Raw genomic sequence first — 71371 nt, 5'->3', positions numbered from 1 at the left:
GAAAGTGGAAGAAATTCTGAATTCAGAGCTGCAAAACCTGAGTTCAAGTTTGGCTCTGCTGCCTACTGCCTTTGTGTGATAGGATAAATCACTTAACCCTTCTGAAGCTCAGTTTCCTCAAATATAAAATGAACAAGTTGAACTGTCTACTAAGGTCCTACAGGAGCAAACTGAGCCCTTCTTGTTCAGGGACTAGCATCTCTGGCATGAGGGCTTGCCAAGTCCTTTTCAGGGCTGCTCATCCACTTTTGGTGTTCTTCTGGATCTCAACTCACACAGGTGGTTTTAAGAAGTTGTAGCATGCCCAGAGGCTACACCCTGATAAAAACCATCTTGATAAATGGCTAAACCAGGCTGAAGGTAACTGATGGACCACAAACTCATTTGTGAGTTAGGGGGTATCTATTCCAAGCATTCGAAGACTTTGCCAGATGGAATGGGCAGAGAATAATTTGTTCCAATGGCGGCTGAAGCAGGTGCTATGGAATGCTGAGTCTGGTCAGCTATGCTGAATTAGAGCATTTTTTCATATGATTATAGCTCTGATTTCCTCTTCTAAAAACTGCTTGCTATCTCCTCTGACCATTTATCAGTTGGGGAATGGCTTTTATTTTTCTAAATTTGACTCAGTTCTTTATGTTTGGGAAATGCTGCCTTTATCAGGGAAATATCTGCTTGGACAGACTCTGAAGATGCCAAGGCATCCATTGCATCCTGGACTACTGCTAGTCATCCTGACTTTTGGTTTGCTCCTGGACTTGATTACTCTGCAAGAGAGTGAGGCTGATGACTTTCTCACATAAATCCAATTCATTCACAAGTTAAGACATCACCCCATAAATAACCTCAGCAAGACAGTTTATGATAAACCCCAAAATCCCAGCTTTGGGGACAAAAATCCATTATTTGACAAAAACTGCTGGGAAAATTGGAAGACAGTATGGGAGAGATAAGGTTTAGATCAACATCTCACATCCTATACCAAGATAAACTCAGAATGGGTGAATGACTTGAATATAAAGAAGGAAAAGTAAATTAGGTGTACTTAGAATAGTTTACCTGTCAGATCTTCAGGGAAGGAAAGATTTTAAGACCAAGCAAGAGTTAGAAAATATTACAAAATGTAAAATAAATAATATTGATTACATTAAAAAGTTTTCATACAAACAAAACCAATGCAATCAAAATTAGACGGGAAGTAATAAATCAGGAAAAAATCTTTATAATAAGACATCACCCCATGATGTCATTGGCTTTCTTCAAAAATGATGGACAAACAACATATCCCACACAAAAAATTGGGATTATACTTCAGGATAAAGTCCCTAATCAATCTGAGTGGAAAATCCAGCTTGGTTTTGGTCTTTTTTTTTTTATGTGCATATATTTTGTTGATGCTTTTTGTTTTTACAACAATTATTTCTTAATATTGACTACTGTACTCTTAGCACTGAGTCCTCTATTGTGACAAATTGAGAAAAATCCATTTTAATGCTGTATTATTCAATTATTAATATTAATTTGTTACATTCCCTTCTCTGTCAAAGGTCATCTCTTATCACAACTTCAATAGAAGCCCTTTCCTGGACCAATTGAGGAATGTCATTGAATTCCTTCTCTTCAGATATCTGCTCTTAGTAGACTAGATTGGGCCCCTCCACAACTGGAAAGCTGAGTTCTGTTTACTCTATAAACAGAGCCCAGATTGAGTTACATCCTTATCCAGAGGGCATGAACTTGTGTCCTTTCTCCTCTCATTGAGGTTTGAAATGACTTGGATCATGAAGGAAAAACCTAAGCAAATTGAAGTGGTTTACCTTGCCCAGATTGCTCAGACCTGTTGAAATCTCATGACCAGGCCACATTCTTAGCTGACCACCCCCCAATTGATGGTTGTAGTAGTTGGGAAGGCCTGAGAGCTCCTAGCCCACCTCCTTATTATGTGTCCACCAGCTAGAGTAGCCTTTTTCTGGTCAGAGGAGGGCCCAATAATGTGCTGTCAGGAAGGCAGTGGGGTATTTAAGATCATCCAAGATGCTAGGTCTTGGTCTTTGGTCACCAAGAAAGATGACTGCCCATCAATTTATTGATTATTGCTAGTCTAATTAATAAATTGATTTTTCAGATTCAGAATTTTGTTCCTTGGAATTTTATTTACTACAAAACAGTTAAGTAAAGGCAACGTATACAATGTCAGTTTTCTTTTAACTATCGGTTTCCAAATAATGTCTTGCACTAAATTCTAACATCATTTTTATCCAAGATCTAACAAGTTACTAAGAGAAAGTCCTACTCATCCCGGAAATGACTCTTCCCCCAAATGATTGGGAGTAATGACCAGAATAAAAGAAAAAAAGAAAGTATTTAAATCAGGTAATAGAAAAATTTCTCGAGTTCACTGTTGACTTGGCTGAAAGATCCTTAAATGTAGCAATCAAAGAGGATTCTAATATTTTTAGGAAAATGATTTTTCAGGGTATGCCAAAATGTATGTTCTATTTGTGGAATTAAAATTGTTAACTGAGCTTTGACCTGGGTTCTATACATTTGTTGTATCTTATTGTGGAATTTTGTCTTGGAGAATATTATAATTTGTGAGCAAAAATAGCTTGTGTGAGAGAAAGCAATTTTTAAAGGCAGGATGGATTTCTTTCCCTTTTTGGATTTCGCTAAGCAGAGATACTTGTAATTAGAATGAATGAATTCACAAATTGTCTTTGGCAGCCTTTCACCCAAAACAGAGTATACAATTTTTCTTCTACAGTCCTTCCAGTTTCAATTCTGTGACTTTAAGATTCAGTCCTACAGATGGAAAATTGCTGGGTTCGTATGTTGCTATGTTTATTTCTAAGGCTACCTCATTTGGCTTATAATGGTATTTATTATGGTAGCCTTTTTTTTTTTATAGATAAAGAAACTAAGGCAAGATGATATTAAGGGATTTGTTCAGAACCACATAGCTGGAAAGGATCTGAGGCCAAATTTAAACTCAGGTCTTTCTAAAGTCAAGACCAACATTCTCTGTGCTGCCACAGATTACGTTTCATCACCAAATGTAATGTCATTTGGAACAAACCTTTATCTACAAAGGAATAATTCTATTCAAATTCCAGTTCATCATTGACTTCTTAAATTTTTACTGGCTGTTTCTGGGGAATCACAATCTTCAACTGAGTAAGACTAGTTTATGACCTTGAGTTGAGAATTCCTTAACTTTTCTCTAGAGGTCCAGGCTTTGTCGGCTGTATTTTCAGGAATACCTCAAAATGTTACAGGCCTCTGAACATATTTTTCTTTCATTCTCTCATTCCAAACTATGAACGATTTATTGCTATAACAGGACCTTCAAATTTAAATCATTGAATAGAACTAGCAAGTCTTTTGTCTTTAATCTATTCCGTTTCTTGTTGCAAACTACTTGCAGAGGGATAATTCCATCTGCCTGAGGAGCATTTTTATTGACTTCTCTGGATACATGCTTACAACCAGGATGCTTTGGGAACTGCTCAGTCCATATCAACTTCAAGTCATCAAACATTTATAAGTACTTACTGTGTTCAAGTAGGGAAGCTTTGCGGCACAGTTGATAGAGCACTGGGCTTGGAATCAAGAAGACTCATCTTCATGAGTTCAAATCCAGCAGCCTGTATGGCTCTGGGCAAGTCACTCTTTGCCTCAGTTTCTTCATCTGTAAAATGAGCTGGGAAAGAAAACAGTAAACCACTCCAGCATCTTCATCAAGAAAACCCCAATGAGGTCATGAAGAGTTGGACATGACAGAAATGATCAAACAAGAAAACTATTTTAAATACTACTGTGTGTGCCGAGTGCTATGAATGCAAAAGATGGAAACAAAAATGTTCCTCTCTCCAAGAGCTTACATTTCCCTGAGGGGTTGGGGTGAGGGATATATGTACATATATTTTTTTAAATGACAAGGTAGGAGCAAAGGAAAGATTCAGACAAAGTACAAAAAGAATATTTGCAAAGGAAGAAAATATTTTCATCTGAGAAAATCAGTAATGGCTTATGAGAGGAGGTGGCAACCTGGCTGAGCTTTGAAGAAAGAAAAGATTCAGATTTTTGTTTCCTTTGATGCTGGTTTCCCCATCTTGCCCAGGCTTCTCAATGCTGGATCCCATTACTGATTCAGAAAGGGCGATTTGGCTGCTCCCTTTCCCATCTGGGCTACTTTGTTCCTCCTTGACCAGACTAATGGCTCCCTATTTCCAAGGGCTCACCATCTTGATGCCAGACAGTAATAGACCCCAATCAGACTGGCTTTACAGTGACTCAGATTAACCAAGTTCAAATGTCCCACCAGCCTCAGCCTGCTCAGGAGCAGGGATTATAGGAATGAGCCACTACTATGTGCAAAAAAAAAGGCACAGAAGAGGAGGAAGTGAATTTTAGGCATGGGGAACAGCCATTGTGAATGCTGGAATATAAACCATATGAAGCATATACACCACATGAATAAGGGTAGAAAAACAAATTCTAACTAGATTGTGAAAGACTTTATTATTTTTTTTTAACCATTACCTTTTAGTTTAGATTCAATATTGTGTATTGGTTCCAAGGCAAAAGAGCAGTAAGGGCTAGGCAATGGGGAGTTAAGTACTAGGGTCACACAGTATCTTCTGTCAAATTTGAACCCAGGACCTCCTATCTCTTGGGATGGCTCTCAATTCATTGAGCCACGTATCTTACCCCCAAGTTATTTTATTTTATTTTTTGGTAGGCAAACAGGGTTAAGTGACTTGTCCAGGGTCACACAGTATCTGAGGCTGAAAATGAATCTTCCTGATTCTAAGACCAGTACCCTATCCACTATGCCCCCAGAAGAGTTTTGAATATATGAGGAGCAGAAAGATTACTATGTCAGCAATGTGGATGATGGATGAGAAAAGACTCAGACTAGAAACTGGAAGGCTATTACAATAGTAAAGGCACAAAGATCTGAATTAAAGTAGGGTCCCAATAAGGGGAAAGGAGATGGTTGAAGATGGTATGGAGGGAGAACCAAACTGATCTTGCTGAGTTCAAATCTGGCCTCAGACACTTACTAGCTGTATGACCCTAGGCAAGTCAGTTAACCCTGTTTGCTTCAGTTTCCCTATCTGTAAAATGAGCTGCAGAAGGAAATGGCAAAATCACTCTAATATCTTTGCCAAAAAATCCTTGAATGGGATTGGAAAGGAGTCAAACACATAACTGAACAACTACAAATTAGAAGGTGTTGCTATAAATTCAAATAGGGAATTTTGGAGAAGAGGTAGGTTTAGGGAAGATGATGGATTTCAGTTTTAGATATGTTAAGTCTGAGATGCTGATGGATAGGACATTCAGGTGGGGATGTCTGAGAGGCAGGTGGAATCTAACTACTGGGTTTCAAAGGGAAGATTAGAGCTAAAAGTACACACTTGCCAATCATTTCCTAAGAGATCACACCAATGAATAAAACAATAATAGTGACTCATAATGAAAAGTGCCATCCACAACCAAAGAAGGAACTGTTGGAGTCAGATTGCAGATCAAAGCATGTCATCTTCCATTTTATTTCCTCTTTCTTTATTTCCTATTTCTTTATTTCCTGACTTTTTTATTGCATGTGTAATATGTCTCTTCTGTCACACAGCATGAGCAATATGGAGATATGTATAGCATGAAAGCACCGGTATGATCTATATCAGACTATTTTCTTCTTCAAGGAGGGAGGGAGGAAGGGAGAAAATCTGAATCCTAAAATGTCAGAAGACAGCTGTCAAAAATTGTTTCTATTAATTAAAAGACAGTGATAGCAACAACAATAAGATAAGACTTCCTGCTAGCCCCAGGGCTCTAGCCACTTGGACACCTAGTTTCCCACCTCTAAGGAACTAGCATGTTTGAGCCAACTGATGGACCTGATCCTTTAATCTTCATTCATCCACCTTAGCCCAACCCTTCCCAAATCCCAGTCTATTTTGGGACAACTCTTCCATCATACCCTGGAGTTTCTGTTTTATCATTGATAGATTGTCCTGTGTCTTGGACCTTTTCCTCTCATACACTTTTTGGCACTCATGGAGACCTGACTCTCCCTAGAGAATACCCTACATCTCTAGCCAACCTTTTTAGTACTGGTTAAACTTTCTCATGATCCTATTGACACATTGGTCATGGAAGGGGAGTTGGAATACTTAAAAAACAACAACAACAACAACTCTTACTGTGTATTGGTTCCAAGGCAGGAGAGCAGTCAGCGATGGGCAATGGGAGTTAAGTGACTTCTCCAGGATTACACTAGCTAGGAAGTATCTGAGGTCACATTTGAACCCAGGATCTTTTATCTCCAAGTCTGCCTCTTAGTCCACTGAGTCACCTTGCTGCCCCCTGCCTTCCCCTGAGTCAAAATATTTCTTGTTCCCCATTGCTACTTTCAGATCATCTCTCTGTTGCCATCATATAGCAATTTCTTCTCCTCCAAGATTCATTTATTCATATACATCACCTAGTACAGGTACTCATTGCAGTTATTTACTAGCCCACAGGAAGGAGTCCAGTACCTCCTTCTCAGTCATCTTCTCCACCTCAACTCCCGACCTCTGACTAGGAGATTTCCACATGCATATTGATGTTCCTTCAAATCTCCTGACTATCCTGTCTGCACTAAGATTCCATCAGTTTTTTTCTCTGGATGAAGATGACATTTTTCCTCATGAGTCCTAGAGGATTTTCTTGGATCACTGTATTGCTAGGAATAGCAAAGTCATTCATAAATGCTCATCACATAATATTACGAGTGTACCGGTACGAGTGTACCGTTACTATGTACACTCCTCTAGTTCTGCTCACCTCACTTTGCATCAATTCTATCCAAGGTCTTTCTTAAATCATTCTTCACATTATTTCTTATAGCACAATAGTATTCCATTACAAACATATTGTAGCAGTCCACCCCTAACTATGGGCAAGGGAAACAGTTAGTATGTACAGAGGGGCTTAGAAGAGAGCATGTTCAGTCTTGCACATGGCTGGGAAAGCCTCTGACCCTTGACCCCAGCTTCCCCCAGGTTAGGCGGGAAAACAGGTTTCTTTGTGTTCACCTGGCTAAGAGAAACCACACCTATACCTTGTCATTAACCAATGATAATCATCCCTATGTATTGTGCATATTTGCATATCAAAGAGATTAAATACAGGGCCGCAGCAAGCTCCGCCTTCTCTTTCTCTTGGATCTCAGCTCTCACTGATGCCTGTCTCTTTGATTCCTTTCCTTATCTACCTCTCCCACCTGGGACCTGGCCTTCTGCCAGGCACTTTCTTCTCTCTATCATGTCTCTGACCTGTGTGGTATTAAATTTGGATCTTTGGACGGGTATAAGCTTTCTGAGTAGTCCACTGATCTGAGTCTTTGCTGTGGCTCCTTGATAATTAATAAGGCCTGGATTTCTGACTCATTCCTGCCACCTCATATCTCTAACTTGGCTCCGCCATCCCATTCGTGGCATCCAGAACTTCTATCCTTCCTCTATCTTCCTACCTTGAGGCTTCTCACTGGATCGGGAAGCTTCACATATACCACAACTTGTTCAACCATTTCCCAATTGATGGAAATTCTCTGTTTCCAATTCTTTGCCCCTACAAAAAGAGTTGCTATAAATATTTTTTGTACAAACTAGTCTTTCCCTCTTTTTAACAATCTCTTTGGGATACAGACCTTGTAGTGGTATTGCTAGATTATAGGGTATGTACAGTTTTAAAGCCCTTTGGGCATAGTTCCAAATCACTCTCCAGAATGGTTGAATTAATTCACAACTCCACCATCAGTGCATTAGTGTCCTAATTTTGCAATCCCCTCCAGCATTTATTATTTTCCTTTTCCATCACATTAACCAACCTGAGAGGGATGAGGTTTTTAATTTGTTAAATTAAGTTGTTTAATGTACATTTCTCTAATCAAGAGCAATTTAGAGCATTTTTCCATTTGATTATATGTAGCCTCGGTTTCTTTATCTAAAAACTGCCTACCCATATCTTTTGACTATTTATCAATTGGGGAATGATTTGTATTTGTATAAATTTGTCCCAGTTTCCTCTTTTCTTTTAAAAATTTTTTATTTATCTTTTTTCTTTATAACTTTATATTTCTCAATTCCTTCTAGATTGAATCCTCTCTTTGAAAAATAAAAACAATTAAGTAAAAACACCTAATACATGCTTGTCTGACAATATATATGTAGCAGCAGCAGTAATTATATGCTGATTTTGTGAGTAGGTTGACAGATGTCTTTCACTCTTACATCTTCCTTCACCACCATTTTCTGAGGGCTAGGCTACTCCTTCTCTTGAAGGCATGTCTTTGTCCCTAGTTACTCTTTTGGCACTGCTCCTCTGGGCAAAAGGTTTTCCTTTCAAATTAGACTGCAGGAATGGTAGATCTTTGACCTCATTTCCAGTCTAGCCAGTCAACTGCCTAGGCAATGCTTTTTCTCATTTGCTTAGAGAAACCCCAATAAATGTACTCTATTTGTCCTGGTGTAAATGCCAAAACTGTAAGGATAATTTTTAGTGTTTTGACTTAAAATTTCAGTAAGTGGTTGCCATGGGAAATTCCCAAATATGAAAATATCCAAGTCAGCTGGGATTTATGGAGATTTTAATTAATAAAGAGAGAAGGAATTAAGGGAAGGGGAGAGAGAGAGAGAGAGAGAGAGAGAGAGAGAGAGAGAGAGAGAGAGAGAGAGAGAGAAAGAATTAATTTAAACTGCTCTGGCTCAGGCTGAATTTAATGAATTCTGTCTTAGATGACTAAGGAATATCCGACCTAGGCCAAAGTGGCCTCCCTGAGCCTAAGGGAGAGTGAGTCAGTCTTTATCACTCACCACAAGACTGTCTCCGAGCTGTGTTCTTCCATTCCAAACTGAAATTCCTCTCCAAACTGAATTCAATTGACCCTGAACTGTTCCTTCGACTCCTTTTAAAGAGATTTTTCTCTTATGTCACCTTCCCTAAATTTTCACATCTTCCAATCACAGTAGACACTTTTTTCTAGGACTGCTCATTCTTAGTTTTCACCTTCTTTGGTTTTCACCTTCTCTGGTTAGATGAAATCTTCTGAGTATTTCACACCTCTTTGTTAAGCTTGCCTTTTGTAAGTTACTTGACCTTTTTGTGATTAATTTAACCTTTACAGGTATTTAACACCATTTTGTATTAGATCTAAAAATAGACCTAGCTTAAGGTTCTAGCTTTACAATAAGGTGTGAGTTAGGGACTTTCATTGTTCAATCGGGAGTTTACAACTTTATCTTCCCCTAAGGCACTGTCTGAATAGGGTGGAGTAATTTCCAAGTTCACACTGGAAAGTTCATAAATAAATCACTAACTCTTCTTTTCACTCCCAAAACTAATCAGAAGTCTCAATTTGACCAAAAATATTGCCATTTTAAATATATCTCTCTCTTCATGGAGGTTTCTAATCATTATATCATAAATATAGAACTGGAAGGAACCTTAGAGGTCATCTAGTCCAACCCCATCATTTTACAAATCAGGAAACCAAAGATAGAAATGTTAAGTAACTTGCCCAGTGGCACATAGCAAATCTGATTCCAGATTTGAACTCAGGTTTGCCTAACACCAAGTTGAGATCCCTTTTCTTAACTGTTACTCCTTGATATTGACTTGAAGCAAAAGTTTAGCAATATAAGTGGTTATTGGTTTAAGATAATAAAGTAAAGTTTTAAACACAAAAAAGGTAAACTTTTAAAACATAAGGATTTATGCCTCCTACTTGTATAGTAGGATGGACAGAAATGCAACTGAAGGAAAACATGAAGTTACTGGCCTTGGTCTGCAACCTAAATGTATTTCAGCAGGTACAAGATCTACCCCTGTGTGAGTCATGCATAATTTGTCCACATTGCCTAAGCTTTGGTGCTAGCAACCTCATATATGCCCCTCCATCATGACTGCACCTCTGTGTCTTCTGCCTACCTGGCTCCTATACTTTTTCACTGATTTCCATTAAGTCCCAAGGTGGGAAGGTAGGACTTTAATTCAATATTATTCCACTCCTCCCAGCCTCATATAATTATATATTACAAATATAACATGACTAATATATTATGTGAAATAATTACAAATATAGAATAAATATAACATATATATATAATTCTTTGCCATGAGGAAAAAGGCCATGATTTTTAAAATACATACCTTCTCCAAAACCTTCATTGTTTTCTTTTTTGTTTCTCAAAATTCCATCTTCTTTTTTATGATTTTTAAAATTAATTTTAATTTAATTTAAAGTTTATAGTCATATATATTCTCTTGGTTCTGTTTATTTTGCTCTACTTTTATTTATACAGATCTCCTTACATTTCTCTAATTGACTTGTGTGCTGAATCCTCCCTTCCCATTCTTGACAAATTCAACATGATACTGTCTTTTATTCTTTAATCCCTTATTCCCTTGACCTATCATTGTCCAGGCTTTGCCAAATCCTAAGAATCCTTTTTGATCAGCCTTCCTTGTCCTCATTCTTTGATGGATTATTATTTTATCCTGATTCCTGTCTATCTCCAAGACTTTCTCCTGGAATTTCTTCTCCCTCACTCCTCCCTCTCTCCTTTCCTAGTGGCCTCACTAGCTCACACAGGCTCAGTTATCAATTCTATACACATGACTACCAGATCTATTCATTCATTAGTCTCTCTATATAAATAGACTCCTTCCTAAATTCCAATCTCAAATTACTTGCTGGGCATCTTCGCCTGGATATTCCTTAGTTATCTAAGACAGAATTCATTAAATTCTCACCAAAAACCTACTTTTTTTCTGAATTTCCCTGTTTCTATCAAGGGCACTACCAACTGCCTTGCTGCCTTCCCTCCTCACCCCCTCAAATTCTGCAGCCACGAACCACAATTGAATCAGCTATGCCATTTTTCTGGATGGAGTGAATCAGTATACTCCCTTTTGTCCCTCCTCACCATCCTAGTTAGGCAGCTGTGTCCCAAAAGTCTTAATGCAGTTTTAAGCTTTAAAGCTTTAAGTTTAGAACTTGTATTTGTATTCCCAGCACTTAGTGTAATACTTGGCACATAATAACTGCTTAATCATGTTTGTTTTTTTAATTTCTTCATCCTTCTAGTCAATCAGGTTCATATCCTGAAGTTATTCTTGACTCTTCATTCTCCTTTGCCCACATTATCCAATCAATTACCATATGTTGTCATGTCTATCCCCACCAAAATCTCTCGTCCCCTACTCTCTACTCCCAAGGCCACACTATTTCAAGACCTCTTCACCAAATACAGGATTATTTCAAGAACCTCCTAATTTATTTTCCTGATTCACATCTGTACCTTCTTTTACCCATCCTCTACCCAGCTGCTGGTTCTTTTTTTTTTTAACCCTTACCTTTTGTCTTAGAATTGATACTAAATATTGGCTGCTAGGTAGAAGAGAATTAAGGGCTAGACAAAGGGGGTTAAGTGACTTACCCAGGACCACACAGTTAGGGAGTTCTGAGGCCATATTTGAACCCAGGATCTCTCATCTCCAGGTCTCATATCCATTGACACATCTAGCTTCCCCAAAGCAATATTCTTAAAATCCAGGTCTAATCATACAATTATCAGTAAAACTCAATAAATTCTAGTTCTTCTTCTAGGATCAAATACAAACTCCTCTACTTGGTATTTAAAGTCACAACCAGGCTTCAACCTACCTTTCTGGGTTTATTATTTATTTTTATTTATTATTATTCTATGCTCTTTCATATACTCTACAAGCTAGACAAACTGGTCTTGTTACTGGTCTTCCTATATGACATATTTCTCAACTCTGTGCCTTAGTACAGGCTGATTCCCTACCTATAATGCATGTCCTCATCATCACCTTTTAGAAATATTCCTTTGAACCTCTACTCAAGTGATACTCTCTATATAAAACCTATTTTGATTCCCCCTACCCCTGAGCAGCCTTAGGCAATTTGGAAGCTGTGATTGGCCCCTGTGAAGAGGGGAAGGGACAAAAAGGACTATAAAAGCCCTGAACTTCTTTTGCTCGAGGCAGTCTTCTGGAGGTCCTCTTTGGTAGTCATCTTTGACTGGTGACCTGCCTCTTAGAGGTAACTTGGAACTTGGATTGCGTCTTGGATGAGTGAGTAGCTGGTCTTTCTTTCCTGGCTTCTGGAGAGAGATTAGTTTTGGAGAGGCCTTCCCTTCTTGAGGGAGGCTGTGTGAGTGGAACTCCAGGTCCTCCATTTGATGGTTAACTAGCCCTGTGGGGCTGAGCCAAGCAACAGAGCAATATTTAGTATGATAGGGTAGACATCTTCTCTATCCTCTTTTTGTATTTCACTACTTTCACTCTTTCCACCTCTTTGTAAATAAAACCTACTAAAACTCATTTTGACTTAGGCTATAATAGGCTATAATTGCCAATGTTTAAATCGGTAACCACCATATTATTTTAGAATCCTCACATATTTAGTCAAATCCTTAATTTAATTCCTTACAGGTGAGAGAGAGAGTGTGTAAACCCTGAACAAATTGAGGGTAAGTGCCCCAATCAACCTATGAAATTATAGGCATGAGCAATAGTTCCAGATCAAACCAGTGCCCATAGATCAAATTGATCAGACACATGAAATACCTAGTGATTATCTGACTTAAAGAATCAGCCACACTTATCTTTATCTTTTTTTTAACTTCTAAAATTTTTTGCAATTACATATAGAAAAAAAATGTTTACAATTATTTTCTGACATTTCTCTATTCAGACTCTTTCCCTCTATCCCTTCCCTCCATGCTTCCTATAGTGGTAAATAATTTAATATAGTTTATACCAGTGCTATCATGGAATACATATTTCTATACACCTCAAGCTGTGAAAGAAGACATACATCACACACAAGAAAAAACCCATGAAGGAAATAAAGTGAAAACAGAATGCTGTAATCTGCCATCAGATTCCAACAATTCCTTCTTTGGCTGTGGATAACATTTTTCATCATAAATCCCTTGGGCTTATCTTGAAATCTTGCACTGCTAATATTATAGGTTCATCCTTCACAGGTGATCATCGTCCAATGTTTCTGTTACTATATACAGTGTTCTCCTGGTTCTGCTCACTTCATTTTTCATCAGTTCATATAAATCTTTCCAGGTTTTTCTGTACTCATCCTTTTCATCATTTCTTATGGCCCAGTGGCATTCCATTACAACCATACACTATAAGGGGGAAATGGCATTTATTTTATTTTATTTTTTCTGCTTTTCCTTTTTTTTTTTAAACCCTTACCTTCTGTCTTGGAGTCAATACTGTGTATTGGCTCCAAGGCAGAAGAGTGGTAAGGGCTAGGCAATGGGGGTCAAGTGACTTGCCCAGGGTCACACAGCTGGGAAGTGTCTGAGGTCAGATTTGAACCTAGGACCTCCCATCTCTAGGACTGGCTCTCAATTCACTGAGCTACCCAGCTGCCCCCTGCTTTTCCTTTTATTTATTTATTAAGTTTTATTTAATTAATTTAGAATATTATTCCTTGGTTACAAGAATCATATTCTTTCCTTCCCCTCCCCCAACTCCTCCTGCAACAGGCATATAATTCCACTGGGTTTTACATGTGTTTTTGTCAAAAACTTTTTTCATGCTGTTGATGTTTGCACTAGGATGTTCATTTAGAGTCTACATCCCCAATTCATATCCCCCTTGATCCATGTAATCAAGCAATTGTTTTTCTTCAGTGTTTCTACTCCCACCGTGTTTCCTCTGAATGTGGATAGTGTTCTTTCTCATAGATCCCTCTGGGTTGTTCAGGATCACTGCATTGCCACTAATGGAGAAGTCCATTACATTCAATTGTACCACAGTGTATCAATCTCTGTGTACCATGTTCTCCTGGTTCTGCTCCTTTCACTCTGCATCAATTCCTAGAGGTTGTTCCAGTTCACATGGAATTCCTCCACTTTATTATTCCTTTTTGCACAATAATATTCCATCACCAACATATACCACAATTTGTTCAGCCATTTCCCAATTGAAGGGCATCTCCTTATTTTCCAAGTTTTTGCCACCACAAAGAGCGCAGCTATGAATATTTTTGTACATGTCTTTTTCCTTATTATCTCTTTGGGGTACAAACCCAGCAGTGCTATGGCTGGATCAAAGGGCAGTCTTTTAGTGCCCTTTGGGCATAGTTCCAAATTGTCTTCCAGAATGGCTGGATCAATTCACAACTCCACTAGCAGTGTCCCAACTTTGCCACATCCCCTCCAGCATTCATTACTTCCCTTTGCTGTCATGTTAGCCAATCTGCTAGGTGTGAGGTGATACCTCAGAGTTGTTTTGATTTGCATCTCTCTGATTATAAGAGATTTAGAACACTTTTTCATGTGCTTATTAATAGTTTTGATATCTTTATCTGAAAATTGACTATTCATGTCCCTTGCCCATTTATCAATTGGGGAATGGCTTCATTTTTTTGTACAATTGATTTAGCTCTTTATAAATTTGAGTAATTATACCTTTGTCAGAAGTTTTTGTTATAAAGATTTTTCCCCCAATTTGTTGCTTCCCTTCTAATTTTGGTTGCATTGGTTTTGTTTGTATGAAAACTTTTTAATTTGATGTAATCAAAATTATTGATTTTACATTTTGTGATTTTTTCTAACTCTTGCTTGGTCTTAAAATCTTTACTTTCCCAAGATCTGACATGTATACTATTCTGTGTTCACCTAATTTACTTATAGTTTCCTTCTTTATATTCAAGTCATTCACCCATTCTGAATTTATATTGGGGTAGGGTGTGAGATGTTGATCCAAATCCAATCTCTCCCATACTTCCTTCCAATTTTCATAGTAGTTTTTATCAAATAGTGGATTTTGGTCTCAAAAGCTGGGATCCTTGGGCTTATCATAGACTGTCTTTCTGAGGTCACTTACCCCAAGTCTATTCCACTGATCCTCCTTTCTGTCTCTTAGTCTGTACCATATTGTCTTGATGACCACTGCTTTATAGTACAGTTTGAGATCTGGTACTGTGAGGCCACCTTCCTTCATGTTTTTTTTCATTATTTCCCTGGGTATCCTTGATCTTTTATTCTTCCAAATGAACTTTGTTACAGTTTTTTTTCGATTTCAGTCAAAAAGTTTTTTGATAGTTCAATGGGAATGGCATATTAGTAAATTAGTAATTTAAGTAAATTAGTTTGGGTAGGATTGTCATTTTTATTATGTTATTTCGTCCTACCCATGAGCAATCAATGTTTTTCTAATTGTTTAGATCTAGTTTTAATTGTGTGAAGAGTGTTTTGTAGTTGTATTCTGCTTTTCCTTTTGAATGTATAATAAATTCATTGTGAAACTTTCTTTTTAAATTTTTTAAACCCTTGCCTTCTGCCTTAGAATATATATGAAGTATTGGTTCCAAGGCAGAAGAGTGGCAAGGACTAGGAAATTGGGGTTAAGTGACTTGCTCAGAGTCACAAAGCTAGTAGGTTATCTGAGGTGAGAATTGACCTAGGGATTTTCTATCTCCTGGCCGGGCTCTCTATCCACTGAGCAATATAGCTGCCCCAGAGTGTAACTTTATGGAGTTTATTTTTAAAAAGAGTTGGACTTGATTGTTTAAGAGTGTGGTCACCAGGAATTTAATTAATTCCAAAGAGATTTTATTTACAATTTATTTACAAAATGTAGAAAGAGTGAAGCAAGACATCAGAGAGAAGATAAGGTCAGATATCTAGCCTGAGCACTAAGTAATTTACTCCTAATCACAGTTAATACTTTGTTTTAGGACTGCCCAAAAGGTAGTCAGTCCATTCTGATTCATCATCCACTATCGCCCATGTGGGTCACAGACCTTCTACTTCATGAGTAAGTGGGATACTTGCACTTTTGGTGATCAGATCTAAATGGGCAGATCATCATACTTAACTTTTAAGTACTGTGTTTTCACTTATGGGGATTAAATCTAAAAATAGACAAGGGTTACAATGTAATATTCACAATCAGGAGAGTTAAGTATTTCCATTGTTATAATCAAGGGAGAGTTAAATTTAATCTTCACAACACCACAACTTGTTCATCATTCCCCTATAGAGAAACATCCTCCTCAATTTCCAATTCCTTGCAACTACAAAAAGAGCTGCTATAAGTATTTTTGTACAAGTACTTCCTGGCCAATTCAAAGAAACTGATTACCCTCTTGAAGATTAGCTCTTAGCTTTTTCCCTTGTACCTTCTTCCAAAGTACAGCACAGCTGTTTCCAACTGAAAAGAAGCAGAAGCCTGGGTCTTAGCTCTAGACCAAGAGTTCTTAATCATTTCTGTATCATGGATTCCTATGGTAATCTGAGGAAGTCTATGGACCCCTTTCCCATTCACCCAGGCTGGAAACCTAGGTGTCATCAACTCCTTGCTCTCTCATCTTCTATGTCCATCTCATGCCAAGTCCTAGCTATTTACCTTTGCTTTATCTTTTGAATAAACTTCCTTTTCTCTTCTGACACTGCCACCACCCTAGTGAAGGCCCTCATTATCTCACTCTTGAACTATTTTAATTGCCTACTCCAAATTAAGAAAGGGCCTGATGGCAACTAGGTGGGTCAAGGATTGAGAGCCAGGTCAAAGACAAGAGATCCTCCGTTTATATCTGACCTCTGTCATTTCTTGTGTCTTAAGTACAAGTCACTTAACCACCATTGCCTAACCTTTATGACTGTAAAGATAATTTTAGAATTTTGACTTAAATCCAAATTAATTGGTCACCAGGGGGAAAATTCCAAATAAAATACCCAAGTCAGTCTGGAAATTTATTGTAATTTTAATTAATATAAAGGGAAGGAATTTAAGGAAGAGGGAAGATGATATAGGATTTCTCCCTTCTGGCCTGTGCCAGGGGGAGTTTAAAATCTCCGCCTCTAGGTCTCTGAAGAAGATGAGAGGCTTCTAAAAGGATAAAGTTGGAAAGCAAAGGAGGGAAACTTCAGCCAGAAATTCACCACCAAACGGGAAAATAGCTGTAGCCACATCAAGATGCCAAAAGGCTCAGTATGCTGCTGTCAGCCACCTCTCCACTACCAAAGGTACAGGAGAGAGGAAGTGAGTCAAATATATAGACCTTTCACCCTTGTGTCCCCTCCTCTAAATGCCCATTCTTTAGTATCTTCTTTGATTAGATTATATCTTTAGAGTTACTTAACACTTCATTGTTAAGTTCACCTTTTGTTAATTACTTGACCTTTTTGTGATTTATTTAACCTTTATAGTTACTTAACACCTTTTTGTATTAAGATCTAAAAATAGACTTAGCTTAAAGTTCTAGCTTCACTATAAGGTAAGAACTAAGTACCTTCATGGTTCAATCAGGAGTTTACAACTTTATCTTCCCATAAAGTAAGGTCTAAGTAGGGTGGAGTAATTTAAAGTTCATACCAACTTACAGTATTGATTCCAAGAAGGAAGGTAAGAGTTAAAAGGGGGAGGGGGGGACTTCAGAGGTCATTTAAGTCCACTTGACTTAAAGAGAAACAGACTTAAAGAGGTTAAGTGACAATTTGCCTCAACCAAAATCACAGAGGTAGTAAGCCTCAGAGACTGAACCCAAGTCCTTTCATTAAGTTCATAGATTTCGAGCTGAAAGAGACCATGTAGTCCAATTACTTCATTTTACAGAAAAAGAAACTGAGGCCCAGAGACGTTAAATAATTTGCTGAGGGTCTGACAGACCTCAAAATCGAACCCGTGGAGCAAGCTGCCTCGTACCAGGTAAGCAAGGAGCTCTCCAGAGTCCTGCAGATCTAATGCTCTTATGTGTTACCGAACTCCTCCTACTCTACCATAAGGAGCTGCCCCTGCTTCCAAATCGCTGGCAGGTGCCAACCTCTGATGCCCCGCAGGAGAAACCCTCCGGGGCATCTCGAAAGAACAATCACCGAATCACCACCAAACCCCATGGCGTCCAAGCTCGTGGAGCTCTCCTCCTCTTCCCCGCGGCCATCTTCCTGTCCCCCCTCCCTCTCCAGCCCCAGGCAGGCGTTGCCAGCCTGTGCCAAAAGCTTCTCCTCCCCTTTCCTATCCCGAATGGTACAGCCCGGCCCCTGGCTCCGCTCTCCCTTTTCTAGCCTGAGTGACCAAGAATCACTAAGGGGAGGGTGGAGGGAAAGGGGGGGTGTGTGTGGAAAAGCGCCCTTCCCCCGTCACGTGACAGGGAATGACCTCGCTCCTGGACCCCATGGGGGCTTCTGACCCGGAAGTTGCGCCTTGGGCTCGCTGCGGCGCTTGGGGGATGGTGGGAGCGGGCTTAGGAGCTGCGGGAGCCGAACAGGCTGCCCCGCCAGGGGCTAGGGGCTGGGGATCACAGCCTCCACGGCCGCCCCAGCCCCCGTCCCGGGGCGTGGAGGCCGCGGCCGCTGCGGCCCTAGGAACCGGGGATAGTTCCGTGACCACCGAAGCCCTGTTTCTGGCATTGGGAGCCGGTGTGACGGCGCTGAGCCACCCGCTCTTCTACGTGAAGCTGCTCATCCAGGTGCGCCCGGGGGACTGGGGGGCAGGAATCCTTGGGGATGGGGGTGGACGAAGGAGGGGAGAGGAAAAGTGAAGGGAGTCAGGAAGAGTGGAAGCTTGAGGACAGGGGAGAGAGATGAGAGTAGAGGACTGGGGGAGTTTTAGGGGGAAGGTGAAGTTTGAGGTGAGCCCCTGTTGCAGGGAAGGTGGGGGGAGGTGAAGAAGGGGAGCAGAGGATTGAGGGATGGCTGAAAGGAGAAGGGGAGGTGCAATAGCTAAGGGGTAAAAGACTGAAGAGTGGTGGGGAGAGAGTTTAGGGGTGTGGGGAAGACCAGTGAGAAGTGAATTAGGATTAAGTAGATTAGAACCATGGGGGTTGGAGGGGAGATCCAATTGGAGGAAAGGACCCATGAGAAAAAAAAATGTGATGATGGAAGAGGTGGTTAGTGATGGATACTGGAGAGAGAAGGCTTTGGAGTGAGATGCATGTGTAAGGTTTTGGGAATAATGGAATAACACTGGAATTCTTAGGTGACAAGGTAGAAGGAGCTAGGAGCTGGAGAAATTCAGATCCGGGTCTTTAGTTTTAGAGCCTGGAGGTATCTATTCCAACCCCCTCACTTTAAGTTAATTATGTTATTTTCTCAGCAAGGATTTTGTTTTTGTTTTTCCACCTCCCTGATTTAAGAAAGACAAAACTATAACAAATAGACACAGTCATGCAAAACAGGTCCCATACTGGCCATTCCCAAAAATTTCTGTCCCATTCTACACTTTAAATCCAGTCACCTCTCTTTCTGGAGATGAGTAGCTTTATTCTTTATGAGAGCACTGAAATTATGGGCCTCCTCATTTTATAGCCTGGGAAGCCGAGACTCAGAGAAGTTAGTGGCCAGCCCAAGGTCACACAGTAGCAAATTATCTTCAACTCCTGAGTCTCTGTCACCCTATATATTCCATCAGTTGGCACATCTTGTGATTTCTACCCTCAAAATATCTCTTAATTCCTATCCTTTCTCTCCTCTCACACAGCTACCAGCTTATTTCAAGCCCTTTTTACTTCTGGCCTGGGTTGGGTTTTTTTTTTGTTGTTTGTTTGTTTTTAATCAGCCTCTTAACAAGTACTGCTTCAAGTGTCTATCCTATACCAGGTAGCAAAAATAATTTTCTTTAAATACAGATCTGACTATGTTACTCTTAATCAATTTTGACAGCTTCCTCTTGTCTTCTAGGATAAAATATGAACGCCTCAGTTTAGCTTTTAATGCCCTTCACAATCTGGCTACAACCTATCTTTCCAGCTTCGTTGAAAAATTACTCCTCCGCCTTGGACTCTGGTCTAAACAAACTGGCACTCCCTCTGTTTCTCACAAGTGGTACTGTACGCCTAAATGAATCCCTCTCTTAAAGAGGCAGCTCTTTAAGCACCATCTTTGTTAAGCCTTTTCTAATCCTTCTGCTATTGCCCTTCCTTCCAAACTAACTACTAGTTAGTACTAGTAGTATCTTAACTATTTTTATATATATTTATATTTAACTTTATACTTATGCTGTATATGCTTTTATATGGCCTTGTCATATATAATGCCATTTTTTGAATGTAGGTACTTCACAAGTAGGGTTTTTTTTTTTCATTCTTTGTGCTTATATCCCTAGTGCCTAAACCTAGTGCTTAGCACTGAGTAGGATCTTATAAAAAACTTGTTGATTGGTTAACTCCAAATCCAGAGTTCTTTGTACCTGGGAAAAGGACCAGAAACAATTAAGATTCAGGAGTGTGTGGAATGGATATGAGCAAAAAACTGAGGTGACAGTTTAGGTATATCATGGAGTGAAGTACAAAGATATGGGGAACGGGGTGAGCGATAGAGGTGATTTAGATTTTAGGATGATGTTATTTGGGGAATGGAAATCAAATTTGGGCTTGTAGTTAGGTTCGATTAATGTAGGGGGAAATTTGGGATATGCATGGAATGGAGGGGGGGGGGACAAATATTCCTGACTTACTGAGAACTGAAGAAGCTTGAATTTGAGGTCGTTGGCTAGTGCAGTAAGACATTTAGGTTTGAGATTGAAGAATTGTGAAATGAAAGTGACATCTAGGTATGAGTAAGATTCCCCCCAAACTGCGAAATGAAAGAGCTTTGTGTTTGGGTATAATGGGGTACCTCAGTTTTGAAGGTGAATAAGATTGGGGTAGACAAACAGTGCCTGAGAATGGGAGTGATTTACATTTGGGAATGGTATATGTGGGAGGGGCACAAGCAATTAACAATTTTAAAGGTAAATTTAGAATGAATATGACTTGGAAATTGGAATAACTGATATGTGGGGGTAATTAGAAATAAGTGGCAGAAATTTGGAAATGGGGGTGACAGATTTGATATGTTTCAAATATGTTATAATCAAGAATTGAGGATGAAATAGAAGTGAGATGGTAAACCATGTTAAACTGGAAAAAAACACAGAACTATTAAATAGTCAGAAAAACCACCTCTTTAATTAAGGAGAGGGGTTCGGCATAATTTCTCACAGGTCTCCACATAGGGTTGTGTACCACAAACCCATATAGAGTCCCAAGACTGGCTACCCTGGCCACCTGGGAATGCCCACTGCAGGAGACTGACAGTTCCAAAGAATAAAAGAATTTGGGAAACATACTTTTTAGAGGAACTGAGAATGGGAGAGTATAGTTGATTGGCTTTACAATTGCTACAAAGAAAATGGAGGAGTCCTTGACAGGATTATCTGGAAGAGGCTGATGCTTTATAATGGACACAAGAGGGAAAGATCCAGCCAAGGACTGGGCTACCTTGGAAAAGGACTTTGACACAAAGGGGGAAACTACTGGGACAAAAAGGGTACTTATACCTGATTGAATTAGCTAACTCCACCTAAAGTACCTTAAAGTCTTTTGTTAATCTGGGACATGTGACAAAGTCAAGTGTGAGACCTTGCTGCTACAAACTTGGGGTCCTCAAGATCGGGGTTTCTAGATTACAAGTTGACAACCAGCGTGACTCAATTAAGAAGAGGCCTTTCAAAGCTCACATTAATCTTCTTGACTGCGTTAACTAGTCATCTAGTAACCTATATTAGGAAAATGCTGTACCTGGATTTTAGCAAAACAAAGATAAAGGCTTTTATGCTATTCTTGGGGGGAAATAATGGAAGATTGTGGGCCACCAAACTTGTTGGAATGAGAACTGGCTGAATAGCTAGACACAAAAACTCATCATTAGTGGTTTTATAGTAGCTTGAAAGGAGGTTTCCAATTGGAGTACTGCAGGTATTTGTGCTTTGGTTCTGTGCTGTTTTACGTTTTAAATCAGTGACTTCAGTAAGGACATGCTTAATGAATTTTCTGATAGCACAGAAGCTAGAATTCCTAGAACATGAGATGGGAGGTCCTGGATTCAAATTTGACGTTAGGTACTTCCTAGCTCACTTTACCTAGCTCCATTACCTAGCCTTACCTTTCTATCCTAGAATTGTCACTGGAACAGAAGAAGGTAAGGGTTTTAAAAAACAAAACAAAATCCCTAGCAGCTCAGTGGCTCTGTGGATTGAGAGCCAAGCCCAGAGACAGAAGGTCATGGCTTCAGGCTTGTGACCCTGGGCAAATCTCTTAAATTCAGTTGCCTAGCCCTTGTTCTTTTGTCCTAGAGTTGTCTCTGGTACAGAAAGTAAGGTTTAAAAAAACTTTTTGGAATGGGCCATGTTGGGAGGTAACAGTATGTTCCCCTTTGTTGGAGATCAGCAAGTATAGGCTGAATATGCTGACTGTGTTAAAGAGGGAATTCTTATTGGGGTTAGACTAGATTACTTCTCAGGTGAAAGGCTATGATTTGAGAACTTGCATTTGAAGATGGCCTGGCTCATAGAGTATCAAAACTTGAAGGGATCTCCTTAGAAATCAAGTCCAACCCTTCATTTTATGTAGGAAAAAATGTTTAGAGAAGGAAGATGACTTTGTCTAAGGTCTCAGAGCTAGGATTTGAGTCATGAAGGAGAGGACATGAATAGAATTTGGTTATGGTTGATGGTAGGCATAACTGGAATTTAGGAGATGTTGGGAAGAGAAATATATTGATTGGGAATGAAGAAACTGGCATTTAGTGTATATGTCTATTTGTTTCCTAGGGCTAACTGAGACCTAAGGATGATGACTATCTTGGATCTCAGTCAGTAACTAGTGAAATTACTACATGGGGAAATTACTTTTGGGGGGACTAGGTATATGGAAGGGATGGGGGAGAAGGGTACAAGACAGAGGGACAGAGCAGAGAGATTTGTAGGGTCTTTGCCATGAGTAGAGCTTAGAAGGGGAAAGAGATACCAGGAGATAGTGACTGGGGTAAGGTGGTTGAGCATGCACAATAGTCTAAGCTTGTTTTCTTTATCTGAAGGTTGGGCATGAACCACTGCCTCCCACTATAGGGACCAATGTGCTGGGGAGGAAAGTCTTCTACTTGCCCAATTTCTTCACCTATGGTGAGTGTTCTTTACATCCATCATGGGAAAATGCTTGGGGAAAGAGGTATCAGATCTGAACTATACTCAACTGAGCTGAAAGAGGAGAAATCAAACTGCTGGCTGAATGGAGTGAGTGGGTCAGGCAAACAGTACAGTCATTTAGTTGTATGTAGGCTTGAGCCAGGGGTAGAGAAGGGAATTTGGAGAATGTTATTAAAGACCAAGAAACTGATATAGTGTTTGGTCAGCCAAAGGTAGAAAATGCAGCTTTGAATCTAGTTCCTCATAGGAAGAATTCTATTCTGTCCCTGTTCGGTTTATGAGGATCAAACAGGTACAGACAAGAAACGCCTGCAACTAGAAGCTTGAGTCCTCACTACTCTGTACAGAGTGTGAGTACTCTAATGAGCAAAAGTTGAAATGACTAAGGAAACAAAGGTTTGATCATCTGAGCATATCAATATATTAAGCAATGCATTCCAGTTTCCTAACAAATCTGGACCAAGCCTGGTCCTCAGCTTAGGGCTAGACCCCCAATACAGGGAGACAGATTTCTATCCATTTAAAAGAATCAAATAAATCCATTTAATTAAAGGGAAGCAATATAACATTAGATAATCTGGTCTCTAATTGGATAAAAGATTAGGGACTTTCCAAAGGGAGGAGAGTGAACAGGTGGAATTCCCTGAATTCAAGAAAAGAGATGTCCTATTTCTCCCCAACATCTGAAAACAATCAAAGGGATATTAAACAGTAACTGATTGATCAATAAGGGACCAGCTTTCACATCAAACATATGAGTTGCTTGAGATGAACAATTATAAGAAAACTCCTTATATCAATCTAACCAACTAACCCTATGTTTCTGGTCAGTGTAACCTAAGTCCTTGGTTGAGGATCTATAAACATCAGGTACAGATGGTCCTTTTCCCCAGCTGGGCAAAGCTAAGCAATGCAATAAAATTTTCTCCCAATACTCATAATTGAATAAAGTTTTCTCATAGGACAGAATTTGAACTAGGCCCATAATTGAATAGAAAGGGAACTGAGCCAGCTCCAGAACTGAGTCACAAGGTGGAGTCAGTGTGATTCACTCAATTCCTACAATTAACCATCTGCTGTCCTAATCCCCTCAGTTTCTCTCAATACTAACTACGCTTCAGTGGTCATGTTCAATTATCATAAAATCTTTTGAACTTCTTCATTGTATAGAAGTTGGTGCCTTTTGCCTTAGAAGCAGTTCATCCCACCCTCTCAGAGATACACTCTATTGACTTGAGTCATGAAGAGTGTGTTTTACACCCACTCAGTAGCATCTCCTTATTAGTGATTTCAGAACCTGATGGTGCAGAAAGTACACCAAACTATGGAGAACTAAATCTTAGACTAGCGCTAGGACCTCAGGCCAGTCCCTTAATATCTCTAAGCCTAGTTTCCTCATATTTAAAAGAAAAATATATTTTCCACCTCTTGGGTCATTAGGAAACTTAAATGAAATGACATATATAATGCTTTGTTACTCTAAAACACTATCTACATAGACCAATTACAGACTAGAGAGATGTTAAAGTGACTTCCTCAAGGTAACCCAAGGAGACCTTTTTGGTGGCAGCCTATTCACCTGTAGAATGGGTCTAATACCAAAAGTGATGCATGCTCTATGTCTCCTGACAGGTAATAGACTCAAAAGGTAGACTGAGACATTTTGAAGATAGCTAATTGGCAGTTGATCTCATCTGACTTGAGTTTTTGTTATGATGATTTTTCCTTCCTTCCTTCCTTCCTTCCTTCCTTCCTTCCTTCCTTCCTTCCTTCCTTCCTTCCTTCCTTCCTTCCTTCCTTCCTTCCTTCCTTCTTTCCTTCCTTCTTTCCTTCCTTCCTTCCTTCTTTCCTTCCTTCCCTCTTTATCTCTTTCTTCTTCCTTCCTTCTTACTTTTTCCATCTTTCCTTCTTTTTTTCCTTCCTTTTTCTTCCTTCTTCCTTTCTATTCATTTATCCTTCCTTGCTTCCTTGCTTCCTTCCTTCCTTGCTTCCTTCCTTCCTTCCTTCCTTTTCTACTCTGATGAAAATTCTCATTATTTTTCTCCCTCGTTCTTTCTTTCTGGTAGTCAATCATCTTTATTTCCCAACATTCAAAGAATATCAGATGTGGATGCAACTTGTCCAAAAATGGTTCCTTTTCTCTAATTTCTTAGTCAAATTTAAATCCAGCCTGCCATCATCTGTTCTTTTCAGGAAACTCTCTACCTCTCACCCTTTGGGTTAGTTTAGAATGGCTTTGGGGAAAGCTTCATTAACAACAACCAGAAAAAAAACCTTGGGCCATCTGCCTCTTCTTGCCCTAGATCTCTTGACCTCCATCTGTCACCTCTTTTCATTTCATACATTAACTGCTAGGGAAATAGAACAGATCAATTTTCTCCCTACCCTTTCTTCCCCTCACTATTGGGGGCAGAGACCAGAGCCTGGCAGAAATAGTATTCCTTTGGGGAAGTTACTTCATTGTTTTTATTTATTTAAAGGGGCCAGCCTGCTTGCCCTCAAATGAAGATTGAAAGAGCAAAAATAAGAGACCTTTTCCAGTCCAGACATTACTAGGTAAATGATAAAATGAAATCAGAGATATCAAAGAGATCATCAATAGGAGAGAAATCAACATCTTAAAACAGAAAATCTTGTATATTGATGGTTTTTCTTTATGTCTGATCACCAGAGGTCTGGGATAATTAATTTTTTTTCATATTACTATTAGCTTTTGATAACTCTGAAAAGAGACTAAGGAGTGCCCTTTAAGACACCTTTGCCCATTTCCCCTACCTCTCTTCCAGATGGAAATAGTGTCTTAAGGGGATCTATATTAGACTTGAATTTAGGTATTAGGAGTAGAGAGTTAAAATTTCTGTCATCATTGTTTTCTTTTTAATGACAATCTAGGTCCTAGAGAGTGCTTTGGATAATCTGGGGAGTTCCCAGATAATGTGATGTAAAGAATAGTAAAAATAGTTAAATCTCTTAAATTTTACAAAGCATTTTCATTGTGGTAACCTTGTGAGGTAGAGAATGAGAATGTTTTTATCTCTATTTTAAAATTGGAGAAATGAAAGCTTAGAATTAAAGCTTACCTTAAACGGGAACTAGTAAATGTCTAAACTGAGATTTAAATTCAAATTTCTAGCTCCAAGTCTAGCACTCTTTGCCTAACCTCCTATGGTTCTAAATAATGGAAAGAATGCCTTGAGAAATGTCACAAGCAGCCACATTAAATCCATTGCCAGGAAAAATTCTTAGGAAAAATCATAGAGGGTAAGCTAGGTGGAGACAGGAGGTCTGAAGTTCAAATCTGGCCTCAGATATTTCATAGCTCTGTGGCCCTGAGCAACTCAGCTAACCTCAATTGCTTAGCCCTTAATGCTCTTCTGCCTTGGAACTGATTCTTAATATTGATTCTAAGACAGAACATAAGGGTTTTAGGAGGAAAAAAATCATAATGTTAGAGATGGGAGGGATGCTCTTAAAGATCATGAATTTCATCCCCTTTGTATTAAAGAAAAAAACTGAGGCCTGGAGAAATTAAATGACTCATCTTAGGTTGTAGCAGAGCTATATTCAGTCTTTTGTATTTGTGATGTATCATAGACACTCAAGTCACTATGGAAAACCAGTACTATATGGCCTTGCATGCCCTAACTACTGCCAACTTCAGTAATAACTCTAATGCATAAACATAGCTTTGGTTTCTCTTGCATAATCCTAGTCCCAGTATATTTTGGTGCCTCCATTTCTTTACTCCACTCCCACATTTCCCTTCTAACCCTTTTCTCTCCTCCTTCCTGGACTCTTGTGTATCCAGCCTTCCCAGAATCCCCTCATTACTATCTTCTGCTCCAACCCACTTTCCCCTTTCCCACTGAAGAAACTTCTAGGGACCAGAAAGGTGCCAATAGGAGTTGGCTCCTGAGTATCCATTGGTGTTGGCTTAACCAGGGAGTGATCAGACTCCTAAACACAGCAGCTTATCAGATCAAGAAAGGCTATTACCATGCTCTGAATTGGGCAAGAACGTTGTCTCATATTTGCTTATTTGAAGAATTTGTCTTTTATGGGGTTAACTCCCTTTCTTCGGAGACCAGTCTAATAGAGAATGGGGAATTTTGGGCTTACTTGACTTGTGTCAAGTTTTGAGGTATCTTTGAGGAGCTCTAGCCATAATAGTCTAACAGATACTCCCTTGGATTTCTGCTCTTTTCCTTCAGATAAACAAGCTGTCACTGATCATATGCCCTCACCCCAGCTCTTTGAGATGAGAAGAAATATCTTATCCTTTTTTTCTTATCCCTTTTTTCATAGAGAGGGAACTTAAGGATCACAGAGAAAGATTAGGTGGTTTTCCCAGGGTTACCCAGTGAGTTTTTATGATAGCTGACTGTCTTTACTATGCCAAAATGTATATTCCTAAGGCATAGGTATCAGACTTGAAGCTTCCTGGCGCAGGGGTGCTCCTGAACCAGATTAAAATGTAATGGGATGCAGCTACATGGTTCAGCGGATTGAGAATCAGGTATAAGGGACAGGAGGTGTGGCGTTCAACTATGGCCTCAGATACTTCCTAATTATGTGACCCTGGACAAACCACTTAACCCCCATTGCCTAGCCCTTACTGCTCTTCTGCTTTGGAACCAATACACAGTATTAATTCTAAGATAGAAGGTAAAGGTTTAAAAAAAGAAATAATGGTGAAAAGCTTAACAAAAAAATGTGTTTAACAACAGAGATAATATTTGGTTTGTGGTTTTCTGAGTCAATACATGACCCAATGGAATCAGTTTTTATTTGTTTGACACCAGGTCTAAGGGACTAGCAAGCTGGTAGGACCAACATTTTTCCTCCTTATGTCAACACTTGAAGCTAGTAAAATCTACTACATTACAGGGTTTTTGTTGTGTTTTTGTTTTTTGTTGCTGTTTTTTTAGTCTCTTTGACATCTTTTGTTCTTTACACCCAGTCATTCCTGGAGAGACAACTGATTGTCTCCCCAAATACCCTTGTCCTCCTGAAATACCCTCTTGTAACAAATGAAGAAGGTTAAACTTTAATATTTAAGATTTAAATAATCTAGATCCAGATTACCTTCCTAGGTTTATGGCTAGAGATAATTAGAATATTTATTAAGCATTTACTCTGTCCAGGATCTAGCACAAGAGACACAGATAAAAGTAAGCAGATAACCCTCACCCCACATGGAAGGTTTACAAAGCACTTCTATACCACAGCCATGGGAAGTAGATAAATTGAGGACAATCCCCATTTTACAGATAAAGAATCTAAGACTCAGAGAAGCAGCATTGTTTTGAGTTAAAATTTGAACCAAGGTCTAGATTCCAAGCCCAGGGTTATAACTTCAACCATTTTCTGATGCCCCCTTTCCTCCTATCCTTACTTCTTTTCCTCCTTTGTCTTAATTTCTAAGTATCAAAAGTATCTACCTGAAACAAACATACTGGTTGTTTTTACAGAGAAAGTCCCCAGGGGCAGCTAGGTGGCTTAGTGGATAGAGCACCAGGCCTAAAATCAGGAGGATGGGGTTTCAGATATCTGGCCTCACAGGGCATGAACAGAGAGAATCCAGTGAGAAGTGAGTGGATTAGGACTGCAGTTGGGGAGAGGTCTCTGGACTCAAACTCAGAGAGGACTCTCTGAAGCTTGAGCCCATACTAGAGACGTAGGCTTCTTGTGGTCTTGGCTATTTGTGAGGTTTGTAGGCTGGACAGGTGGGTGGGGCCATGGCTTACCTTTCTGGGACAGTCCTAACCTCAGATGGTGACAGAGCTGGAGCCAACTGGGGATTTTGCAAACCATCCCAATTGCAGCAGGGTTGGATGGTGTGGTCAGGAGTGACAGGGCTAGGAGACCAGTGTAGGGGTAGAGCAATGAGTTTATAGATAATAGGGGATTTGGGGATGCAAAGCCTTCACAAGAGGGACCTCATTTGTAGGGGAAGGGTGTGGGGAAAGGGCACACATCTTTGGAAAAGAAAAGAGTTTGTATCAAATGTCAAAAAAAACTCACAACCAAATATCTGGCCTCAGACACTTCCTAGCTGTGTGACCCTGGGCAAGTCACTTAAACCTGTTTGCCTACCCCTATGCCCTTCTGTCTTAGAGTTGTTACTGGGACAGAAGGTAAAGGTTAAAAAAGAAAAAAGTATCCAGTCTTTCCGTAGGTGGGTCAAATTGGGGTGGGAAAGTTCTACATTTTCTTCCTTCATTCCTGCAATGTATGTTCACAGCCACCAGATGTCTGTAGAGAACTGAGCATCTAGACAGAGGGGAAATAGGTACTGGACTGGAAGTAAGAGGATTTTCAGATTTTCAGAAGACTTTAATGGTTTTAAAATGACAGAAGACTTGATCAAGCAAAATAGTGATGATTTAGGAAGACCCTTCCGGAGCAGCTAGACAACCAAAGAACCTACCTCTTCTATACTGATAGGTTTTATCTTCATGAATTGCTTACATGTTTTTGAAAACAGGATATTTACTAGCATTCAGAGACTGGGCCCTCTCTCCTTTAAAGCCCCGATTGTAAGCCAATGCAGGAGCCAGTTAGACATCTCCCAGGCCACTTGGCAGGCCCCAAGCACTACCCAGAATGCCTTTTGAAAAAATTTGTTTTTTTCCTCAAGGTTTTGCAGAGTAGAATAGTTTTCTTATTTACAGTTTGAATTACCTAACTAAAACACTTCAATTGAAACTTGTAGAGATTTATTTTAAAGTTGAACTTAGGAAAATGTTTAAACATTTTTTTAAAGCCCTTACCTTCTGTCTTGGAGTCAATACTGTGTATTGGTTCCAAGGCAGAAGAGTGGTAAGAGCTAGGCAATGGGGGTCAAGTGACTTGTCCAGGGTCACACAGCTGAGAAGTGGCTGAGGCCAAATTTGAACCCAGGACCTCCAATCTCTAGGCCTGGCTCAGTCCACTGAGCCACCCAGCTGCTCCTTAAACTTTTTTTTTTTTAACCCTTACCTTCTGTCTTAGAATTAATACAGTGTGTTGATTCTAAGGCAGAAGAGCAGTAAAGGCTAGGCAGTGGGGATTAAGTGACTTGCCAAGGGTCACACAGCTAGGAAGTCTGAAGCCAGATATGAACCCAGGACCTCCTGTCTCTAGGCCTGGCTCTCCATCTACTGAGCCACCTAGCTGCCCCCATGATGCCTTTTTTTTTTAAAGTAAGAAAAAAGGCCCAGAAATAATAATTCATGTGTAGTGCTTTTGTGCTTACAAATATACATTTTATTTCAACAGTCCTGTGAGGTACACAATGCAATTATTATCCTCATTTTGCAGATGAAGAAACTGAATCTCAGAGAGAGGATGTGACTTCTTAGGACCCAGGTAGCAGGTGTCAGAGCCAAAACATGGACCTCAAGTCTTTCTGACACTAGGAGCAGTGCTCTTTCTACTATACCAGAAGAAAAGATGATTAAAACAAATTGGTACCTAGTCTCTTTTAAATCATGTTTGAAATACACATTACTGTTAGACCAAGGGGATAGTGATTTGATAAAATTTAAGTTGTGGTGGCTAGAGATGGAAATTAATTGTGAAATGGGATGGGAATGAAATATGTCTTCTCTGCTTTTGTACAGCTAGGCACATTGTGCAAGTGGATGGAAAGAGGGGACTGTTCCGAGGCCTGAGTCCAAGGCTTATGTCTAGTGCTCTCTCCACTCTGTCCCGGGGCAGTGTGAAAAAGGTGAGATCATGTCTACACATCATGCCACACAGCTAATCTCTGTGGGCCTAGATTGATAACTTCACTTTAGAAACAGAATGTTCCTTGCTCTATTCTAAAGTGCTCTACTCTGTTCTGTACATTTGGTTAAAACCATTTGACCATCACTTCCTGACTTTGGAAGGCTTTGTCCTGGTACAGATTCTCTTCTCTAGCTATAGACCCTTCTGAAAAAAATCATAATTTGTTTCTTTATTTCTTTCAGCCAAGTAACTGAGACAAAGAGTGACTATTCCCTAGAATAATAGATTTAGAACTAGCAGATACCTTGGAGGCCTTCTCTCCCAACCCTCTTATTGTGTAAATGAGGAAACCAGAGCCTAAAAAGGTTCAATAACTTGCCTAAAAGATCTCTCACCTAAGGGGCAGCTGGGTGGCTCAGTGTATTAAGCACCAGGTCTAGGGATGGGAGGTCCTGGGTTCATATCTGACCTCAGACACTTCCTAGCTGTATGACCCTGGGTAAGTCACTTAACCCCCACTGTCTAGCCCTTACTGCTCTTCTGCCTTGGAACCAATATATAGTTTTGATTCTAAGATGGAAGTTAAGGGCTTAAAAAAATATAATGAAAGGTCTTGTCTATATTTAGTAAATTACAAAGCCTGAATTTGAACCTACTGATTCCAGATGCATTCATTTTTCTGTACACTGTCCTGCCTAGTTAGACCAATGTAAGACATAGTTTATAATATTTGGGTTTTTCCTAGCCCACCACAAACAATTACTATAGATCCAAGAAAGCAAAGTGAGTGCTTTGTTTGTCCAGATAACTTTAAGAGTAGACCACTTCTGAGAGAGTCACCTTAGACTCATCAGATGGGTACTTTAGAAGAAAAATTGAGCAAGGGGTAGAGTCTGCTGAAGGGCTCCCTGGGGTCTTTTTCATCTGGGCTACTTCTCTGTGACTGTCTAACAGTTACACTTAGGGGCAATGTCCACTTGCATTTAGGAGATCCTTTCCTCCCTGTTCATTCTCTACTCAGGCCTTCCCTTTGGAGGAGATAGAACATGTGTCTAACAAGGATGATGTGAAGACATCACTGAGGAAAGTAGTGAAAGAGGTGAGTATCCGTACTTAATTTGGAGAGGCAGGTGGGGCTCAGAAATAGGAGGTCCTGGGTTCAGATCTGGCCTCAGATACTTCCTAGTTGTGTGACCCTGGGCAAGTCACATAATTCTATTGTCTAACCTTTATTTCTCTTTTGCTTTTATACAGTATTGATTCTAAGACAAAAGGTGAAGTTTTTTTTTTTTTTAATTAAATTGGGCCAGGGGAGAGTTGGCACCCACAGCTTTGAGCTGGGGTTGATCATCATCTGGTGGTGGGTAGAGAAAGGAAAGAAGGGTGAGTAGTAGTGAACAGTGATCACTCCCATGTCCTGCCTGAATAAAATATTTGCTCGAGGCTGTCCAGAAGGGATGAGAAAACTTATTTGGTGGCTTTTCAACTCATCTTGGTTTATTGGGTGTTTGTCTTTTTTGTTTGTTTGTTTGTTTGTTTTTGGTAGGCAACTGGGTTTAAGTGACTTGCCCAGGGTCATACAGCTAGCAAGTTTTTGAGGCTGGATTTAAACTCATAAAGATGAAACTTCCTGAGTCTAGACCCAATGCCACTTTGTTGCTGCTCTCCCCCAGTTTTTTCTGAGAGCTGGAGATCTGTTTAACTAGCAACATTATAACATATTTATCTACACATATAATGTTCTACTTCACTGTGTGCATTGGATACATTCCCCATATGTTGGAAACTGAGGATCTAAGAATGACCATTCAGGGATGGACTTGATGAGTGAGAAACATTAGTAATGAACTAAAGAGCTGGTATATATTATGGAAAAATGAAAGAAAAGCAAACTGATGAGCTCCAAATATTGCTTGGATAAGATGAGATAGAGGAATTTAAGGTCTTGTCTTTCAGTTAGAGAAGGTTTCCTGGGGATGGTAAGATTTCATAGGAACTGCCATAGGTCATGAGTAGTATAAGCTTTCATGATTTAGGAGAGTGCTTACAGGAAGAAGTAGGCAGAATGGAACAGGAATTGAGCAGATATCTATTGGAGAAGTTGGAGGTGAAGAAGGAAATGAGGGTTGCTCAGTGGATAGAGCTAAGCCTGGAAACAGAAGGTCCTGGGTTCAAATGTGACCTCATATATTTCCTAAATGTGTGACCTAGGGCAAGTCACTTAACTCCAATTGTCTAGCCCTTATTGCTCTACTGCCTTAGAACTGATACTTAGTATTGATTCAAAGAACAGAAGGTAAAGGGGTGTGTGTGTGTGTGTGTGTGTGTGTGTGTGTGTGTGTGTGTGTGTAAGAAAAAGAAACATGTAGATGTTTCCCTCCCTTTAGAAAACGGTTCAGGACACCAAGAATGGTGAAGTTAATGAAGTTACAAGGAGAGAACAAAAGCCAATCAGGACCTAGCTCAGATCCTTCCTTTCTTTTTCCTGAGACAGAAGCCTTTCCCAGTTACTCTGGCTCAAAGTGCTATCTCCATCTTCTAAACTATAGGACTTACTGTCTCACAGACCATACTGTTCATTTCAAAATCTCCCACAATGCCTAGCACAGTTTAGATGCTGAATATTTGTTGACTTAAGTGATAAGTAAATGATTCTGAGACTCACCTCTTTTAATCTTTGAATTCTCTCAGCTGTTTAAGCCAGTGTTGCAAATCCCAGCATTCTGGATTGAAGAAATTTGATGTGGTACAGAGTAAGGGTTCTTCTTATAGGGTATCTGATCTGAACTGTCATCCTGTTTACTGCTAGATCTTGGTTATTTTCTACATAAAAGCTAAATAGAGTTCTATGGCCAAGATTGGCTCCTAACTCTACTTTTTTCCCCAGACTTCCCATGAGATGGTGATGCAGTGTGTGTCCAGGGTGCTCTCTCATCCCCTACATGGTGAGTCTGGGGGAAAGAACAGTCAAAATCAAATCTAGGGGGGCAGCTAAGTGGCTTAGTGGATTGAGAGCCAGGCTTAGAGATGGGAGGTCCTGGGTTCAAGTCTGGCCTCAGACACTTCCCAGCTGTGTGACCCTAGGCAAGTCACTTAACTTCCATTGTTAGTCCTTACCTCACTTCTGCCTTGGAAACAATATACAGTTTTGATTCTAAGATGGAAGGTAACGTCTAAAAAAGAAAAGAAAAGAAAGAAAGAAATCAAATCTAAAATTGTTCTCCTTTGGTCCAAGTCCTATAAATAAGTAGGATTCACAAGCAAGGGCTCTTCTTTGGTCTGTCAACTAGGGGTAATGGAAGGTTCAAAAACTTATGTTCCCAGGTGGTTAGTTACCTGAAACTTCCTGGTATGACTTGTAATGCCCTTGACACTGCATTTTTAGAACAAAAAGCAAAGTATTTATCATAGGGTAGTTATAATTTTTCCTGCTCAGAGAAAGTAAAGGTGTCTAGGAATCTCATCTCTGCTATTTCTGTTTTTTGGATCATGTGATTTAGAGGTGCAAAGGGACCTTAGATATCAACTAATCCAACCTCCTTTCAGAGGACAAATTTGAGTCTTAGTGAGATTAAGGAATTTACCCATCTCACACAATAATAAGTAATATGAGGGTATGAATTTGGGTCCTCTAGTCTGATTGGAATGAGCACACTGACAAAAGAATTTGGACGAGGGCGAGGAGGGGCCCACACAGCAGGTGACATGACAACAGTAACACATGGGACATTCCAGGCAAAGGAAAAGCATAAACTAAAGTACACGAATGGAAAAACTTTGGAGAATGTTCAGAACTGAAAAAAAGCCAATCTGAGCAGAGAATGGGTTATGTGTAAAGAGGTATTTTGTCACATATGTCCCTTCCCTTTCAGAAAGTATCACAGTATTATTTTTTTCTACTTGATGATAAATTCCCATCAGCATGCAATTAATAAAATACTACTGGAGAAAGAGAAATGCCAAGTAACGAAAACAAAAAAATTCCTTTAGCATTTTGACATATCTTTAACTAGTTCCTTTATCTCCTCCCTCTTGTCAACTTTTTCTGTAGTATAAGCTAAAAGAATGTTTGCCTGCTCTAGCCCTTGCTTCCTACCAGAAACTTCCCTGTGTTGTTAGGCTCTTGATTTCCAAGTCTGTCCAATATTTTCTCCAGTGGTTTGCGATAACCAGTTGGTTGTTACTTTTGGTCACCCTTTGATATTGCTTGAATTCTACTTTTAAAGCAGTTTTCAGGTTGTTCCTATGTATCTTTTCTACCCGATTCATACTAGATTGAGCTAGAAAAGCTTTCCGAGAGTCCTGGCCACCCCCTGATAGTCTATCCTAACTCACAGAGATCTTGGCCTGTGATGTAAGGAGTTTCACCTTTGTTATTACTTTTTAATATAAAATATTAATATATTATAAAAATTATTGAGTGGGTTTCACCTATGAGGTAAGGAGAGATCACTTACTCTGCTCCCAAATGAGATGCCCAGTGCTACACAGGGATAAGTAAGTAGCAAAGCTAGGATTTGAACTAGAATCCTCCGTTTATCTGATCTGACAACTAACCCACTGACTGACATCAGAGTTTGAGCCTGTAGAGCTTAAAATGGTAAAGATCAAGGATGACGTGCCTTGCAAAGGAACAGCACAAGCTGAAGTTTGCAGAGGTGGGATGTGCCATGTTCAGAAAAAGCAGTAACTACAAGTCCAGTTTGATTAGAAGATAGGGTGTGTGTTGGGAATTGGATATATTTACGCACACCCCTCTGTCCCACATAGAATTCACAGAACTGAGAGTGAGGAGTAGTCTTTGAGATTCACTAAACCTATCATATAATTTTTTAGAAAAGGAAACTAAGACCCAGAGAAGGGACTTGCCCCAAATTATCCAGCTAGCAAGTGCAGGTGCAGGCTTCAAATCCACATTGTCTGCTCCTGGTCTTGAAACTGTACCTCAGATATCTTCTCTATTCTTCCCTCTGTGTAATGCATACCAGTTTTCAAATTAGATATCCTGAGGCCAAGGACATTGGTGAGTATGGATATTGGTATACCTGACTACTTGTATTTAGTTCTGTTTTCCTCCTTTAGTCATCTCGATGCGCTGTATGGTCCAGTTCGTGGGGCGGGAGGTCAAATACAGGTGGGTGATTCTGAGTATCCTTTGATGCAAACTTCTGTTTGCTGTTTAGCTCTTCAGTGGGAATGTCGAGGTCTAGCCTCTTTACCATCTTACCTAAGGTCTCCCAAGATCTCCATCCATTGCCCAGATAAGCTAGTCTGCAAGAACTCAGCCTACTTCTTGCTTTAACCTGAAAGCCATACTGCTCTTAGAAGAGCTTAGAGCTCTTCTAGTCATATGAGAACTCAGGTGGCTCCAGGCTGCTCAGTCTCCCAGTCAGGGCTGCCTGAAGTTTAGACCTGGGGACTAGCCTTTAGTCTAACCTTAGACCAGCCTTTCCAGGACTGTTTAGGGCTAGAGAGGACAAATAGTCTTCTTATATCTTTGAATCCTAATAGTCTGTTCTAGTATGAGGTCCATTTGGTCTGTAATTCCCTGAGCTCTAGAGTGGACCCAACTCCCCAAGACAACATCAGTTCCAGTGTGACTCTATGGTCAGTCTTAACTACATCCCCTCAAGTTTACTCACACTTTTTTCCAGCTGTCTTAAAGTTTTCTGACAATACTTAGTAACTTGGCTTTCCCCATCAGCCTGTAGTATCATGATTACTAGGTGTTCTGGGTTCATTTGTTCATTCATTAGTTTATTCAGTAGACATTTACTGAATATGTACTATGGGCAAGGCACCATGCATGATATGAGTAATACAAAGACATAGTTTCTGCCCTCATGTTTAGTAGTGATTATGCATCCCCTATTCTGAAGAAACTCCTTACAGTGATGCAGAAAACTTCCCTAGTACTCTTTGTCCTCAATACTTTCCTTTTCCCCTAAATCGTATGTGCTGGACTCAGGCTGCTCTTTCAGGACAGCATGATGTTTAAGCATGCCACGACATGGTGTCTTGGGATAGCCACCAGGAACCTGGGCCTAGTGTCCTTGACCAATAAGGGGAAGTGATGGGAGAGAACAGGAGGAAAAGATCTGGCCAATATTTTCAATATGCCTTGTCAGATCCCTGTTTGGAAAGGGCAGGGAGGCCTGCTGGGTGGGAGGGTATCTTGTGGAGGAAAGAAGGGGCGGTACACCTAATGGCACAGTATTTCAAGGGATTTGACTCCCACTGTCTTTCTCTTTCCTAGGTTGCCCAGTCCCAGCTAGGCTTTGAATATGCTCCACTCAGGTCAGGACAGTTGATAGTTCATAGCTTTAGGTCTCAGAAGTTGCTGTTGTGTCTCCTTTGCCTTTATGCCTGTGATGCTGTCACAGCCACCACCCTGCTCCATGTCAGGCACAAGCCTGGTTGTGAAGGCTGAGTGTCAGAAGCCCAAGTCCTCCCTCCCTGCTGTGGCCTGCTGTTCTTCCTAGAGACCACAGCTGCTTCTCCCACTTGGAAGGACCTGCTTGTGCTTCAAGGCCTTAGAGGCAGCAGGAGGCTTAGCCAAACCTCTAGTCTCTCTCCCCAGTCTTCCAGGACCAAGATTTTGTGTATACTTTCCTGCTGTGATTGCCCAACTCTCATTATGTGGTTTCTGAGTCTCCTGGGAAGGTCCTTTCCATGCAAATAGGATCATAGGGTTTAGTAATTCCCTATATTTTAACCCCTTCATTTTACAAATAAAAAAGGTGAGGTTAAATGGCTTTCCCAAAGTCACAGAGGTATTAAATAAAACAGTTGGGATTCAAAGCCTAGGCCTCTGACTTCAGAACCAGTGTCCTTCCTACTCTATCCCCCAGTTGCTTTTGTCCCTTCCAGTGCCACTGTTTGACCTGCTGTCTCCTCCTCTGAAAGTTTGTTTAGCTATAGAAAAACATAAGATAAAGCAGAGGGGGCAGAGGCCCATTTCCTAGTGGCTGCCAGAGCTGGGAGAAAAGTCTCTGAAATTCAGGCCCCACAAACTTGTGACAATGACCTCTTTCCCATCTCCTGAGAGATTTTCACCATCCCTTACCCCCAGTTCCTGTGAACATTGAGAGTTTTCCCAAATAAAGAAGCTAAGTCTGTATTATTCTCTACTTGGAGGGCTTGCTGGTAACTGAGACTAGTCCTCTGCCCACCTCACTGACAGGTCAATGGCTGTGAGCATGCGGTGTCGCAAACAAGAGAGTACACGTCTCTCTCTTATGCATAACTTTGTCTTCTCTGCAGCGGTGTATTGAGTTCCATTGGGAAGATTTTCAAAGAAGAAGGACTGCTAGGCTTCTTTGTGTACGTGAGTTTTAATTCTTCTCATTCTCCTTCTCCCTTCTGTCTCATTGATTGACCTTTGAGGCCATGGAGGCCAGTTGTCAGAACTAGAAGTGTCCCCTTTATTTCATAGATGGGGTTCAGAGGGGGCTAAGTGATTGATCCAGGAGCACCATGATGGAGCCTGGGCTGTGTCTCAGAGCCTAGGTTCTCGGGGTTGTTTGTGATATTCTCTGTGTCCTCTGTCTCCACATCTGCACAGAGTGCTTCATTTGGTTATTTCATCTTGGAAATACCATTGTGTTATTGAATGCTTAGATGCCATAAATTCTGAATAGGGCCCCAAAGCAGGATTTGGCTTTATTGCATAACAGGCCCCAGCAGGGAGGTCAGCAGTGGGTGTGTCCAGTCTACCTGGTATCAGGGCCACCAAAAGCCCTCTGGTTTTTTCCTAGACTTGTATTTGGTATGCTGCTTATTTTGTAACACTTCATGCAAATGCCTCTCTAGTATCTGTCACTGTCACACCTTAAGAGTCCTGTGCCTGGGGGCCAGTTGCAGATAGATTTCCCACAGAGAAATTGTTTGCTCCATGAGTTCATCTTGAAGAGCATTGGTTAAAATTCAACCCTCCTGATGGGGCATTTTTGAGATTTGTACGATATGAAGGGTAGAACATCCTGGAGGAGGGGGTGGGGAGAGGTTTGTGGAACGTGTTTTATGTGATTCGAAAAAACATACATTTCACATGACAAATATTTTAGTCAAATTGCTAATAAGAGACTGTTCAGGTCAGTACAGTCTTAGGAATGTGAAAAATCTCAGTTTTGAGAAAATCACATCCTGAGTGGTTTAAAGGAAACTGATGATGTGTGCTAATTTGTAACCTCGGGACAGGAATGAGCATTCCTCTACAAATAGGAAAACAGTGGACATAGCAGATAACAGTATGTGGCCTGGCCCCTTGTTCCTGTTCCCAAGTCCTTTATGGAACAGTCTCTAGACTTGGAAGGGACCTTGGAGAAGGAAACTGAGCCAGAGAGGGTTTTCCCTCAAAAGTAACCTTTAGCTCTCACTTGCCCAAAGTCACACAGTTCATCAAAAGGACTCCAGAGGTTTTGTTCTCTTTCACTGCATCCTACTGCTGGAATCCAGACATTCTTTCACCTTCCCTGCCCTCTGGGCCTTCCTTGTCATAATTAACATGCTCCCACATTCCATGTCGGGGCTCCCAACTTGAACTGAGAATGTAACTGTTTCTGCACTTTGTTTTCAGAGGCTTGATCCCCCACCTCCTGGGAGATGTGGTCTTCTTATGGGGCTGTAACCTTCTGGCTCACTTCATTAATGTCTACCTGGTGGATGACAGTGTGAGTCACTCTGTTGGGGATTGAGGGATGGCTGGAATTCAGATTCCTAGACAAGTAGCACAAGGATTCATCTATCTTTATGTATAAAGAAAACATTTCAGAAATAGAGATCTATTTCTTAGGGATCAGAGATTCCAGACAAAGCTTCCATGAGTCTGGATTTTATAAATAAATGCAAGGCTTGGGAGAAGCTTTTTAACTTAAGCCAAGCACATACATTTTGCTTGCTTTTTCATTTAGGTTTCTCTTAACTTCTTGAAGAGAAATCCTGAAACATCTATTTTTACAGAAAGGATGAACTCTTCTGCATCTAGGCTGCCATTGGAGAGTACCTTGTCTTAAGAGAGAAGCCTGGATCAGAGGGCCTTTTAAGATAACTTACCAGCTCTGAGATTTAATGATTCTCTGATTGTTGTAGTTTTAAAAAAGTTTTCCATCATTAATTCAAAACCTGATGTTTAAAGAACATGTAGACTTCTTGTGCTCTCCTTAAACTAATGTGGTATTCTATGTCTAAATGTCTTTCAGAAAAATCTGTTTAGAACGTGGTGTGCCTAATGTTGTTTGACATATTGACACACTTATCTTGGCCGTTTATTCCTTTACTCTGCCTCCATAAGTCCTAGCAGGTTTAACCTAATATCCATTTAAGAATTTTATTATGCTAAATTCATTCAGTACTTCTCTCTTTATACCTTGCCTTGGACCTAACATAAGGTAAAGGAGGCCAATTTTTTTTTTAAACCTCTACCTTCTGTTTAAGTATCAATTCTTTTTTTTTTTAACCCTTACCTTTCATCTTAGAGTCTATACTGTGTATTGGCTCCAAGGCAGAAGAGTGGTAAGGGCTAGGCAATGGGGGTCAAGTGACTTGCCCAGGGTCACACAGTCTGGGAAGTGTCTAAGGCCAGATTTGAACCCAGGACCTCCCGTCTCTAGACATGACTCTCAATCCACTGAGCCACCCAGCTGCCCCCTGTCTCAGTATCAATTCTAAGGCAGAGGAGTGGTAAGGACTAGGCAAATGAGTTAAGTGACTTGCCCAAGGTCACACAACTAGGACGTGTTTGAGACCAGATTTGAATCTAGGACCTCTCAACTCCAGGCCTGGGTCTCTATCCACTGAGCCACCTAGCTGCCCAAAGGAAGCCAATTTTTAAGGCCCTGAGAATGAGTCTACCAAAAGAGGAAATTTGACATTTAAGGATTACTAATGAGGACTGGCTAGAACTGCTTCTGGGGAATTTCCTGAAAGGAAAGAGTGCCACAGTTTAAGCAGGACAGGGTCAGGACAGATGGACACCAAATACCGCTAGTAAATCTGACTTTCTCCTTTTTTCCTTTCCCTTCAGTTCAGCCAAGCACTTGCAGTTCGGAGTTACACCAAGTTTGTAATGGGGGTATGTATATGCAGCCAGTTCTGTTGTCCAGAATATTGTTGGCATCCCACTCTTTATGGGGATTAGGATGTGGTGGGTGGCGAGACAGAGTTGTCAGTACGGTTTATATCAGTGTCGGCTTCTCTGGGTTTCAGATTGCAGTCAGCATGCTGACCTACCCTTTCCTCTTGGTTGGTGACCTCATGGCTGTGAACAACTGTGGGTATGTGTGTGTGAAGGGTTCTGATTCACATTTCTTTGGATTTGGGTTTTGAGAGCCAACTTGGGAGGTTCTGGTAGAGAGAATTTGGGGAGTTCTCCTTCTCTGACTTTTTTTTTAAAGTTTACACCCTTACATTTCATCTTAGAATCAACACTATATACTTGCTCCAAGGCAGAAAAGCAGTAAGGGTGAGGCAATGGGGGTTAAGGGACTTGCCCAGGGTCCCCCAACCAGGAAGTGTCTGAGGCCAGATTTGAACCAGGATCTCCCATCTCTAGGATTGATTCTCAATCTACTGAGCTACCTAGCTTCCCCCTCCTTTTCTGACTTTCTATATCAAAAGGCCACTTCCATCCCTGTCACCTTGTTAAAGCCAGCTCCAGTTGGCCCCATGACTTTCCTACTTTGTCCCTTCCCACCCTCACTGTAGATAAGGATCCCCACCCGGGCCAGGAAGCTGGCAGAAATATTCTTGGATCACTGATACCCTGTTTGATTGACCTGTTTCATGACATATAGAACTCCTCTCTCAAGTTATTCTCATCAATTTATCCTTTATTCAGACCATGCCAATCCTCCTCCTTTTACCTACTGTTGGTTCTAATCTTATCGTTCTTTGGTCTTACTCCTGGGCAGGTTGCTGGCAGGCCTCCCTCCCTATTCCCCTGTGTTCAAGTCCTGGATTCACTGTTGGAGATATCTGAGCATGCAGGTAAATGGAGATGGTTGGAGAGAATGACCTCCCTGGTTCTGTCTTATTATTTTTATTTGTTTATTTTTTAGCCCTTACCTTTCATCTTAGAATCAATACTGTGTATTGATTGGTTCCAAGGTAGAAGAGTGGGAAGGACTAGGCAATGGAGGTTAAATGATTTGCCCAGGGTCATATAGCTAGGAAGTATCTGAGACCACATTTGAACCCAAGACCACACACACACACACACACACACACACACACACACACACACACACACACACACACACACACACACTTTTTGTCTTCCTAATAGATCTAAAAGAGCAAAAGTAGGTTAAACCAGGTTAAGTGACTTTCCAAGGGATTCACAGTTAAGAGGCATCTGAGGCCAAATTTGAACCAGGTCCTCTCAACTCTGGGCCCGGTGCTCTATCTGCTGTGCTACCTAGCTGTACTAGTTCTCTTTTTAAATGTTTTATTGATATATTTTGTTATTATCAAGTTCTTTTCCTGCAAGAATAGACTTAAGTTAGAGGCTTCAATATAGAAAAACTAACTTGTTTGTGAAATGAGTTTAATTCAGTGTTTTAGAAATGGATACCCAAAGAAAATGTTTAAAATAATAATAATAATAATAAAGGGCAATTTAAAAAGTCAAGGCCTATATAAGTTTGTGAATGATAGAAATAAGGTGAATGGTAGATAATAAAATAACCTGATGGGTTATTGAGGAAAATGACAGATAACAACTTGGGAGGATGTATTTTGTTGTTGTTATTTAAAAAAAATAAGATTTTATTGATAACTAAGTTTTATAGTGTTCCACACTTAGGAATCCCTATGTTCACAAAGGAATTATGTGAAAAAGATACCTATTCCCCCTCCCCACCTCCTCTTTTGTTGGGAATCTCTTCCTTCCCTAGGCCTCTAGGTCCTAGATGAATTATTTCATTAGGGGCTGTGTTGTAGTTCTGAGGCTTGTCTGATGCCATTATTTGTGTTAAGGAAAGAAATATCTTCCAGGTCCCTTTTCTGTAATAAGAGCTCATTCTTATTTCATGGTGATCTCAAGTTGTCCATCCATGTTGTCCTTCAGTCATCCTCTAGTGCCTGTCTCACCGTATCTATTGATCTGGATTAAGCCTTCATCTAATTCATTTGGGCATTCTTGTGTTTTTATGTTCTCTGCCTCATCTACCTACTTAGAGTGGCCTAATACATTGCTGAGCCTACAAGACTAGGGTCTGTTCTTGGATCTGTTCTGTGCCTTACTATAAAAGAGGAGCAGTGCTAATAACTTGGGGATCAGTCAGTAAGTCTATCCTAAGGGTAGGTTATTTCAGGAAAAGACTCCAATGGCAGTTCTACTACAGGTGAATCAGGAGAATATGAATTTTCTCTGGTGATACTGGTCACTTCTGAAACAAACTCCTTTGGAACATGGTTCCAAATCACTGGACTATTAGGACTAAAAAGGATTCTTTTCCTTTTGGGATCTTGGTTCTCAGTAGCCTGTTACAAAGTCTTGTGGCCCTATGTTGGCACCATCAAATAGGATTTAAAAAAAAAAAATTTTTTTTTTAAACCCTTACCTTCCATCTTAGAGTCAATACTGTGTATTGGCTCCAAGGCAGAAGAGTGGTAAGGGCTAGGCAATGGGGGTCAAGTGACTTGCCCAGGGTCACACAGCTGGGAAGTGGCTGAAGTCAGATTTGAACCTAGGACCTCCCATCTCTAGGCCTGGCTCTCAATCCACTGAGCTACCCAGCTGCCCCCAGGATTTAAAATTTTTTGAAGATGAACAGGGCTAAGTGACTTGTCTAGTTACACAATTGGTACATGTCTGAGGCCAGATTTGAACTCAACTCTTCCTGATTCCGGGCCTAGTCCTCTACTGTGCCATCTAGCTGCTTCGACATAAAATTCTTTAAAAATACATAAGTTGATAACTGCATAAACTAGACCTTGATAAACCCTCCTTTCTTGGCATTTATGGTCTGACTCCCTGGTTTCTAAATGTCTTTGTCCTTTACCAGATCTGTATGGGATTTGGCTGAGGAAATAGTGCTATATGGTGGAAAAAACCCTGGACCTGGGCTCAGGACCTTGCTTAGGTTTTCTCATCTCATGACAAGAGTGGACTGGATGGTGTTGGAGGTTCTTTCTAACATTAAAACTTTGGTCTTTGATAGGTTGTGTCTGTTCTGTTTTTTAAATACTGGACCCAAAGCTAAAGCTGGGATTCACTTGAGAGAGGAAGGAAGGCTTCATCCCACTATTCTTTTTTTGCAGGGTCAGCTTTTCCGAGGATCCAGTCTGCTTTTCCGACGAATCTCAACAGCATCAAGCTTCTCCGTTGATTAAATCAGAATAATTTGACTACAATAATAAGCACGTCATCTCCGCCCAGCCCTAAGTAAGGGCCTAATCATTGGTTTACCTTGTAAGATAATTGACTGTATAACCCAGGGGGGTTGGGATGTTTGCCATTCTGATGGTTATTAGTTGTGCAGACAGAGGGGGTGTCAGGGAAGGGAGAATGGGCTTTTGGTCCAGACTGAAAAAGGCCTTACTTCTGTCCTGCTTCTGAATTAAGAAGAGCTAAGACTGCTTGGCAGAGTGGGACAAGAGCTATTGGGAGCAGTTTCCGGGAAACATCCCAGAGGCATTGCAAAAGAAGTGAAAAGTATTATTAGGAAGGGCACAGAGGCTTACTCCATCACACCAAAGCCACAGTGGCAGCTGAGTCCCCCTGTTGGCCAAAATTCAGGCAGAGAATAGATGAGCAAAACTCTACTCTGCTTGGTTTTGCAAATGGCATAAATAATAATAATAATAAAAGCAATAGCTTGCATTTATATAGCCTTTAAAAATTAAAGGGACATTTTCCCATTTTAAAAGTATTCTTCTATAACTTAGCTCTGTTGATTAATAAAGCTTGTGTCATGGGTTCTAGTTACCAAAACACTTTACATATATTATTTTGTTTGACTCTCAGTAGCCCTAAGGTGGGCGTTTTTTTATTCTGATTTTCAAAGACAAGAAACTGAGGCTCAGCAAAGTTGTCTTGTCTAAGATCACATGTTAGAAAGTGACAGATGTGAGACTTGAACCCAAAAGTTCTCTTGGGTGAGGGCTCTTTCCATTCTATGTCCAGGCTTTCTTAATGTGGACACAGTAAATGTTTTTGAAAAAGAAATGTATTTAATGTGATGATTTTGTCTTGTCCATTTCATGCTCAGTCTGCTTAACAAATGATGTCCATTAGGGTAAGAAATGTATTACAGGGGCAGCTTAGTGGCTGGAGAGCCAGGCCAGGAGGAGGAAGGTCCTGGGGTTAAATGTGACTTCAGACACTCCCTCCACTGTGTGACCCTGGGCACGTAAGTCACTTAACCCCCATTGCCTAGCCCTTACCACTCTTCTACCTTGGAACCAAAACTTAGTATCTGTTCTAGGCCAGAAGGTAAGAAGGTAAGAGTCAGAGAAAAAAGGAATGTATTATATAGGATTGATATTTGATACTCCCAATTAAATGTATTCTTTTTAAAATCTACTAGAATATCAAAGAAGGAGTCTAGACATCTTTGTGAGAGTTTTTTTCTAATAATGGGTTTTCTGGTCAGTAGCATCAGAGTTTGTTGTTCAATTTAGTCATGTCTGATTATATAACGCTGCAGACTTTATGCGTAGGGGTTCCTTTCTCTTTAAAAAATCCTTTACCTTCTATCTTAGAATCAATACTAAGTATTGATTCCAAGGCAGAAGAGAAGTAAGGGCTAGACAGTGGGGGGTTTAAATGACTTGCCCAGGGTCACACAGCAAGATAGGAAGTGTCTGAGTTCAGATTTGAACCCAGGACTTTCCATCTCTAGTCCTGGATCTCTATCCACTGAGCCACCTAGCTATCCCAGCACTTTTTTTGGAGTGGTTTGCCATTTCCTTCTCCAGGATGTCCCCCTTTTATAGATGAGAAATTGAGACAAGTAGGGGTTAAGTGACTTGTCTAGGGTCACACAAGCTAATAAGTGTCTGAAATTGGATTCATACTTAGATCTTCCTGACTCCAGGCTGGGCATTTCCATCTACTATGCCACTCATTTACCCCAACCAGAGTTGGTAGGGGACTGCAAAATGAAAGAGGCCAGACCATGTGAGCATGGAGGCAAATAGGATTGTTTAGGATAAATTTTACAAGAAAGCATGGAGAAATTAACTTTCTGAAGTAGCTTTGAGTTGTCCACTAGGCTGGCACACGAAGCAGTACTCCACGTCACTTTTGGGGTGTGAGGGGCAGCTGATGTTGCCATCCAACCTGGACAGATGTCATGTTTGGGTACACTCGAAAGAGTAAGGAGATACACAGGCATGTGTTGCCTGTGGCAAGCAGCGCCTCTGCAGGCCCCTCACCCCTAGGGCACCTGCCAGGGCACAGTCCTGTGCGAACACAGAACAAGCCAACAAGCAGTGCCATTTGCCTCGTCTCTGTCTTTAGGGGCTTCCTTACTCCAGCATCCAGGATCCTTGTTAATCGCCAGAGGAGCTTCTGGGTAATTGGGCTTGACAATTCAAGGTGGAGGTGGAGAATTGGCAGGACAGGACGGCGGGGGCTGCAGTACTCCCTCTGCCTGACACTGTTGTTCTTACTCGTAAGGAGACTTCCCTAGCAGGAACCTGGGGGCTAACTAACTGGGCCCTGTATAGGGACGCCTGCTCAACAGGACCTTCCAGGGCTCTGATAACGGCAGCTGTAATGGGGATCTCAGGGTCCCTGAGCGCAGCACAACCACTAACTCCTGTCTCAAAGAGCACGGCTAAAACTCTTTTTAAGCCTTTACCCTCTTAGAATCAATACAGTGCATTGGTTCCAAAGCAATCAAAAGGTCCCAAGGTAAGGGCTAAGCAATGGGGGTTAAATGACTATTCCAGGGACACACAGCAGGAAGTATCTGAGGCCATATTTGAACCCCAAACTCCCCATCTCCAGAGCTGGCTCTCTGTCCACTAAGTCACCCAGCTGCCCCCACAGCTAAACCTTCTAACTTGCTAGAGAACTATTGAGGAATAAGAATAGTGAGGTAATGGAAGAAGAAGGGAAATTGCCCTTGTCAACTGCCTGGTTGTAAATCCTGCCTCTGCCACCTTGATTCCTTGGGTGATGTTGGGCAAATCACTTCACTGGCCTCAGTTTCTATATCTGGAAAATAAGGAGGATTCTTGGTGTAGCCTTCTAGGGTCCTCCTTGGTTCTAACTGCAGTTCTGGGTCAGAAGAGCTACCCTGATGAAGCCCCAGGGCAATAAATAGGACACCCTAGTTCTTCTTTGGATGCCACTGCCCTACACCCTCCATCAGGATGGCCAGAGAAATACTCCCTCGAAGGCCTTCTCAGCACTGTACCTATAAATAACAGGCCCCAGGAACCGTCCTGGAGTCAGCATTCCTCTGCTTGAACTGGACTGCGCCAGAGTCGGTGGCTGTGTGGTCCATCTCTGGAGTGGGGCGCTGCGCCTTCTCATCTTAGAACGCATACTTAATGTGTCTGCTACAAGGTAGAGGAGTGGTCAGGGCTATGTAGCGGGGGTTAAGTGGCTTGCCCAGGGTCACATAACTAGGAAATACCGTGAGGCCAAATTTGAACCCAGGACCTTCCCACTCCAGGCCTGGCTCTATCCATTGAGCCACCTAGTGGCCCTGTGTGGCAGTCTTCTAACGGGCAGGATGTCTGAGCTAAGTAGAACAGGGATGCCCAGCTGTCTTGTGGAACTGGGTGTTCATTTTAGGCCAGTTGTCTGCAGGCCTGAACCTTTGCCAGGTGCTGATGTCCCCTTAGGAAGGAGCACATCTGGCAGATAACTCTCACTCTTCCTTCCTGGGCCAAATCTTCCCCTTCCTTCCCCATGCTCAGGCCCTTTAGTGCATTGCCCTTTTAAAAATTATTTTTTAAATTAAAAATTCTTTACCTCCCATCTTAGAATCTACATTGTGTATTGATTCCAAGGCAGAGAGAAGCTAGGGCTAGGCAGTGGAGGTGCCCAGAGTCCCACAGGCAAGCAGTATCTGAATACAGATTTGAACCCAAGACCTCTGGTCTCCAGGCTTGGCTCTCCATCCACTGAGCTTCGCAGCCACGTCCCAGCATCGGCTTTTAGTACAATCTTTTAGCAAGCTCAACAGGGTATTGGAGTCTTTGGCAGTGCTAGGGACATATTAGGCACTGGCTGTTTGTTGAGTGGAGTCCCTCAAAGGGTGCGTGAGAATTATGCCTCATTTCTCCACTCATATGTACCCTATGGGAGCCTTTGTCCCAGGAAAACAAGATCTTTTCAGGGCCCGGCCGCCCTGGGAGTAGAATATGCTGGGAAGGCATCAGCACCAAGGGTAGAGAGTGAATTGGACTTCTGGGCAGGGCTTGTGGAGGCCTGGGGGGGAGATCCCACTTAATGGAAGGAAAGCGTGCTACCTAACTGTCCCTCCAGCTGCCTAGGATTATGTCTTAGGAGGTGGCTGTGAAAGGAGACTGCCAGGCAGGGGTCTCAGTAGTCAAGAAGTCTCACTATGGCTCTAAAACATCAGCTAAGCATCCAAACCATCTAAAGCAACTAAAACATGGCATCATCTGCTGTCCGAGGCAGGGAAGAGGGCAGGCCCAGCATCCTTCCGTGTTCCTGGATTCTCTGTCACTGGCCGACGGAGCTTGTCGGCACCGGTCATGGGCCCAGGCGGCCGGGCCTCCCTCATACTAGGTTCCTGAATGTAGTCTTACTGCTGGCTGAGGAGCGCGAGGCAGAAATGAGACAGGCCCTGGCGTTAGGGTGGAGATGCGAAGGGCTGTGTGGCCAGTCGTCTCATTTGGCCCTCCCAACAGCCCCACAAGAGAGGCGCTTTATCCCCATTTTTACAGTCGGAAGAAGCTGAGTTTAAGTGACTTGCCCAGTAGGGGTCTGAGGCCCAGCTCTCTGGTCGGCCCCGGGGGAAGCTGTCCCTGGCGGGATGAATGAATCCTCTGGAGAGGAAGGCTCACGCTGGGCAGATACCCATAAAAAGTGTTTCAGGGCAAGTCTGAAGGCCCACGGAGTCATCAGCAGGGAAGCGTGGGAGGGTCTGGTGGCACGGCCCACCCTCGAATACGAAGGGGACCCGAGCCCTGTTCTGAAGGTCTGCTCCCTGGCAGGGCAGGGGATGTCAAGGGGCCCACACTCCTGCCCTGCTGATTGCCCGGCATGGGCCTGCCTGCTTCCAGGGCCTTGGGACACTCGGCGAGGGAATGAGCTGGCTTTCGGCCCGTTTGGGCCGCTCCCTCCAATTTGTGCCAGGAGTTTCTGTTTGAAACGAAGGGGCCAGGCTCGTGTGGTCTTGATTCCACATCTTCCTTCCCACGGAAATAAGCTTTTAAACCTGCACTGTTACTTCAGTTCTCTAACATGAAAGGTTTCTCCAGAGTCGTGCTCCTCGGATGCTCCACACACCTTTGCTACAAGGCCACCAGGGGATGGGAAGAAGACCCGAGCTCTAATCCTACCTCGGACACTAGCTGTGGGACCCCAGGCAAGGCACAACCTCTTTGAGCCTCAGCTGTACAAGGGCCCGTGAGGTCCCCAATACCAAACTCTTGTAAGTTTATGTTGTCGGTAAATTGGCCAAATTTTGGTAGGTTATTGTTTTTATTGATTGAGGAAAGAGTTGATCTGAATATGCAGAAAGTTAATACATGTAGAGGAGGTAGCGGACTGAGAGCCAGGCCTAGAGATGGGAGGTCCTGGGTTCAAATATGGCCTCAGACACTTCCCAGACTGTGTGACCCTGGGCAAGTCATTTAACCCCCATTGCCTAAAAATACATGTAGAGAGTATATCTTTCTGCCTTTTTTTTCCCCTAAAACTTGATTTTGAAATGCTGCTTCTTTTTTTTTTTAAACCCTTATTTGAACCTCGTAGAAACTCTGGGAGGTGCTATTATTGTCCTCATTTTACAGTTGAGGAAATGAAAGCAAAAAAAGTTAAGTGACTTGCCCAGGGTCACACAGCTTGAGGGCATTTTTAAATTTAGGTCTTGCTGATTCCAGTTACAGAGTTCTATCTACAGTGCCACCTAGCTGCAGAAAAGAATTTGTAGGGAGGCTTCAAGGGAAATAAAAGTCAATAGGGAGGGAATAGAGGGGGATATCTGAAGAAAGAGGCCCGGTGAGATATCCACATGGGCAACATAGCCTAAGATGAGTGTAGGGAAGGAATGGGTATGTGTATGGAAGGGGAAGGGGAAGATGCTGTTTTTTGTTTAGGACTAGACAGATGGAAGCATTGTGACTTTAATGCCCTAATCCTCTATTTCATTCCAAGAAAGGCATGGCTCCCCATCCCTCCCTTCTCAGCCTCTACCATTCAGTCAGGAGAAAATTAGTTCAGGGCCCAAGGCCAGATGGATTCACAAGTAAATTCTACCAGCCATTCAAAGAACAGTTAATTCCAACACTACATAAACTATTTGGAAAAATTGGGGAGAAAGAAGTCCTTCCAAATTCCTTTTATGAAACAAAAATGGTACTGACCCCTAAACCAGGAAGAGCTAAAACAAAGAAAATTATAAAGCAATTTCCCTAATGAACATTGGTGCAAAAATGTTAAATAAAACACAAGCAAGGAGATGACAGCATTGTACCACAAGGATCATATACCATGATCTGGTGGGCTTTATACCAGGTATGCAGGGATGGATGGCTCAATATTGGGAAACCTATCAGCATAATTGACTATATCAGTAACAAAATCAACAGAAACCATATCTGAAACTGAGATACTCAGTTTCAGAAAAGTCTGACAAAATGCAGCACCCAATTCTTATAAAAACATTAGAAAATATTGAAATTAAAGGAGCTTTCCTTAAAGTGACAAATGACAACTATCTAAAACCATCGGCAAACATTTTCTGTAATGGAGCCAAACGAGAACCCTTCTCATTAAGATTAGGGATGAAACAAGGATGCCCATTATCACCAGTGTTATTTAATATTGTAGAAATGCTAGCACTAAGAGCAGAAAAAGAAATTAAAGGAATTAGAATAGGCAAGAAGGAAACAAAACTATTACTCTTTGCAAATGATATACATAGAGAACCCCAGAGAATCAATTAGAAAACTAATAGAAATAATTAACTTTAGCAAAGTTACAGGATGTAAAATAAAAATATAAACATTAGCATTTCTGTTTACCACCAACAAAGTTCAATGGCAAGGGATTGAAAAGGAATTCCACTAAAGATAACTGTAAACAATATAAGTACCTATGAGTATAGTTACCAAAACATCCAGCAACTATATGAACACAATTATAAAACACTCTTCACACAAATAGTTAGACTTAAACAGTTAGAAAAATGTTAATTGCTCATGTTTAGGTTGAGCCAATGCAAACAAAGTGACAATCCTACCAAATTAATTTACTTTTATCAGTGTCATACTAAACTACTCAAAAATTATTTCCAGAACTAAAAAAAAAAAAACAAAAACAAAATTCACATGGAAGAACAAAAGGTCAAGAATATCAAGGGAATTAATGAAAAAAAATGTGAAGGTGGTCTAGCCATATCCAATTTCAAACTGTACTCTAAAGTGGTAATCATAAAAAGAATATGGTACTGGCTAAGAAACAGAGTAATTGATTTGATTACTCTGTTTCTTAGCCATTTAGGAAATCAAATAGTAGTTAACAGCTATAATAACCTAATATTTAATAAACCCAAAGATCCAAGATACTGGGGAAAGAACTCACTGGCAAAAACTGCTGGGAAAATTGGAAAACAATTTGGCAGAAACTAGGCACAGACCAACATTTCACACCATACACCAAGATAAAAATCAAAAGGAATCTAGAAATAAAGAGTGATGACATAAACAAATTAGGGGAACATGGAAAAGTTTACCAACAGACTTATGGGTAAGGGAAGAATTTATGACTAAAGACAGTGAACATGATAAAAAATTACATCAAATTTAAAAGATTTTTTGTACAAACAAAACCGATGCCACCAAGATAGAATTGAAACAGCAAACTGAAAAAGAATTTTTATAGCAAGTGTCTCTGACTTATTTCTCAAATATATAGAGAACTGAGTCAAAGTTGTAAGAATACAATACAGTCTCTAACTGATAAATGGTCCAAGGACATGAACTAGCAGTTCTCAGATAAAGAAATTAAAACTATATAGTCATATGAAAAAATGCTCCAAATCACTATTAGAGAAATATAAATTAAAACAACTCTGAGATACCACTTCACACCCCCAAATCACTATTGATTAGAGAAATGTAGATTAAAATAACTCTGAGATATCACCTCACACCTATCAGATTGGCTAACCTGACTTAAAAGGAAAATGATAAATATTAGAGGGGATGTGGGAAAATTGGGACACTAGAACACTGTTGGAAGAACTGAACTGAAAATTATTCTGGAGAGCAATTCGGAACCATGTCCAAAGGGTCATCAAACTCTGCACACCTTTTAACAGCAATACCACTAGAGGGTCTGTATCCCAAAGAGATCAAAGATAAGGGAAAAGGAACTACTTGTACAAAAACATTTTTAGCAGCCCTCTTTGTAGTGGCAAGGAACTGGAAACTGAAGAGCTATCCATCAACTGAAGAAGGGCTACACGGTTACATGAGAACTGACAAATAGAGTTCAGAAAAACCTGGAAAGACATATGAACTGATGCAAAGTGAAATGAGCAGAACCAGAAGAATGCTTTATACAAAACAGATATTATATGATGATCAGCTATGAAACAAGTTCCCAATATGATTCCCAGGGACTTATGATTAAAAAAGCAACAACAAAAAACACTATTCAAAGCCAAAGAAAGAACTGTTGGAATCTGATTGCAGAACAAACTGTACCATATTTCACTTTATTTCCTTCATGATTTTTTTATTGTACATGTGACATATGTCTTTTGCCACAGGATAGGGAAGATGGAAATATGTATTGCATGAAAGAACTGGTATAACCCATAATAAACCATCTACTGAGGGAGAGGTGGGAAGGGAGAGAATCTGAATCTCAAAAGGTCAGAAAACAAATGTCCAAAATTGTTTCTAAATGTAATTGAGGAAAAATAATTAAAAAATAAAGTTAAAAAAAAGAAAAGAAAGAAAGTTAGTTCAGACCAAACTTTATTCAGGACTTTGAGATTGCTTTCTCCTGTCTGTGGCTCAAGGAGAAGCTTGTCCTTCATCTTAGCATAATCCCTACCTCAAAAAAGAAGTGAGAAATCTCACTGCACCACCACCCATGGATATATATCTGGGCAGAATCAGGCCTAGGGGCTGTCACCAGGATTAACATTTATATGTTTAGCCAGGACTCCAAATCTTAATGGATCCAAATACCCACCACACACTCCCCCAGCTCTCTGCCCTGGAGCTCTCCATTCCTCTGGTTTCTGCACAGACGCCTCAGTGGGTATGAGGGAGACGGTCCACCAGTTGGATACCATTTTCATTTTGGGGAAGCAAAGGGCACCCTCTTTGAGGAGGGTGAAAAGAGCATAGAGGGAAGAAGGCAAAGGACCTGAGCAAACCTGTGCTCAGTTTGTTCCCCTCTCTATGGGGCTGGAAGGGCTGGAAGAGCCACAGACATGCTGGCAACAGTGGAGATCTCTGTGACATGGGACATCTCTTGGACGTGCCCTAAGACTTGGGTATGTCCAAGGGAGAAGGGATGATGTCTTGAGGTCATTTCCATTAAGAGGACTCACTGGTTTTTGGAGCCTGTACTGATCTCATGATCCACATCCCCCAGCATCAGGCTCCTGCAGGGGTATGTGTGCGAGGAAGGGACGTACATGAGAGAGGGGCAGTGTGAGCATGTAGGTGGGCCTCTTCAACTAGAACCCTAATTCCTTGGTGGTAGATCCAGGGTGTGTCCAGGCCCATAGCAGGGCGTGCATGCATCCATCCATCCATCCAAGAAGACGAGGCCTTTTGGCTGCACGGCATATACATGTGGGCACGAGGCGTGCAAAGGTGGCACCTTCAGAAGAAGTAGCTCAGGAGGAGACAACTGAGTAGCCCAAAGAGAGAAAATTCCAAACGGCCGGAGGACCTCCCCAAAATTATCACGTTTTCTGTGTCTGGAGAAGAAAGAGACCCGGGTCAGCCCCAGTCGGTGTGCCCCCTTCCCCAGCTCATGCATCTTCTACCAAACACACTTTCAGCCCCATGAAGTGTGCACAGGAGACCCCCAGGAGCCAACGGCAGAGGAAGCAGGATGCTCTGAGTGCCTATGTGGCATGCTGGTGACATGTTCCATGCTGTTACACATGCTGGGGTAGAGGAGGTCAGGAATGCCCCACCAGCATTCCTTGGCACCAGGCCTAGGGGGGTAGGACTACGAGAGAGAGAGACGGATAGCCGTGCAGCTTGGAGACCTGGTCAGGCAGGACTGAAGCAGTGGGCCTTACCTTCTAAAGAGGAATTCAGAGCCAGGGTGCGCCCACGCATGGCATTAGCCTCACCAGCTTGGGGGAGGTCAGGGGGAGCACTGTTGGAGGTGCCTGGGACCTCTTCCAGCTTATTATTAGCCAAGGAAGTGGTAGCCTGAGTCTCAAAGGAGGAGGAGGAGGAGGAGAGCAATTCTTGAGGTCCATCCTGGGTGGGCTCAACTCTGTCTGGCTCTGTCTTGCTGGCCTCTGTCTCTAATGATTTCAGGCTGGTTTCAATACTTAGCCTAGGGGAGGGGGAGGTCCCCTCATTCAGGGAGGTTGAGGTTTTGGTTGCCAGGGAGAGAGGGGCCTCAGTCGCCAAGTTGGGTGAGGTCTCAGTTGCCATAGAGGTGGGGGCTGCAGTTGCTAAGGAAGGTGAGACCTCAGCCTCTTCTGGGCCTATGGTTGGTTCTAACAAGAAATAAACAGGGCTGGACATTAGTGCCAGACTATGGGTCCTCAGTCCTCTTTCTTCTCCAGCTAAAATGTAATGCACTTTATATTTGGATTCTTGGGAGGGTTAATTGAAGGAACCAGGCATTTTTGGCCCAGAGAAGGCTCAGGGGTGGGTGTCTCCCAAGTATTTGTGGGGGAAAAGGAATTAGACATCACATCTGTTTGAGAACCAAGGAACGGTGGGTAGAAGTTGCAAAGAGACCAATTGAAGCTTGATGTCAGGAAGAATTTCCTCAAGAGCTTGTCACCAAGATCAACATTTATATATTTATCTAGGACTCCAAACCTGAATGGATCCAAATACCCACCATTCCCCCCAACACCACCCTGTTCTCCCAGCTCTCTCCCTGGAGCTCTCCATTCCTCTGGGTTTCTGCACAGATGCCTCAATGGGTATGAGAGAGTCTGTACACCAGGTGGATACTATCTTCCTTTTGAGGAAGCAAAAGGTACCCTCTGAGGATGGTGAAAAGGGCATAGAGAGAAGAAGGCAAAGGACCTGAGCAAACCTGTGCTCAGAGTCTGTTCCCCTCACTATGGGGCTCAAAGGGCAGGAAGAGTCATAGACATGCTGGCAACAGTGGAGATCTCTGTGACATGGGACTTCTCTAGGATATGCCCTAAGACTTGGGCATGTCCAAGGGAGAAAGGATGATGTCTTGAGGTCACGGTCAGGGTCTGGCAGGGACCTCTTTCTAGAGGCTCCTGAAGGGGTATGGAAGCATATGGGCCCCCTGGAAAGGCGATGAGAGGTCTTCAAGAGGAGGCTAATGGGCATTTGAGTGGGTTACGGTGGGGTCTTCTTTTGTGGATAGATGGATTGGATTAGTTGCCACCGAGTTTCCTTCCTTCCGACTTTGATTCTCTGATGTGTCTCACTCTTGTTGCACTCCCGGGATGCACAATTATGCATCCACAGCCTCCCCCCTTTCCAGTGATGTGCTACCACCACCTTTCTTCTTCCCTCTCTGCTCATATTTTCATCTTTCTAACTTACTCTCTAATTATACCCAGAACCAGTCACTCAAGCTCAGTTTCCCCACTATGGCCCTCCTTACCACTTCTATTTCCCACTCTGCCCATTCCCCTCTCACCCCATTGCAAGTTCTCAGACCAAGGGCACAGGATCCATCAGGTCTTCTTCTTTTTCCTAAACCCTGACCTTCTATCTTAGAATCAATACCAAGTATTGCTCATAAGGCAGAAGAGTGGTAAGAGTGGTGAGAGTGTCTAGCCAGACAATCAGGGTTAAGTGACCTAGCTAGGAAGTATCTGAGGTCCCATCTCCAGGTTTGACTCTCTGTTCACTGAGCCACCTAGCTGCCTCCGGGTCTATGTTTTTATCTAGTGTCTCCTTGGAGAGGAGCAGGAAGGAGCTCCACTTTGTTAGCCTACAGAGTCTCCAACTGGGGCCAGGCCTAGCAGGCAGGATCCAGAAGAACTCTCTAAATGCTCCATGACCAACTGATACCCCACCAGCCCCTCCACTACTTACCACAGAGCTGGTTCTTACACTTGTAGCCCTCCAGGCATTGGGAACACTGTGGTCCCTCTTTATAGGGTTTCTGGCCCTTCACATTCCCCCTGGGAGAGGAGGAGGAGAAGATGGAAAAGGGAAGCCTAATTCTCCCTAACCTCCTTCCCACCCACCTCCCAACCATTCCAGGGGGCAGCCTGTGAAAGTGGGAGAGACTTTGGCCTAAACGTTGGGCTAGGTGACTCTTAGTCTTGTCTCTGGCATCCATGAAGCTGTGGTGATGTTGGCCAAGTTCCCCTCCAACTCCAAACTCATCACATTGGGTGGCTGGCCACCCTCTCCCTCCCTCCTGCCCTTTCCCTCCATCCCTCCCCCAGGTTCCGACGGGCACTCACGGGGGTTCATAGTTGCAGACTAGTACGTGAACATTAGTCTCCATCACTCCCTCAAGCTTCTCACAGAAGTGAGAACCACAGCCAATCCTCTCCGATTTTGCCCAGACCACCTGAAAGAAGCCGGAATAAAATGCCTTTCTTTCTGGCCAGAGCCAGCAGGAGCCCCACAAACCTAAAACTCAAGGACTCCATCAGCCAATTGCCTCAAGACCCCCCATCTCACAGCCCACAAATATGTGTTATCCCCATGGGAGGTCAAGGACGTTCAGTCACATCTGACTCTTGGTGACCTCATGGGCCATACTTCCTGGCCAAGGTACTGGAGTGGTTGGCCATTTCCTTCTCCATTTGGATTAAGGCAAACAGAGATTAAGTGACCCATTTAGGGTCACCCAGCTATTCCCTGTCTGAGGCTAGATTTTAGCTCAGGCCTTCCTGCCTCCACTCTTTCCACTCATCTCGATACCTTCTCAATGACTTGTCTCTAGCATTTTCTCCTTCCCTCTCCTTGTAAAAGCATGGTCTCTCCACCCCAACCCCCAGTTCAAAGCTAAGTCCTAGCTGATGGCGATGATTCACAGGAAAGTGTTCATGATGCTTTAGCAGGGTGACTTGGGAAGGAGGCAGGCAGGAGAGGAGAGGAGGGTGACGGTGAAGTTTTCATCTTAAAAAAATAAAGATTCTCAGCCAAAGAGCTGAATTTGTAACTGGAATTTTAGACTCGTGTAGAGATTGGGGGGGGGGGGAGGTGAGGAGGAAGAGGTGTCAAGACCCTAACCCCAAGTCATTCCCCTTTCCCCCTCTCTGCTCTGAAAAGTTTCCAGTATCAGACTGGAGATCATCTGAAATATTTAGATCCATCATTCTAGGAGTTTAACAATGACTCCTCTGGGGTATTTGCCTTCAGTGAAAATGTTAGACTTGTAGGCTAGTGGTAGGGAGGGGAGATATTTCAGGGACTGCTGACCATCCTGTTGTCCAGGGGTTCAACTGAGATTGAGGCAACCTCTGGGTTGCCTCTGGTGGTGATGAGAATCTGATGCCAAATGGCCCTACAGTCTAGAGGAGTTTATTGTTTTCTTTTAAACCCGTACCTTCTGTCTTAGAATTAATACTAAATATTGGTTCCAAGGCAGAAGAGCAGTAAGGGCTAGGCAATGAATGTTTAAGTGACTTGGCCAGGGTCACACAGCTAGGAAGTATTTGAGGCCAGATTTGAACCCAGCACCTCCCATCTCCAGACTTGGGTTTCTATCCCCTGAGCCACCTAGCTGCTCCTCAGGTTACCCTTATGCTTGACCTCAGAGAACATGGAGGAAGAAGAAAGAAACCCCAGACCATAGATCTGAACATGGACAGTGATGTTCATGCACTCAGACCCCTCTCTTTCTAGTAGACTGGCAGGGCCCCAGCTAAGGCATTTCGATGTGCACAAGAAGTAACAGCTGATGTTTAGAGGACCTGGTTCTGCTCCCCTCACCCCCCTACCTGGGTGTAGTGGCCACACATCTGTCCTTCCGCACAAGTGGCGTTGCTGAGGTTGTAGTGCTCGTGCTCGTTGTACCACTGCTCTACTGCCAACTGTAGGTCCATCTCCCCTTCAGTGATGGCAAAGAGGTTCTCTCCCCGTCGGCCCCGATCCTTGTTGTGCCCCCACACACACTTGCTGGCATAGGTTTTGGCAAAGGCAGCCAGATCCTCATCCCATTTCTGAAAGGGTGGGGAGCATTAGGGAAAGCAGGGAGAAACACAAGATCTAATATTGGGAATGAGGGGGATGGCTCTGGGCATAGAGGAAAGGGCGCCTGGCCCCAGCCACTAGATCTCTCTGGGTTTCAGTCTTCTTGCCTGTAAAATGGGGCCAATAATATCCGCCCTGCCTGCCTTTCAGAGTATTCTAAGAATTGAATGAAAGAAATGGTGCACTTAGTAAAGTTGTATGTCACTAGGCAGAAGGCAGATACTGCTATGACCAATGCTTCTCTTTTAGTAGGGAGGAATCATTCCATTCACCCACAGATTACTGATGCTGTGGTCCAGAAAAGGGTACCAGAGTTGGCTGGGTTTGGGTCTTGTCCCATTAGTAGACAATCTCTCTCCCACTGCCTAGCACAGTGCTCTCTGTACACACAGTAGGCACTTAATAAATGTCCATTGAATTCATTAATGGATACTTGCTGAATTTGGTCTGTTCTGTAGCATTGGTCTAAACATAAGCCATACTATCCACCTCCAAAATCTATCTCATATAAAATCAGTGTAAATCACGAACTGGTGTTTATGTTCATGTATATATAAAATTCATATACATATATAGTATATATTTTTATATTCATACATATATTTTTATGTACAAATTTTGTTTATATTTCTATATATTCATATCCATATACATATTTTAGATATGAATTATATTTTATATTTATACATACATTTCTATATATTTTATATGCACACACATATTTTATACATATATTTCTATGTATAAATTATATATATTTATACATAAATTATATATTTTGTATTTCTCTATATATTTAATATCTATATACATATTTATAGATATAAATGAGATATTACATGTATTCATATATTTCTATACATGTTTATATTTATGCACATACTTCTATATTTAAATTACATATTTTGATATTTTTACATATATTTCTATATATTTTTATATATAAAAATATTTTTAAAGCTTTTCCTTCTGCCTTAGAATCAATACTAAGTATCACTTTCAAGGCAGAAGATTGGTAATTGCTAGGCAATTAGGGGTAAATGACTTGCCCAGGGTCATACAGATAGGAAATGTCTGAGGCAGATTTGAACCAGGACCTCCTGTCTTGAGGCCTGAACTGCCTAGCTGCCCCATGATACCTATATGGTTGTTGTTGTTGTTGTTTTTTCAAAGACTTCATTTTAGGAATTCAGCCTATATATAGTCTGTGGATAGATAACCCTAACCCTAACTATAGTATATTTCAACCCTAAGTCTAAAAACCAAAGAGGCTACATGTAAGGCTTAATAAATTTAGATTTCTATTAACCTTATAAAATGTCTCTCCCTTCCCTCACCCTGCACCTACTCCCATTCTTTCAAGCTCCTTCAGCTATAAGGAGGCATGTTTGAGTTCAGGGCTGTGATCATGTGTTGTGTAGTTCATTTTATAGATATGTTTAGTTCTGGTCTCTGTGCTATCAAGATTTCCATAATTTAATGTAAAATCATGAAAAAGCACAAATTCTAGTAGGACAGAACTAAATATTATTTCGTTTTTTCCTCCCAACAACCCTGGGAGATAGGTGGTGGTATTATCACCATTTTATAGATAAGGAAATTGAGGCAAAGAGTCACAGAGTCAGTAAATATCAGAGGCAGGATTTCAATTCAGATCTTCCTGAATCCAGGTCCAACACTAACCATAGCACCACCTATGGCATAACACAAAAATTTTGTGGGAATCACATGGCCAGTATTTGTCAGAAACAGATATCTTTGCTGTATAGAAAGCTGGAAGGGACATCAGTCTAATCTGGGTCTTATGGGAAGGATGGGGATTGGCTGTTGGCCTGGGCAGAGTCTATCCAGCTTTCCCCTATTGCCTGAGGTCAACTTGGCTACAGTGCTACTAAAAGCTGTGGGAAAGCTGTTCTTTCTTTCACAAATAAAGAAACGAAAGCCAAGGTGAGGGGAGCCTCTCCAAGTCTGTTGCCACCCTCAAATGAGAATGTCACAAGGAACATGAGGACAAGTGTGAAAAGTTCTATGATGACAACAAATTAAGTGATGAAAAACTCCCAGAATTCTTCCTTCTGTCTTTCCTTCCTTCTCTCTCTCTCTCCCTTTCTTTTTCTTTCTTCCTTCTTTCTTCCATTCTTTCTTCTTTCCTTCCTTCCTTCTTTCTTTCTTTCCTTCTTTCCTTCCTTCTTTCTTTCTTTCTTTCTTTTTCTTTCTTTCTTTCTTTCTTTCTTTCTTTCTTTCTTTCTTTCTTTCTTTCTTTCTTTCTTTCTTTCTTTCTTTCTTTCTTTCTTTCTTTCTTTCTTTCTTTCTTTCTTTCTTTCTTTCTTTCTTTCTTTCTTTTCTTCCCTTCCTCCCTCCCCCTCTCTTTCTCTTCCTCTCTTTCCTTTTCTTTTTCTTTCACTCTTCCCTTCTTTTCTTTTTTCTTTCTTTCTTTTCCTTCCTTCCTTCCTTCCTTCCTTCCTTCCTTCCTTCCTTCCTTCCTTCCTTCCTTCCTTCCTTCCCTCTCTCCTCCTCTCTCCCTTTCTTTCCTCTGTTCCGACCTCTTTCTTTCTTTCTTTCTTTCTTTCTTTCTTTCTTTCTTTCTTTCTTTCTTTCTTTCTTTCTTTCTTTCTTTCTTTCTTTCTTTCTTTCTTTCTTTCTTTCTTTCTTTCTTTCTTTCTTTCTTTCTTTCTTTTCTTCTTTCTTTCTTTTCTTCCCTTCCTCCCTCCCCCTCTCTTTCTCTTCCTCTCTTTCCTTTTCTCTTTCTTTCACTCTTCCCTTCTTTTCTTTTTTCTTTCTTTCTTTTCCTTCCTTCCTTCCTTCCTTCCTTCCTTTCTTCCTTCCTTCCTTCCTTCCTTCCTTCCTTCCTTCCTTCCTTCCTTCCTTCCTTCCTTCCTTCCTTCCTTCCTTCCCTCTCTCCTCCTCTCTCCCTTTCTTTCCTCTGTTCCGACCTCTTTCTTTCTTTCTTTCTTTCTTTCTTTCTTTCTTTCTTTCTTTCTTTCTTTCTTTCTTTCTTTCTTTCTTTCTTTCTTTCTTTCTTTCTTTCTTTCTTTCTTTCTTTCTTTCTCTCTTTCTTTCTTTTTTCTTTCTTTTTCTTCCTTCCTTCCTTCTTTCCTTCCTTCTCTTTCTCTCTCTTTCCTTCTTTCTTTCTTTTCCTTCCTTCCTTCCTTTCTTCCTTCCTTCCTTCCTTCCTTCCTTCCTTTCTTCCTTCCTTCCCTCCCTCCCCCTCTCTCCCTTTCTTTCCTCTGTTCCTCTCTCTCTCTCTCTTTCTTTCTTTCTTTCTTTTTCTTCCTTCCTTCCTTCTTTCCTTCCTTCTCTTTCTCTCTCTTTCCTTCTTTCTTTCTTTTTTATCACTGTGCCACCTAGCTGTCCCCATAAATAAACGTTCTAGGGGCAGTAGTAGGTTAGTAGATAGGGAACTAGCCTCAGGTCAGGAATTCCTGGATTCAGGTCCTGCATCTGACACCTAATGGCTTTGTGACCTTGCAAAAGTCACTATGATTGTAAATTGCAGAGCAAATGTCACATAAGGATCCCTTCCAGCTCTAAATTCATGATTCTATTGGTAGAAAGAATTTTTAACTCCACCAGTAAAATTTCCAGTTGGAAAAACAATAAACCTTCTGTAGACTAAATAAAATATATGTCATACAAATATATACTAACCTTTTCAAGAGGTCATGACTAATAAAATACTAATTCATCCAAGGGCTTGTTCTTTTTTAGTAATATCACATACTTCATGATCCCTTTTGGGGTTTTCTTGGCAAATATATTGGACTAGTTTGCCATTTCTTTTCTCCAGCTTATTTTGCAGGTGAGGAAACTGAGGCAAATAAGGTCAAATGACTTGCCCAGTATCACACAGTTAGTAAAGTGTCTGAAGCTGGATTTGAACACAGGACTTCCTGACTCCAGGCCCAGAGCTCAATTCAATGTGTCACCTACCTTCCCTGTCATTTAAGGGTTACTGAATTCACAATAATTTTTTGTTATTTTCTCAATCAGTAGATAATAATGATACAGATATGTGGAGATAGTTGAAAATTTTCAATGTTATAAAGGGCACTTCAAACTCAAAAAGGCTGGAAACCAGGGGCAGCTGGGTGGCTCCACGGATGGAGAGCCAGGCCTAGAGATGAGAGATCCTGGGTTCAAATTTGACCTCAGACACTTCCTAGCTGACCTTGGGCAAGTCACTGAACCTTCACTGCCTCACCTTTACCACTCTGCTGCCTTGGCACCAATACACACAGTATAGGTTCTAAGATGGAAGGTAAGAGCTAAAAAAAAAAAAGTTTGTGAACCATTGGGCTGTGCCATATTCCCTCCCCATCATGGATGTGACACACTTGGATTGGCCTTAAGCAGTGGAGATCTGAATCTGGACCCAAACACAATCGTCATGTCCAGAGAGTTCTCCACTGGTTCTAATAGGTTCTCATGGGTGGGTTCACATGTTCTAAGTTTCCAAAAGCCCCAAATTCATGAAGAATCACCCAGAATCTCCAAAAGAACTCCAGGCTCTCTTGGGGTGTTATTTTTTCTCTTGAGTAGTTGGGAAAAGCTGTGTGCGGTTATTGCGCCACCTTGCGGACGCCCAAGAGAACGAATCCCACATGCCTCAGCATCCTTGTTCCCTGGAAGTCACCACTCTCCATCTCCCCCAATTTCCCCCATCCCCCACTTCTGGACAAAAAAGCAAACCTGCCTGTGCATCTACTTTCTTCCCTCCCATCAAATGCTTTTCCTCTTCTCTCCTAGCCCTTCCCAACCATCTCCTTTATTCCTGCTGGACTTCCATCTTGTATTACTACTGCAAATGTCTTGCCAGATTTGATGTTAACTAATCCCATAGGATGATGGGAATATGGAAAAGCTTTAAGGACCCAAAGGAATTACTCTCTAATGGTAGACTTTCAGGCACTTTGACAGTAAGAGAGGCATAGGAGTAAGAGTAGGAAATCTAGGATCCTAGGTTCTAAAACTAGAAGGGTCATTGTTGTTGTTCGGTTGGGTCCAATTCTTTGTTAACCCATTCGGGGTTTTCCTGGTGGTTTGCCACTTCCTTCTCCAGCTCATTTTGCAGATGAGGAAACTGAGGCCAACAAGGTAAAGTGACTTTTCCAGGGTCACATAGCTAGGAAATGTATGAGGCTAGATTTGAGCTCACAAAGAGGAGTCTTCCTGTTTCCAAGTCCCATACTCCATCCATTGGGCCACCTAGCTGCCCAAGACTGGAAGGGACCTTAGTCCAATCCCTTGTTTTACAGTAAGACCAATAAAGGGGAAGCCATTTACCCAAGGTCACCTGGGTTGTATTTGAACCCAGGCCCCTGATTCTACATCCTGTGCCATTTATTCTTTATAGCAATGGTCCGTCTTGAGGCGAGACTGGATCCCATCCTTTTAGGTGACTGTCCATTGTGCTTATGTTTAAGGCCCAAGGGAGGGACATGGAGAGGCCAGACTGACTGCATCTGGTCAGGGAGGGGTGGGACAAACTGAGCCAGTGAAGGAATTAACCAGACCTCCCAGCCCAAAGCCCTGGGGAAACTGGATCCAATTAATCTCCATGATGCTTTGGCTTTGCCTGATGGGCTTGGAAAAAGGTTCTCCTGGCTCCTGGTCCCGGCTCCACCCTTATGGAGCCATTTCCTGCATCCTGGGCCACCAGCCAAGCAGCCAGAGAGTCAGACACACTTCCAGGGCACTGCTGAGAGGGATTCTGGGGACCCTCCAGGGAGAAGAGGGCAGGGAAAAGAAGATGGGGCAACATCAACTCTGCCAAATGCATGATTCCACTGCCTGAAACCCTACTGTTAAGAGTCATTCCTTCAGGAGTTAAAGACTTTCAGGTTTCTCTGTATCCTTTCTTAAAATGCAAAGTACCCCAGGATCCCTAAAACCTTAACCCTCCTCCTTGTTGTCTCTTCATGACCATATGTAGGATTTTCTTAGCAGAGATCCTGGAATGGTTTGCCATTTCCTTTTCCAGGTCCTTTTCCAGAGGAGGAAACTGAGGCAAACAAGTTAAGTGACTTGCCCAGGGTCACCCAGCTAAGGTGAGGCCAGATTGAAACCCAGGGTCTCCGGTCTCCAGACCTGGCTCTCTGTCCACTGAGCCACCCAGCTGCCCCGATAATCAGCTCTTAACAATCATCGCCATTGACAAGGTCTCTTCCAAATATTATTGTTTCAATCCTCACAACTTCAGAAGGTCGCCGGTGGGAGCAGCAGAATCCTGATCTTACTAGATGAGAAAACGAAGGGGCAGAGAAGAAAAGAAGCTGCTCAACCCTTTCCCTCCCAACCCTGGCCTTTTGCCCCCAGACCCAGTTTTCTTTCAACTAAATAATAGTGGTTTGGAGGGAGCAAAGGACTTAACCAGTGTGCGGTTCCACTCCTTTGGGCTAGGCCCTGGTGAGGTAAAAGAGAACTAGGAGATGGTTCCTGCCCTCAAGAAGCTTCTGTTCTACCAGGGGAGAGAACATGCACACAGATAAGTCAATACAAAATATATACAGATAAAGAAAATGTGAAAATGATAAAGTGATTTTTTTTTTCAGCAGGAGAGTACTGATAACAGGGGGCAACTAGATGGCTCAGTGGATAGAGTGGTGGGCCTAGAGTCAGGGAGACTTATCTTTGTGAGTTCAAATCTGGCCTCTCTCTGACACTTACTAGCTGGGTGACCCTGGACAGGTCACTTTACCCTGTTTGCCTCAGTTTCCTCATCTGTAAAATAAGCTGGAGAAGGAAATGGCAAAGTTCTAGGATCATTGCCAAGAAAAACCTCAACTGGGGTCAAAAAGAGTGGGGCACCACTGAAATGATTGAATAACTAATTATTCAATTATTATTAAATAAACAATTAAATAACTGCCCCCCTGACCTCACCACTTCCCTCTGCCCCCACCCCAGTCACTTGAGTTGTCTTAAAGAAGTTTGGTTTTCTAAGATATAAAAATGAGGGGGGGGGGGTGGCAGCTAGGTGATTCAGTAGATGGAGAGCCAGGCCTAGAGACAGGACATCCTGGGTTCAAATGTGGCCTCAGCTGTGTGACCCTGGGCAAGTCACTTAATCCCCCTTGCTTAGCCCTTACTGATCTTCTGTCTTGGAACCAATACACAGTATTCATTCTAAAACAGAAGGTAAGCATAAAAATGAGGGAGTTCATTCCAGGCATCTGGAAAAGTCAGTGCTTAGGAGACATGGAAAATGTGTGAAGGAAAATAGTATTTATTGATCTCTGAAAGCGAGTGATCTTAGAGACCATTTAATCCATCCTTCCCATTTTATATCGGAGGAAACAGACCCAGAGAGGTTTAATAGCTTGCCCAGTCACAGGTAGTGAGTGACAGGGAGGATTTGAATGCAAGTGACTATTGACACTCCACTATCTCTTAGAGGATGGGTTTCCAATGTCCAAAGTGTGCCTCCCCACAAAAGGAGAAATGCAGATTCTGAGTCATTTTCAATCCTGTCAGACTTTTAGTGACCTCATTTGGGGACACTGGAGTGGTTTGCCATTTCCTTTTCCAGCTCATTTGACAGAGTAGGAAACTGAGGCAAACTTGTTGAAGTGACCTGTCCAGGGTCACACAGCTAGTGGTTTGCCATTTTTTTTCTCCAGCTCATTTGACAGAGTAGGAAACTGAGGCATACTTGGTAAAGTGACTTGCCCAGAGTCACACAGCTAGTGGTTTGCCATTTCTTTCTCCAGCTCATTTGACAGAGTAGGAAACTGAGGCATACTTGGTGAAGTGACTTGCCCAGAGTCACACAGCTAGTGGTTTGCCATTTCTTTCTCCAGCTCATTTGACAGAGTAGGAAACTGAGGCATACTTGGTGAAGTGACTTGCCCAGAGTCACACAGCTAGTAGTTTGCCACTTCCTTCTCCAGCTTATTTTACAGATGAGGAAACTGAGGCTAATGGAGTGAAGTGATTTGCCCAAAGCCACCCAACTAGGAAGTGTCTGAGGCTAGATTTGAACTGTGCTCTTTCAGGCCCAGTGCTCTGTCCCCTGTACCACCTAGCTTCCCCTGGGCCCTTCTTTAGCACCTGATTTTTTTTTTTAAACACTTACCTTCACACAATACTGTGTACTAGTTTCAAGGCAGAAAATCGGTAAGGACTAGGCAATGGGGGTCAAGTGACTTGCCCAGGGTCACACAGCTGGGAAGTGTCTGAGGCCAGAGTTGAACCCAGGATCTCCTGTCTCTAGTCTGGTTCTCCATCCACTGAGCCACCCAGCTGCCCTCAATTATTTTAAAAGCGGAGAAACTAAGTCCAGAAAATTATCCCAGATCGCCTATCATGTCCCCAGCAGAGCTAACATCGGAACCCAGGGGTCTGGACTCCTGGTCCAGGGTTCTTTTTTCTCCACTGAGAGTAGAGGCTGCCTCTATGTGCCACCCTCTGTTTTCATGAATTCTGAGAAGCAAGGCTCCCATCAGACAGCAGCAGAGAGACCCAATAGGAGTGTGATATACAGGTGGGATCCTGAGAGTTGGCTGGGACATTACTGTGGCTTTCATTTTGCAGATGAGGAAACTGAGGTCCAGACAGAGAAAGCTACTTCTCCAAGGCCACGGGTCAGACTAGTGGCCAAAAGGGACTCGGGCTGGCTCTCTGCATGACCCTGATCATTTTGTCTAAGTCATAGGCCTTCCATTGGGATGAAATAATCTGCCTTTAAAGAATGAGTCCATCTGTTGAGTAATAACCAATGATAGCTAACACTTACTTGGCACCCTCTACGTGCCAGGCACTGTGCTAAGTGCTTCACAATTATTATCTTGTTTGATCCTTACAACAAACTTTTTACAGATGGGGAAACAGAGGCAAACAGGAATTAAGTGATTTGTCCAGGGCCACACAAGCCCTGTGAGTTAGGCAAGGCCAAACCATCTTATCCCTATTTTACAGCTGGAAATTAGGACCCAGTGAGGTTTAGTAACTTAGTTATAAGGCCACACAGCTAAGCAGCAGCAGAGCTGAAACTAGAACCTACGTCTTTTTTGTTTAATTTTAGACTTTAATATATTTATTATTTATTTTTATTATATTATAATATGTCATATATAATGTATTAAAATATATTTGTAGTATTTATTTTCATTATATTATAATATATAAGAACATATGAATATAATATGTAATAAACATATTTTATATTATTCATTTTTCATATTATAATATATTATGTATAAGTATATTCTATATAAGTATATATAAATATATAATAAAATATTTTATATTATTTATTTTTATCATATAATATATTATATAATGTAAACATTATATATAAGCATATATAATATATTTTATATTATTTGTTTTTATTATATTATAATATATTATATGATACAAACATTATATGTAAGCATATATAAATATAATATATAATAATACATTTAATATTCTTTATTTTTATTATATAAAATATATTATATATAATACAAATATATGTAAGTATATATACATAATATAATACATTTTATTATTTATTTTATATATAATATATTATGTATTACATTATATATACTATGTTATACATATAATATAGTACATCTAATATAAACATATTATATATCATATATAATCCATCGATTGTATATATTTTAAATATTTGTTTCTTTTGAAGATTCTTTTCCTTTTTTAAATGTTGAGTTGCCAGTTCTCTCCTTCCGTCCGTCCTTCCCTCCCACCACTTCCCACACCCACGGAGAAGGCAAGCAAGATGATTTCGATCATCCATGAGGAGAACCCAGGTGTTCTGCCTGTGGTCAGCCCCGGGCACCTTGCTGCCCCCGATCCCTCCGGGGAGAAGGAGAACACTTGGTAACCTCATTAGAGCCTCCTTGGCCCTCTTGGGGAGCTTTGCATTTGGTGGCAGGGAGGGTCTTCCGCGGCTTACCATGTTCAGCATGTTGGCGGCAGGTGGGGACACCTGGGAGCGATACAGGTTGTGCAGTTCTACCATCATTTGCTTTTCTTCCTCATTTAGGCAACAGCTCCGCTGGGCAGCTGTTAGGCAGAGGAGGAGCACAACTGGGAGGCAGTGGGAGCTCTGCATCCTGCCCTCTCTCCAGCTCCGGCAAATCTAGGGGTCCGGCAGCTGGGCTTAAAAAGGGCCCAAAGCCCCTCCCTCCCTCCTCCCTCCCTCCTCCCTTCCTCCCCAAACGAGCAACACCCCTGGCTGGGACTGCTCATGTGGGGCTCCTCTGTCCCGAGCCCCTTCCACTTGTGCACCCCGCCCAGCTCACAGAATGGATCTTTGGAAGCCGGCCAAGGCTAAGTGTCCCGTCAGAGTATCAGAATCCTTGGCAAAATGTCTTGTCTGTGATTGGGGATGCGGGGAGGAGTGTGGAGGAGGAGAGGGAAGGTTCAGGTCAAGTGCTCTGAGTTTCAAAGTTCCACCCTAGATGTGGGGTGTACTGGTGGATGACAAGAGCCCTCCCAGCCCAGTGCTCTTTGCTGGCTATTTTATTTTATGGAGTTTTGTTTTTAACTCTTACCTTCCGTTTTAGAAACGATACTAAATTCCAAGGCAGAAGAGTGGTAAAAGCTAGGCAATGGAGGTTAAGTGATTTGTTCAGGGTCACACAGCTAGGGAGCGTTGGAGGCTACATTTGAACCCAGGACCTCCCCTCTCCAGGACTGGCTCTCTATCCACTGAGCCACCTGGCTGCTCCATGATGGTTATTTCAAAAATGAAGAAACTGGGGGCCACCAAGCTGTTCAGGGGATGGAGAGCCAGGACTAGAGACAGGGTTCAAAGGTGTCCTTAGACACTGCCTAACTGTGTGACCCTGGGTGAGTCACTTGACCCCATGGCCTAGCCCTTACTTCTCTTCTGCCTTGGAACCAGTACACAGTATTGATTCTAAGATAGAAAGTAAGTCTTTTTTTTTTTAAGTGAAGAAACAGAGAATTATCCAAGATCATCTATCATGTCCCTAGCAGAGCTAACACTGGAACTCAGGTTACTTGCCTTCCGGTCCAGGGCTTTTTCTACTTCACTAAGAGTGAAGATGGAGAGCTTCCTCTCCATACCGCCCTTTTTGCCACCATCAGAGTCTACTTACACAGTCAAAATTGCCACTGTCCAGGAAAGCCCATGCCCAGGCTGAATATCTGCTCTGTAGAGGCTATGGTCCAGCCCGGAGCAGGGGAGAAATAGGGACCCCATCCTGGGGGAGCTGTCAGGCAACCTCCTCTATGCTGGATTTGCACTTGAATCCCAGCCCGACTCATGACTCTTGGCATCAGTTAGGACAAGCTGCTTCCCCTCTCCGGGTCCATTTCCTTTTCTGTAAAAGGAGGAGGTTGGGCAACAGCATTGGTTCTGGGGGTCCAAGAGACCCTCTCAGGAGGTCCAATGAGGTGAAGACTACTTTCATAATAATACTACCACATTTTAATTTCTAAATTGCTAGGTAGCCAGGTGGCTCGTGGGCAGAACCAGGACATTATTCATAGTAACAGCAATAATATATGATGATCAACTGTGAATGACTTAACTATTATCAGTCATGCAAGAATCCCAGACACCTCTAAGAGCCTTATGAAAAAAGTTATCCACCATCACAGAAGGAAATGGATGGAGCCATATTAGTGATATATGCAGGGGGCAGTTAGGGGACTCAATGGCTTGAGAGTCAGGCCTAGAGACAAGAGGTCCGGGGTTCAAATTTGGCCTCAGATACTTCCTAGCTGGGTGACCCTGGGCAAGTCACTTCACCCCCATTGCCCAGCCCTTACTGTACTTCTGCCTTGAAACCAATTTTGCAACAGAATTGATTCTAAGACAGAAGGTAAGGTTTGTTTTGTTTTAAGTGATATTACATCTTCTTTCACAAAATGACAAACATGGAAATAGGTATTGTAAGATAGCACACTTGTTGCTTAAATCATCTCCCTCAGAGAGGAAGGAGGAAAGGGAGGGAGGAAGAGGACATAGACCACAAAATGTGAACAATTATTAAAATTGTATTGACATGTAAAAAAGAAATAAAAATAAGAAAAAAGGAAGTAATCCTGCCTCAGACACTTGCTAGCTCTGTTACCCTGGGTAAATCTGAAAAGAGTAGTTTTGGTTGAAAAATGAAATAAGAAGCTAGATTGCAGAGAATTAAGGGATTAAGGGAGGAAATGTGGTTGGGAGGAGAGGATGAGATTAGTGCCAGAGGAAACCATGACATCTTCATCTTCTTTTCCTGTCTTCCTCCCTTCCTTCCCCAAGCTTGGACCCGGCCTCACACTTAGGTGGCCTTTTGCCATGTCTACATCACTTCCAGAGTACCAGCTCCAAACTATTCACTCCTGTCACCTTCTCATATCCCTTCTAGGTTTTCCGCCATTAGAATGTAAGTTCCTTGAAGACAGGGTACTTATCATGCAAAATACATGTCCATTTTAGCCATGTTGGAAGGAAGGAAGGAAGAAAAGAAGGAAAGAGGGAAAAATGTTTCAATATGTACATCAATTCTCTTTCTGGAGGTGGATAGCATTTTCTCATCTTGAGTCTTCTGGAATTCTCATGGAATATTATTGGACTGATCAGCATAGTTAAAGCCTTTCACAGTTGATTATCATTAAAAAATTGTTGTTACTGTATACAATATTGCCCCAGCTCTGCTATCTTCACTTTGCATCAGGTCATATAAGTCTTCCCAGGTTTTTCTGAAACCAGCTCCCTCATCATTTCTTATAGCACAATGGTATCCCATCACAATCATGTAACACAACATGTTTAGCCATTCCCCAGTTGACGGACATTTCCTCAATTTCCAATTCTTTGTCCAAAAGTTGCTGCTATAAATACTTTTATACACACAAGTCCTTTTCCTTTATTTTTTATGTCTCCAATATACAGACCTGGTAGTGGTTTTGCTGGGTCAAAGAGTATATACACAGTTTTATAGTCTTTTGGGCATATTTCCAAAACTTTGGACCATGTCACAACTCTACCATCAGTGCATTAGTGTCCTGATTTTTTCACATTCCCTCCAACACTTGTTTTTTTCTTCCTTTTCTGTCATATTAGCCAATCTGATAGGTGTGAGGTGGTACTTCAAAGTTGTTTGATATTTTAATTTTAACTATTTTTCCATGTTTACATGATTCA

At 41.7% G+C, this 71371-nt stretch overlaps 2 protein-coding genes across 3 annotated transcripts; one reads left to right on the top strand and one right to left on the bottom strand.

The window, feature by feature from the left end:
* The first annotated feature begins 18131 nt into the window (after positions 1-18131).
* Positions 18132-44902, top strand: MTCH1 (mitochondrial carrier 1). The gene is made up of 12 exons (XM_001379050.4): positions 18132-18523; positions 22911-22995; positions 30624-30730; positions 31754-31831; positions 33620-33677; positions 35815-35866; positions 37996-38055; positions 39311-39404; positions 40757-40804; positions 40939-41006; positions 41643-41718; positions 43996-44902. Exons 1-12 carry the CDS (start codon positions 18209-18211, stop codon positions 44065-44067), a joined length of 1113 nt encoding a protein of 370 aa, XP_001379087.2. The 5' UTR covers positions 18132-18208; the 3' UTR covers positions 44068-44902.
* A 7676-nt stretch (positions 44903-52578) lies between these two features.
* On the bottom strand, positions 52579-68459 carry PI16 (peptidase inhibitor 16). Of its 2 annotated transcripts, XM_007483806.3 has the most exons (6): positions 68159-68354; positions 57999-58220; positions 56511-56620; positions 56134-56222; positions 54162-54593; positions 52579-53831 (listed from the first exon to the last, which is right to left on the bottom strand). In XM_007483806.3, exons 1-6 carry the CDS (start codon positions 68315-68317, stop codon positions 53734-53736), a joined length of 1110 nt encoding a protein of 369 aa, XP_007483868.1. In that variant the 5' UTR covers positions 68318-68354; the 3' UTR covers positions 52579-53733. The 2 variants fall into 2 exon arrangements, with proteins under 2 accessions (XP_007483868.1, XP_007483869.1); XM_007483807.3 differs by lacking the exon at positions 54162-54593 and having other exon boundaries at positions 68159-68459.
* Between the last annotated feature and the right edge of the window lie 2912 nt (positions 68460-71371).

This window comes from Monodelphis domestica, chromosome 2 (assembly GCF_027887165.1).
Source record: "Monodelphis domestica isolate mMonDom1 chromosome 2, mMonDom1.pri, whole genome shotgun sequence".
In the NCBI taxonomy this organism is placed as follows: Eukaryota; Metazoa; Chordata; class Mammalia; order Didelphimorphia; family Didelphidae; genus Monodelphis; species Monodelphis domestica.
This window is presented reverse-complemented; position numbering and strand designations above follow the sequence as displayed.

Excerpts from the sequence above, each read along its gene's own strand:
- MTCH1 (XM_001379050.4), top strand. The coding sequence starts at position 18,209 with ATGACCTCGCTCCTGGACCCCATGGGGGCTTCTGACCCGGAAGTTGCG. Across the intron at positions 30,731-31,753 it reads CCCGGGGCAGTGTGAAAAAG|GCCTTCCCTTTGGAGGAGAT; the intron begins GTGAGATCATGT and ends TTCTCTACTCAG. Across the intron at positions 40,805-40,938 it reads ACACCAAGTTTGTAATGGGG|ATTGCAGTCAGCATGCTGAC; the intron begins GTATGTATATGC and ends TCTGGGTTTCAG.
- PI16 (XM_007483806.3), bottom strand. The coding sequence starts at position 68,317 with ATGCAGAGCTCCCACTGCCTCCCAGTTGTGCTCCTCCTCTGCCTAACA. Across the intron at positions 56,621-57,998 it reads TGTGTGGCCACTACACCCAG|GTGGTCTGGGCAAAATCGGA; the intron begins GTAGGGGGGTGA and ends GGCTTCTTTCAG. Across the intron at positions 53,832-54,161 it reads TCTGAATTCCTCTTTAGAAG|ACACAGAAAACGTGATAATT; the intron begins GTAAGGCCCACT and ends TTTCTTCTCCAG.